A 72,089-nucleotide genomic window follows, 5' to 3' on the forward strand; every position below is an offset into this window, starting at 1 on the left:
CAGGGGATGTGGAATGCGTTCTGGCACGCGAGGCGGAATGCGTTCTGGCACGGGATATGGTACGCGATCTGGCTCTGGATACGGCACGCGATCTGGCTCGGGAGGTGGAATGCGATCTGGCACGGGATATGACACGCTTTCTGCTAAAGGAGGTGGATTGCGATGTGGCACGTGAGGTGGAATGCGATCTGGCTCGGGAGTTGGAATGCGATCTGGGAGTGGAGGTGGAATGAGATATGGCACGGGATATGGCACGCGATCTGGTACGGGATACGGCACGCGATCTGAAACGGGACGTGGAATGCGATTTGTCACGGGAGGTGGAATACGATCTGGGACGTGAGGTATAATGCAATGTGGCACGTGGTATGGCGCGCGATATGGCACGGGATGTGGAATGCGAACTGGCACGCGTTGTGGCACGGGAGTTGTAATGCGATCTGGCACGGGAGGTGAAATGGGATGTATCATCGGAGGTGAATTGCCATCTGGCACGGGAGGTGGAATGCGATCTGGCACGCGACATGGGACGCAATCTGGCACGGAATGTGGAATGCGATCTGGCACGGGAGGTGGAATTCGATCTGGTACTGGAGGTGTAATGCAATCTGGCGCGGGATGTGGCACGGGGTATGGCACGCGATCTGCTAAAGAAGGTGGATTGCGATGCGGCACGTGTGGTGGAATGCGATCTGGCGCGGGATGTGGAACGCGATCTGACACGGGAATTGGAATGCGATTTCCCTCGGGAGCTGGATTGAAATCTGGCACGGGATGTGGAATGCGTTCTGGCACGGGAGGCGGAATAGCGTTCTGGCACGGGATACGGCACGCGATCTTGCACTGGATACGGCACGCGATCTGGCACGGGAGGTGGAATTCGATCTGGCACGGGATATGACACGCGATCTGCTAAAGGAGGTGGATTGCGATGCGGCACGTGATGTGAAATGCGATCTGACACGGGAGGTGGAATGCGATCTGGAAGTGGCGGTGGAATGAGATATGGCGGGGGAGGCGGAATGCAATCTGGGACGGGGTATGGCACGCGATATAGTACGGGAAGTGGAATGCGAAATTGGAGGGCAGGTGGAATGCGATCTGGCATGGGAGGAGGAATGCGATCTGGCAGTGGAGCAGGAATGAGATATGGCACGGTAGGTGGAATGCAATCTGGCACTGGATATGGAACGCGATCTAGCAGAGGAGGTAGAATGCGATCTGGCACTGGAGGTGGAATGCGATCTGGCACGGGATATGACAAGCGGTCTGCTAAAGGAGGTGGATTGCGATGTGGCACGTGAGGTGGAATGCGATCTCGCAAGGGAGGTGGAATGCGATGTGGCATGGGAGGTGGTACGCGAATGAGACGGGAGGTGGAATGCGATCTGGCACGGGAGGTGTAATGCGATCTGGAGCGGCATCTGGCACGCGATCTGGTGCGGGAGGAGGAATGCGATCTGTCACGGAAGGTGAAATGCGGTCTGGCATGGGAGGTGGAATGCGATATGTGACGGGAAGTGGAATGCATTCTGGCACGGGATATGGAACGCGATCTAGCAGAGGAGGCAGAATGCGATCTGGCACGGGAAGTGGAATGCGATCTGGCGCGGGATGTGGCATTCGATGTGGCACGGGATATGGCACGCGATCTGGCACGGGAGGTAGTATATGATCTAGCACGGGAGGTGGAGTGCAATCTGGCGCTGGAGCTGGAATTCGATCTGGCACGGGATAAGGCACGCGATATAGAACGGGATGAGGAATGCGAACTGGCAGGGGATATGGCACGCGATCTGGCACGGGATATGACACGCGATCTGGCATGGGAGTTGGAATGCGTTCTGGCAAGGGAGGTGGAATGCGATCTGGCACCGGAGGTGAAATACGATCTGGCACGGGATATGGCACGCGATCTGGCACTGCATAGGGCACGCGATCTGGCACGGGAGGTGGAATGCGATCTGGCACGCTAAATGGAACGCGATCTAGCAGAGGAGGTAGAATGCCATCTGGCACGGGAAGTGGAATGCGTTCTGGCACGGGAGGCGGAAGAGCGTTCTGGCACGGGATACGGCATGCGATCTGGCACTGGATACGGCACGCGATCTGGCACGGGAGGTGGAATTCGATCTGGGACGGGATATGACACGCGATCTGCTAAAGGAGGTGGATTGCGATGCGGCACGTGAGGTGGAATGCGATTTGGCACGGGAGGTGGAATGCGATCCGGAAGTGGCGGTGGAATGAGATATGGCGGGGGAGGTGGAGTGCGATCTGGAAGTGGCGGTGGAATGAGATATGGCGGGGGAGGCGGAATGCGATCTGGCGGTGGAGGAGGAATGAGATATGGCACGGAAAGTGGAATGCAATCTGGCACGGGATATAGAACGCGATCTAGTAGAGGAGGTAGAACGCGACCTGACACGGGAATTGGAATGCGATTTGGCTCTGGAAGAGGATTGCAATCTGGCATGGGATGTGGAATGCGTTCTGGCACGCGAGGCGGAATGCGTTCTGGCACGGGATATGGTACGCGATCTGGCACTGGATACGGCACGCGATCTGGCTCGGGAGGTGGAATGCGATCTGGCACGGGATATGACACGCTTTCTGCTAAAGGAGGTGGATTGCGATGTGGCTCGGGAGGTGGAATGCGATCTGGCAGTGGAGGTGGAATGAGATATGGCACGGGATATGGCACGCGATCTGGTACGGGATACGGCACGCGATCTGAAACTGGATGTGGAATGCGATTTGTCACGGGAGGTGGAATACGATCTGGGACGTGAGGTATAATGCGATGTGGCACGTGGTATGGCGCGCGATATGGCACGGCATGTGGAATGCGAACTGGCACGCGTTGTGGCACGGGAGTTGTAATGCGATCTGGCACGGGAGGTGAAATGGGATGTATCATCGGAGGTGAATTGCGATCTGGCACGGGAGGTGGAATGCGATCTGGCACGCGACATGGGACGCAATCTGGCACGGAATGTGGAATGCGATCTGGCACGGGAGGTGGAATTCGATCTGGTACTGGAGGTGTAATGCAATCTGGCGCGGGATGTGGCACGGGGTATGGCACGCGATCTGCTAAAGAAGGTGGATTGCGATGCGGCACGTGTGGTGGAATGCGATCTGGCGCGGGATGTGGAACGTGATCTGACACGGGAATTGGAATGCGATTTCGCTCGGGAGCTGGATTGAAATCTGGCACGGGATGTGGAATGCGTTCTGGCACGTGAGGCGGAATAGCGTTCTGGCACGGGATACGGCACGCGATCTTGCACTGGATACGGCACGCGATCTGGCACGGGAGGTGGAATTCGATCTGGCACGGGATATGACACGCGATCTGCTAAAGGAGGTGGATTGCGATGCGGCACGTGATGTGAAATGCGATCTGGCACGGGAGGTGGAATGCGATCTGGAAGTGGCGGTGGAATGAGATATGGCGGGGGAGGCGGAATGCAATCTGGGACGGGGTATGGCACGCGATATAGTACGGGAAGTGGAATGCGAAATTGGAGGGCAGGTGGAATGCGATCTGACATGGGAGGAGGAATCCGATCTGGCAGTGGAGCAGGAATGAGATATGGCACGGTAGGTGGAATGCAATCTGGCACGGGATATGGAACGCGATCTAGCAGAAGAGGTAGAATGCGATCTGGCACTGGAGGTGGAATGCGATCTGGCACGGGATATGACAAGCGGTCTGCTAAAGGAGGTGGATTGCGATGTGGCACGTGAGGTGGAATGCGATCTGGCACGGGAGGTGGAATGCGATGTAGCATGAGAGGTGGTAGGCGAATGAGATGGGAGGTGGAATGCGATCTGGCACGGGAGGTGTAATGCGATCTGGAGCGGCATATGGCACGCGATCTGATGCGGGAGGAGGAATGCGATCTGTCACGGAAGGTGAAATGCGGTCTGGCATGGGAGGTGGAATGCGATATGTGACGGGAAGTGGAATGCATTCTGGCACGGGATATGGAACGCGATGTAGCAGAGGAGGTAGAATGCGATCTTGCACGGTAAGTGGAATGCGATCTGGCGCGGGATGTGGCATTCGATGTGGCACGGGATATGGCACGCGATCTGGCACGGGAGGTAGTATGTGATCTAGCACGGGAGGTGGAGTGCCATCTGGCGCTGGAGCTGGAATTCGATCTGGCACGGGATAAGGCACGCAATATGGAACGGGATGAGGAATGCGAACTGGCAGGGGATATGGCACGCGATCTGGCACGGGATATGACACGCGATCTGGCATGGGAGTTGGAATGCGTTCTGGCAAGGGAGGTGGAATGCGATCTGGCACCGGAGGTGGAATACGATCTGGCACGGGATATGGCACGCGATCTGGCACTGCATACGGCACGCGATCTGGCACGGGAGGTGGAATGCGATCTGGCACGGGAAATGGAACGCGATCTAGCAGAGGAGTTAGAATGCGATCTGGCACGGGAAGTGGAATGCGTTCTGGCACGGGAGGCGGAATAGCGTTCTGGCACGGGATACGGCTTGCGATCTGGCACTGGATACGGCACGCGATCTGGCACGGGAGGTGGAATTCGATCTGGGACGGGATATGACACGCGATCTGCTAAAGGAGGTGGATTGCGATGCGGCACGTGAGGTGGAATGCGATCTGGCACGGGAGGTGGAATGCGATCTGGAAGTGGCGGTGGAATGAGATATGGCGGGGGAGGTGGAATGCGATCTGGAAGTGGCGGTGGAATGAGATATGGCGGGGGAGGCGGAATGCGATCTGGCGGTGGAGGAGGAATGAGATATGGCACGGTAGGTGGAATGCAATCTGGCACGGGATATAGAACGCGATATAGTAGAGGAGGTAGAATGCTATCTGGCACGGGAGGTGGTATGTGATCTGGCACGGGAGGTGGAATGCGATCTGGAAGTGGCGGTGGAATGAGATATGGCGGGGGAGGTGGAATGCGATCTGGAAGTGGCGGTGGAATGAGATATGGCGGGGGAGGCGTAATGCGATCTGGCGGTGGAAGAGGAATGAGATATGGCACGGTAGGTGGAATGCGATCTGGAAGTGGCGGTGGAATGAGATATGGCGGGGGAGGTGGAATGCGATCTGGAAGTGGCGGTGAAATGAGATATGGCGGGGGAGGCGGAATGCGATCTGGCACGGGAGGTGGTATGCGATCTGGCACGGGAGGTGGAATGCGATCTGGAAGTGGCGGTGGAATGAGATATGGCGGGGGAGGTGGAATGCGATCTGAAAGTGGCGGTGGGATGAGATATGGCGGGGGAGGCGGAATGCGATCTGGCGGTGGAGGAGGAATGAGATATGGCACGGTAGGTGGAATGCAATCTGGCACGGGATATGGAACACGATCTAGTAGAGGAGGTAGAATGCGATCTGGCACGGGAGGTGGTATGCGATCTGGCACGGGAGGTGGAATGCGATCTGGAAGTGGCGGTGGAATGAGATATGACGGGGGAGGTGGAATGCGATCTGGAAGTGGCGGTGGAATGAGATATGGCGGGGGAGGCGGGAATCCAATCTGGGACGGGGTATGGCACGCGATATAGTACGGGAAGTGGAATGCGAAATTGGAGGGCAGGTGGAATGCGATCTGATATGGGAGGTGGAATGCGATCTGGCAGTGGAGGAGGAATGAGATATGGCACGGTAGGTGCAATGCAATCTGGCACGGGATATGGAACGCGATCTGCTGAAGTAGGTGGATTGCGATGTTGCACGTGAGGAGGAATGCGATCTGGCACGGGAGGTGGAATGCGATGTGGTACGGAAGGTGGTATGCGAATGAGACGGGAGGTGGAATGCGATCTGGAACGGGAGGTGTAATGCGATCTGGAGCGGCATATGGCACGCGATCTGGTGCGGGAGGAGGAATGCGATCTGTCACGGAAGGTGAAATGCGATCTGGTATTGGAGGTGGAATGTGATATGTGACGGGAAGTAGAATGCATTCTGGCACGGGTTATGGAACGCGATCTAGCAGAGGAGGTAGAATGCGATCTGGCACGGGAGGTAGAATGCGATCTAGCACAGGAGGTGAAGTGCCATCTGGCGCTGGAGGTGGAGTTCGATCTGGCACGGGATAAGGCACGCGATATGGCACGGGATGAGCAATGCGAACTGCCAGAGGATATGCCACGCGATCTGGCACGGGATATGACACGCGATCTGGCAAGGGAGTTGGAATGCGATCTGGCAAGGGAGGTGGAATGCGATCTGGCACCGGAGGTGGAATAGGACCTGGCACGGGATCTGGCACGCGATCTGGCACTGGATACGGCACGCGATCTGGCACGGGAGGTGGAATGCGATCTGGCACGGGAGGTGGTGTGCCATCTGGCGCTGGAGGTGGAGTTCGATCTGGCACGGGGTAATGCACGCGATATGGCACGGGATGAGGAATGCGAACTGCCAGAGGATATGCCACGCGATCTGGCACGGGATATGACACGCGATTTGGCAAGGGAGTTGGAATGCGATCTGGCAAGGGAGGTGGAATGCGATCTGGCACCGGAGGTGGAATAGGACCTTGCACGGGATATGGCACGCGATCTGGCACTGGATACGGCACGCGATCTGGCACGGGAGGTGGAGTGCGATCTGGCACGGGAGGTGGAATTAGATCTAGAAGGGGAGGTGGATTGAGATTTGGCACGGGGTATGGCACGCGATATGGTACGGGAGGTGGAATGCAAACTGACACGAGAGGTGGAATGCGACCTCGCATGTAAGGTGGAATGCGGTCTAGTACGGGAGTTGGAATGCGATCTGGCACGGGATATGGAAAGCGATCTGACACGGGAATTGGAATGCGATTTGGCTCTGGAAGAGGATTGCAATCTGGCAGGGGATGTGGAATGCGTTCTGGCACGCGAGGCGGAATGCGTTCTGGCACGGGATATGGTACGCGATCTGGCACTGGATACGGCACGCGATCTGGCTCGGGAGGTGGAATGCGATCTGGCACGGGATATGACACGCTTTCTGCTAAAGGAGGTGGATTGCGATGTGGCACGTGAGGTGGAATGCGATCTGGCTCGGGAGGTGGAATGCGATCTGGCAGTGGAGGTGGAATGAGATATGGCACGGGATATGGCACGCCATCTGGTACGGAATACGGCACGCGATCTGAAACGGGATGTGGAATGCGATTTGTCACGGGAGGTGGACTACGATCTGGGACGTGAGGTATAATGCGATGTGGCACGTGGTATGGCGCGCGATATGGCACGGGATGTGGAATGCGAAATGGCACGCGTTGTGGCACGGGAGTTGTAATGCGATCTGGCACGGGAGGTGAAATGGGATGTATCATCGGAGGTGAATTGCGATCTGGCACGGGAGGTGGAATGCGATCTGGCACGCGACATGGGACGCAATCTGGCACGGAATGTGGAATGCGATCTGGCACGGGAGGTGGAATTCGATCTGGTACTGGAGGTGTAATGCAATCTGGAGCGGCATATGGCACGCGATCTGGTGCGGGAGGAGGAATGCGATCTGTCACGGAAGGTGAAATGCGGTCTGGCATGGGAGGTGGAATGCGATATGTGACGGGAAGTGGAATGCATTCTGGCACGGGATATGGAACGCGATCTAGCAGAGGAGGTAGAATGCGATCTGGCACGGGAAGTGGAATGCGATCTGGCGCGGGATGTGGCATTCGATGTGGCACGGGATATGGCACGCGATCTGGCACGGGAGGTAGTATATGATCTAGCACGGGAGGTGGAGTGCAATCTGGCGCTGGAGCTGGAATTCGATCTGGCACGGGATAAGGCACTCGATATGGAACGGGATGAGGAATGCGAACTGGCAGGGGATATGGCACGCGATCTGGCACGGGATATGACACGCGAACTGGCATGGGAGTTGGAATGCGTTCTGGCAAGGGAGGTGGAATGCGATCTGGCACCGGAAGTGGAATACGATCTGGCACGGGATATGGCACGCGATCTGGCACTGCATACGGCACGCGATCTGGCACGGGAGGTGGAATGCGATCTGGTACGGGAAATGGAACGCGATCTAGCAGAGGAGGTAGAATGCCTTCTGGCACGGGAAGTGGAATGCGTTCTGGCACGGGAGGCGGAATAGCGTTCTGGCACGGGATACGGCATGCGATCTGGCACTGGATACGGCACGCGATCTGGCACGGGAGGTGGAATTCGATCTGGGACGGGATATGACACGCGATCTGCTAAAGGAGGTGGATTGCGATGCGGCACGTGAGGTGGAATGCGATCTGGCACGGGAGGTGGAATGCGATCTGGAAGTGGCGGTGGAATGAGATATGGCGGGGGAGGTGGAATGCGATCTGGAAGTGGCGGTGGAATGAGATATGGCGGGGGAGGCGGAATGCGATCTGGCGGTGGAGGAGGAATGAGATATGGCACGGTACGTGGAATGCAATCTGGCACGGGATATAGAACGCGATCTAGTAGAGGAGGTAGAATGCGATCTGGCACGGGAGGTGGTATGCGATCTGGCACGGGAGGTGGAATGCGATCTGGAAGTGGCGGTGGAATGAGATATGGCGGGGGAGGTGGAATGCGATCTGGAAGTGGCGGTGGAATGAGATATGGCGGGGGAGGCGGAATGCGATCTGGCGGTGGAGGAGGAATGAGGTATGGCACGGTAGGTGGAATGCGATCTGGAAGTGGCGGTGGAATGAGATATGGCGGGGGAGGTGGAATGCGATCTGGAAGTGGCGGTGGAATGAGATATGGCGGGGGAGGCGGAATGCGATCTGGCACGGGAGGAGGTATGCGATCTGGCACGGGAGGTGGAATGCGATCTGGAAGTGGCGGTGGAATGAGATATGGCGGGGGAGGTGGAATGCGATCTGGAAGTGGCGGTGGAATGAGATATGGCGGGGGAGGCGGAATGCGATTGGGCGGTGGAGGAGGAATGAGGTATGGCACGGTAGGTGGAATGCGATCTGGAAGTGGCGGTGGAAAGAGATATGGCGGGGAAGGTGGAATGCGATCTGGAAGTGGCGGTGGAATGAGATATGGCTGGGGAGGCGGAATGCGATCTGGCACGGGAGGAGGTATGCGATCTGGCACGGGAGGTGGAATGCGATCTGGAAGTGGCGGTGGAATGAGATATGGCGGGGGAGGTGGAATGCGATCTGGAAGTGGCGGTGGAATGAGATATGGCGGGGGAGGCGGAATGCCATCTGGCGGTGGAGGAGGAATGAGATATGGCACGGTAGGTGGAATGCAATCTGGCACGGGATATGGAACACGATCTAGTAGAGGAGGTAGAACGCGATCTGGCACGGGAGGTGGTATGCGATCTGGCACGGGAGGTGGAATGCGATCTGGAAGTGGCAGTGGAATGAGATATGGCGGGGGAGGTGGAATGCGATATGGAATTGGCGGTGGAATGAGATATGGCGGGGGAGGCGGAATGCGATCTGGCGGTGGAGGAGGAATGAGATATGGCACGGGATATAGAAAGCGATCTAGCAGAGGAGGTAGAATGCGATCTGGCACGGGAGGTGGTATGCGATCTGGCGCGGGTTGTGGCACGGGATATGGCACGCGGTCTGTCACTGGAGGTAGAATGCGATCTAGCACGGGAGGTGGAGTGCCATCTGGCGCTGGAGGTGGAATTCGATCAGGCACGGGATAAGGCACGCGATATGGAACGGGATGAGGAATGCGAACTGGCAGGGGATATGGCACGCGATCTGGCACGGGATATGACACCCGAACTGGCATGGGAGTTGGAATGCGTTCTGGCAAGGGAGGTGGAATGCGATCTGGCACCGGAAGTGGAATACGATCTGGCACGGGATATGGCACGCGATCTGGCACTGCATACGGCACGCGATCTGGCACGGGAGGTGGAATGCGATCTGGCACGGGAAATGGAACGCGATCTAGCAGAGGAGGTAGAATGCCATCTGGCACGGGAAGTGGAATGCGTTCTGGCACGGGAGGCGGAATAGCGTTCTGGCACGGGATACGGCATGCGATCTGGCACTGGATACGGCACGCGATCTGGCACGGGAGGTGGAATTCGATCTGGGACGGGATATGACACGCGATCTGCTAAAGGAGGTGGATTGCGATGCGGCACGTGAGGTGGAATGCGATCTGGCACGGGAGGTGGAATGCGATCTGGAAGTGGCGGTGGAATGAGATATGGCGGGGGAGGTGGAATGCGATCTTGAAGTGGCGGTGGAATGAGATATGGCGGGGGAGGCGGAATGCGATCTGGCGGTGGAGGAGGAATGAGATATGGCACGGTAGGTGGAATGCAATCTGGCACGGGATATAGAACGCGATCTAGTAGAGGAGGTAGAATGCGATCTGGCACGGGAGGTGGTATGCGATCTGGCACGGGAGGTGGAATGCGATCTGGAAGTGGCGGTGGAATGAGATATGGCGGGGGAGGTGGAATGCGATCTGGAAGTGGCGGTGGAATGAGATATGGCGGGGGAGGCGGAATGCGAACTGGCGGTGGAGGAGGAATGAGGTATGGCACGGTAGGTGGAATGCGATCTGGAAGTGGCGGTGGAATGAGATATGGCGGGGGAGGTGAAATGCGATCTGGAAGTGGCGGTGGAATGAGATATGGCGGGGGAGGCGGAATGCGATCTGGCACGGGAGGAGGTATGCGATCTGGCACGGGAGGTGGAATGCGATCTGGAAGTGGCGGTGGAATGAGATATGGCGGGGGAGGTGGAATGCGATCTGGAAGTGGCGGTGGAATGAGATATGGCGGGGGAGGCGGAATGCGATCTGGCGGTGGAGGAGGAATGAGATATGGCACGGTAGGTGGAATGCAATCTGGCACGGGATATGGAACACGATCTAGTAGAGGAGGTAGAATGCGATCTGGCACGGGAGGTGGTATGCGATCTGGCACGGGAGGTGGAATGCGATCTGGAAGTGGCGGTGGAATGAGATATGGCGGGGGAGGTGGAATGCGATCTGGAAGTGGCGGTGGAATGAGATATGGCGGGGGAGGCGGGAATCCAATCTGGGACGGGGTATGGCACGCGATATAGTACGGGAAGTGGAATGCGAAATTGGAGGGCAGGTGGAATGCGATCTGATATGGGAGGTGGAATGCGATCTGGCAGTGGAGGAGGAATGAGATATGGGACGGTAGGTGCAATGCAATCTGGCACGGGATATGGAACGCGATCTGCTGAAGGAGGTGGATTGCCATGTTGCACGTGAGGAGGAATGCGATCTGGCACGGGAGGTGGAATGCGATGTGGTACGGAAGGTGGTATGCGAATGAGACGGGAGGTGGAATGCGATCTGGAACGGGAGGTGTAATGCGATCTGGAGCGGCATATGGCACGCGATCTGGTGCGGGAGGAGGAATGCGATCTGTCACGGAAGGTGAAATGCGATCTGGTATGGGAGGTGGAATGTGATATGTGACGGGAAGTAGAATGCATTCTGGCACGGGATATGGAACGCGATCTAGCAGAGGAGGTAGAATGCGATCTGGCACGGGAGGTAGAATGCGATCTAGCACAGGAGGTGAAGTGCCATCTGGCGCTGGAGGTGGAGTTCGATCTGGCACGGGATAAGGCACGCGATATGGCACGGGATGAGCAATGCGAACTGCCAGAGAATATGCCACGCGATCTGGCACGGGATATGACACGCGATCTGGCAAGGGAGTTGGAATGCGATCTGGCAAGGGAGGTGGAATGCGATCTGGCACCGGAGGTGGAATAGGACCTGGCACGGGATCTGGCACGCGATCTGGCACTGGATACGGCACGCGATCTGGCACGGGAGGTGGAATGCGATCTGGCACGGGAGGTGGTGTGCCATCTGGCGCTGGAGGTGGAGTTCGATCTGGCACGGGGTAATGCACGCGATATGGCACGGGATGAGGAATGCGAACTGCCAGAGGATATGCCACGCGATCTGGCACGGGATATGACACGCGATTTGGCAAGGGAGTTGGAATGCGATCTGGCAAGGGAGGTGGAATGCGATCTGGCACCGGAGGTGGAATAGGACCTTGCACGGGATATGGCACGCGATCTGGCACTGGATACGGCACGCGATCTGGCACGGGAGGTGGAGTGCGATCTGGCACGGGAGGTGGAATTAGATCTAGCAGGGGAGGTGGATTGAGATTTGGCACGGGGTATGGCACGCGATATGGTACGGGAGGTGGAATGCAATCTGACACGAGAGGTGGAATGCGACCTCGCATGTAAGGTGGAATGCGGTCTAGTACGGGAGTTGGAATGCGATCTGGCACGGGATATGGAACGCGATCTGACACGGGAATTGGAATGCGATTTGGCTCTGGAAGAGGATTGCAATCTGGCAGGGGATGTGGAATGCGTTCTGGCACGCGAGGCGGAATTCGTTCTGGCACGGGATATGGTACGCGATCTGGCACTGGATACGGCACGCGATCTGGCTCGGGAGGTGGAATGCGATTTGGCACGGGATATGACACGCTTTCTGCTAAAGGAGGTGGATTGCGATGTGGCACGTGAGGTGGAATGCGATCTGGCTCGGGAGGTGGAATGCGATCTGGCAGTGGAGGTGGAATGAGATATGGCACGGGATATGGCACGCGATCTGGTATGGGATACGGCACGCGATCTGAAACGGGATGTGGAATGCGATTTGTCACGGGAGGTGGACTACGATCTGGGACGTGAGGTATAATGCGATGTGGCACGTGGTATGGCGCGCGATATGGCACGGGATGTGGAATGCGAACTGGCACGCGTTGTGGCACGGGAGTTGTAATGCGATCTGGCACGGGAGGTGAAATGGGATGTATCATCGGAGGTGAATTGCGATCTGGCACGGGAGGTGGAATGCGATCTGGCACGCGACATGGGACGCAATCTGGCACGGAATGTGGAATGCGATCTGGCACGGGAGGTGGAATTCGATCTGGTACTGGAGGTGTAATGCAATCTGGCGCGGGATGTGGCACGGGGTATGGCACGCGATCTGCTAAAGAAGGTGGATTGCGATGCGGCACGTGATGTGAAATGCGATCTGGCACGGGAGGTGGAATGCGATCTGGAAGTGGCGGTGGAATGAGATATGGCGGGGGAGGCGGAATGCAATCTGGGACGGGGTATGGCACGCGATATAGTACGGGAAGTGGAATGCGAAATTGGAGGGCAGGTGGAATGCGATCTGACATGGGAGGAGGAATGCGATCTGGCAGTGGAGCAGGAATGAGATATGGCACGGTAGGTGGAATGCAATCTGGCACGGGATATGGAACGCGATCTAGTAGAGGAGGTAGAATGCGATCTGGCACGGGAGGAGGTATGCGATCTGGCACGGGAGGTGGAATGCGATCTGGAAGTGGCGGTGGAATGAGATATGACGGGGGAGGTGGAATGCGATCTGGAAGTGGCGGTGGAATGAGATATGGCGGGAGAGGCGGAATGCGATCTGGCGGTGGAGGAGGAATGAGATATGGCACGGTAGGTTGAATGCAATGTGGCACGGGATATGGAACGCGATCTAGTAGATTAGGTAGAATGCGATCTGGCACGGGAGTTGGTGTGCGATCTGGCACGGGAGGTGGAATGCGATCTGGAAGTGGCGGTGGAATGAGATATGGCGGCGGAGGTGGAATGCGATCTGGAAGTGGCGGTGGAATGAGATATGGCGGGGGAGGCGGAATGCGATATGGCGGTGGAGGAGGAATGAGATATGGCACGTTAGGCGGAATGCAATCTGGCACGGGATATAGAACGCGATCTAGCAGAGGAGGTAGAATTCGATCTGGCACGGGAGGTGGTATGCGATCTGGCGCGGGATGTGGCACGGGATATGGCACGCGATCTGGCACTGGAGGTAGAATGCGATCTAGCACGGGAGGTGGAGTGCCATCTGGCGCTGGAGGTGGAATTCGATCTGGCATTGGAGGTAGAATGAGATATGGCACGGTAGGTAGATTGCAATCTTTCACGGGATATGGAACGCGATCTATCAGAGGAGGTGGAGTGCCATCTGACGCTGGAGGTGGAATTCGATCTGGCAGTGGAGGTGGAATGAGATATGGCACAGTAGGTAGAATGCATTCTGGCACGGGATATGGAACGCGATCTAGAAGAGGAGGTGGAATGCGATCTGGCACGGGAGGTGGAATGCAAACTGGCGCGGGATGTGGCACGGGATATGGCACGCGATCTGCTAAAGGAGGTGGATAGCGATGCGGCACGTGAGGTGGAATGCGATCTGGCACGGGAGGTGGAATGCGATCTGGAAGTGGCGGTGGAATGAGATATGGCGGGGGAGGCGGAATGCAATCTGGGACGAAGTATGGCACGCGATATAGTACGGGAAGTGGAATGCGAAATTGGAGGGTAGGTGGAATGCGAATGAGACGGGAGGTGGAATGCGATCTGGCACGGGAGGTGTAATGCTATTTGGAGCGGCATATTGCACGCGATCTGGTGCAGGAGGAGGAATGCGTTCTGTCACGGAAGGTGAAATGCGGTCTGGCATGGAAGGAGGAATGCGATATGTGACGAGAAGTGGAATGCATTCTGGCACGGGATATGGAACGCGATCTAGCAGAGGAGGTAGAATGCGATCTGGCACGTTAAGTGGAATGCGATCTGGCGCGGGATGTGGCATTCGATGTGGCACGGGATATGGCACGCGATCTGGAACGGGAGGTAGAATACGATCTAGCATGGGAGGTGGTGTGCCATCTGCCGCTGGAAGTGGAATTCGATCTGGCACGGGATAAGGCACGCGATATGGCACGGGATGAGGAATGCGAACTGCCAGGGGATATGCCACGCGATCTGGCACGGGATATGACACGCGATCTTGCATGGGAGTTGGAATGCGATCTGGCAAGGGAGGTGGAATGCGATCTGGCACCGGAGGTGGAATACGATCTGGCACGGGATATGGCACGCGATCTGGCACAGGATACGGCACGCGATCTGGCACGGGAGGTGGAATGCGATCTGGCACGGGAAATGGAACGCGATCTAGCAGAGGAGGTAGAATGCGATCTGGCACGGGAAGTGGAATACGTTCTGGCACGGGAGGCGGAATAGCGTTCTGGCACGGGATACGGCATGCGATCTGGCACTGGATACGGAACGCCATCTGGCACGGGAGGTGGAATTCGATCTGGGACGGGATATGACACGCGATCTGCTAAAGGAGGTGGATTGCGATGCGGCACGTGAGGTGGAATGCGATCTGGCACGGGAGGTGGAATGCGATCTGGAAGTGGCGGTGGAATGAGATATGGCGGGGGAGGTGGAATGCGATCTGGAAGTGGCGGTGGAATGAGATATGGCGGTGGAGGCGGAATGCGATCTGGCGGTGGAGGAGGAATGAGATATGGCACGGTAGGTGGAATGCAATCTGGCACGGGATATAGAACGCGATCTAGTAGAGGAGGTAGAATGCGATCTGGAACGGGAGGGGGTATGCGATATGGCACGGGAGGTGGAATGCGATCTGGAAGTGGCGGTGGAATGAGATATGGCGGGGGAGGTGGAATGCGATCTGGAAGTGGCGGTTTAATGAGATATGGCGGGGGAGGCGGAATGCGATCTGGCGGTGGAGGAGGAATGAGGTATGGCACGGTAGTTGGAATGCGATCTGGAAGTGGCGCTGGAATGAGATATGGCGGGGAAGTGGAATGCGATCTGGCACGGGAGGAGGTATGCGATCTGGCACGGGAGGTGGAATGCGATCTGGAAGTGGCGGTGGAATGAGATATGGCGGGGGAGGTGGAATAAGATCTGGAAGTGGCGGTGGAATGAGATATGGCGGGGGAGGTGGAATGCGATCTGGAAGTGGCGGTGGAATGAGATATGGCGGGGGAGGTGGAATGCGATCTGGCGGTGGAGCAGGAATGAGATATGGCACTTTAGGCGGAATGCAATCTGGCACGGGATATAGAAAGCGATCTAGCAAAGGAGGTAGAATGCGATCTGGCACGGGAGGTGGTATGCGATCTGGCGCGGGATGTGGCACGGGATATGGCACGCGATCTGGCACTGGAGGTAGAATGCGATCTAGCACGGGAGGTGGAGTGCCATCTGGCGCTGGAGGTGGAATTCGATCTGGCAGTGGAGGTGGAATGAGATATGGCACGGTAGGTAGATTGCAATCTGGCACGGGATATGGATCGCGATCTAGCAGAGGAGGTGGAATGCGATCTGGCACGGGAGGTGGAATGCAATCTGGCGCGGGATGTGGCACGGGGTATGGCACGCGATCTGCTATAGAAGGTGGATTGCGATGCGGCACGTGTGGTGGAATACGATCTGGCACGGGAGGTGGAATGCTATCTGGAAGTGGCGGTGGAATGAGATATGGCGGGGGAGGCGGAATGCAAGCTGGGACGGGGTATGGCAAGCGATATAGTACGGGAAGTGGAATGCGAAATTGGTGGGCAGGTGGAATGCGATCTGATATGGGAGGTGGAATGCGATCTGGCAGTGGAGGAGGAATGAAATATGGCACGGTAGGTGCAATGCAATCTGGCACGGGATATGGAACGCGATCTGCTGAAGGAGGTGGATTGCGATGTTGCACGTGAGGAGGAATGCGATCTGGCACGGGAGGTGGAATGCGATATGGTACGGAAGGTGGTATGCGAATGAGACGGGAGGTGGAATGCGATCTGGAACGGGAGGTGTAATGCGATCTGGAGCGGCATATGGCACGCGATCTGGTGCGGGAGGAGGAATGCGATCTGTCACGGAAGTTGAAATGCGATCTGGTATGGGAGGTGGAATGTGATATGTGACGGGAAGTAGAATGCATTCTGGCACGGGATATGGAACGCGATCTAGCAGAGGAGGTAGAATGAGATCTGGGACGGGAGGTAGAATGCGATCTAGCACGGGAGGTGAAGTGCCATCTGGCGCTGGAGGTGGAGTTCGATCTGGCACGGGATAAGGCACGCGATATGGCACGGGATGAGCAATGAGAACTGCCAGAGGATATGCCTCGCGATCTGGCACGGGATATGACACGCGATCTGGCAAGGGAGTTGGAATGCGATCTGGCAAGGGAGGTGGAATGCGATCTGGCACCGGAGGTGGAATAGGACCTGGCACGGGATCTGGCACGCGATCTGGCGCTGGATACGGCACGCGATCTGGCACGGGAGGTGGAATGCGATCTGGCACGGGAGGTGGTGTGCCATCTGGCGCTGGAGGTGGAGTTCGATCTGGCACGGGGTAATGCACGCGATATGGCACGGGATGAGGAATGCGAACTGCCAGAGGATATGCCACGCGATCTGGCACGGGATATGACTCGCGATTTGGCAAGGGATTTGGAATGCGATCTCGCAAGGGAGGTGGAATGCGAACTGGCACCGGAGGTGGAATAGGACCTGGCACGGGATATGGCACGCGATCTGGCACTAGATACGGCACGCGATCTGGCACGGGAGGTGGAGTGCGATCTGGCACGGGAGGTGGAATTAGATCTAGCAGGGGTGGTGGATTGAGATTTGGCACGGGGTATGGCACGCGATATGGTACGGGAGGTGGAATGCAATCTGACACGAGAGGTGGAATGCGACCTCGCATGTAAGGTGGAATGCGGTCTAGTACGGGAGTTGGAATGCGATCTGGCACGGGATATGGAACGCGATCTGAAACGGGAATTGGAATGCGATTTGGCTCTGGAAGAGGATTGCAATCTGGCAGGGGATGTGGAATGCGTTCTGGCACGCGAGGCGGAATGCGTTCTGGCACGGGATATGGTACGCGATCTGGCACTGGATACGGCACGCGATCTGGCTCGGGAGGTGGAATGCGATCTGGCACGGGATATGACACGCTTTCTGCTAAAGGAGGTTTATTGCGATGTGGCACGTGAGGTGGAATGCGATCTGGCTCGGGAGGTGGAATGCGATCTGGCAGTGGAGGTGGAATGAGATATGGCACGGGATATGGCACGCGATCTGGTACGGGACACGGCACGCGATCTGAAACGGGATGTGGAATGCGATTTGTCACGGGTGGTGGAATACGATCAGGGACGTGAGGTATAATGCGATGTGGCACGTGGTATGGCGCGCGATATGGCACGGCATGTGGAATGCGAACTGGCACGCGTTGTGGCACGGGAGTTGTAATGCGATCTGGCACGGGAGGTGAAATGGGATGTATCATCGGAGGTGAATTGCGATCTGGCACGGGAGGTGCAATGCGATCTGGCACGCGACATGGGACGCAATCTGGCACGGAATGTGGAATGCGATCTGGCACGGGAGGTGGAATTCGATCTGATACTGGAGGTGTAATGCAATCTGGCGTGGGATGTGGCACGGGGTATGGCACGCGATCTGCTAAAGAAGGTGGATTGCGATGCGGCACCTGTGGTGGAATGCGATCTGGCGCGGGATGTGGAACGCGATCTGACACGGGAATTGGAATGCGATTTCGCTCGGGAGCTGGATTGAAATCTGGCACGGGATGTGGAATGCGTTCTGGCACGGGAGGCGGAATAGCGTTCTGGCACGAGATACGGCACGCGATCTTGCACTGGATACGGCACGCGATCTGGCACGGGAGGTGGAATTCGATCTGGCACGGGATATGACACGCGATCTGCTAAAGGAAGTGGATTGCGATGCGGCACGTGATGTGAAATGCGATCTGGCACGGGAGGTGGAATGCGATCTGGAAGTGGCGGTGGAATGAGATATGGCGGGGGAGGCGGAATGCAATCTGGGACGGTGTATGGCACGCGATATAGTACGGGAAGTGGAATGCGAAATTGGAGGGCAGGTGGAATGCGATCTGACATGGGAGGAGGAATGCGATCTGGCAGTGGAGCAGGAATGAGATATGGCACGGTAGGTGGAATGCAATCTGGCACGGAATATGTAACGCGATCTAGCAGAGGAGGTAGAATGCGATCTGGCACTGGAGGTGGAATGCGATCTGGCACGGGATATGACAAGCGGTCTGCTAAAGGAGGTGGATTGCGATGTGGCACGTGAGGTGGAATCCGATCTGGCACGGGAGGTGGAATGCGATGTGGCATGGGAGGTGGTACGCGAATGAGACGGGAGGTGGAATGCGATCTGGCACGGGAGGTGTAATGCGATCTGGAGCGGCATCTGGCACGCGATCTGGTGCGGTAGGAGGAATGCGATCTGTCACGGAAGGTGAAATGCGGTCTGGCATGGGAGGTGGAATGCGATATGTGACGGGAAGTGGAATGCATTCTGGCACGGGATATGGAACGCGATCTAGCAGAGGAGGTAGAATGCGATCTGGCACGGGAAGTGGAATGCGATCTGGCGCGGGATGTGGCATTCGATGTGGCACGGGATATGGCACGCGATCTGGCACGGGAGGTAGTATATGATCTAGCACGGGAGGTGGAGTGCCATCTGGCGCTGGAGCTGGAATTCGATCTGGCACGGGATAAGGCACGCGATATGGAACGGAATGAGGAATGCTAACTGGCAGGGGATATGGCACGCGATCTGGCACGGGATATGACACGCGATCTGGCATGGGAGCTGGAATGCGTTCTGGCAAGGGAGGTGGAATGCGATCTGGCACCGGAGGTAGAATACGATCTGGCACGGGATATGGCACGCGATCTGGCACTGCATAGGGCACGCGATCTGGCACGGGAGGTGGAATGCGATCTGGCACGGGAAATGGAACGCGATCTAGCAGAGGAGGTAGAATGCCATCTGGCACGGGAAGTGGAATGCGTTCTGGCACGGGAGGCGGAATAGCGTTCTGGCACGGGATACGGCATGCGATCTGGCACTGGATACGGCACGCGATCTGGCACGGGAAGTGGAATTCGATCTGGGACGGGATATGACACGCGATCTGCTAAAGGAGGTGGATTGCGATGCGGCACGTGAGGTGGAATGCGATCTGGGACGGGAGGTGGAATGCGATCTGGAAGTGGCGATGGAATGAGATATGGCGGGGGAGGTGTAGTGCGATCTGGAAGTGGCGGTGGAATGAGATATGGCGGGGGAGGCGGAATGCGATCTGCCGGTGGAGGAGGAATGAGATATGGCACGGAAAGTGGAATGCAATCTGGCACGGGATATAGAACGCGATCTAGTAGAGGAGGTAGAATGCGATCTGGCACGGGAGGTGGTATGCGATCTGGCACGGGAGGTGGAATGCGATCTGGAAGTGGCGGTGGAATGAGATATGGCGGGGGAGGTGGAATGCGATCTGGAAGTGGCGGTGGAATAAGATATGGCGGGGGAGGCGGAATGCGATCTGGTGGTGGAGGAGGAATGAGATATGGCACGGTAGGTGGAATGCAATCTGGCACGGGATATGGAACGCGATCTAGTAGAGGAGGTAGAATGCGATCTGGCACGGGAGGAGGTATGCGTTCTGGCACGGGAGGTGGAATGCGATCTGGAAGTGGCGGTGGAATGAGATATGGCGGGGGAGGTGGAATGCGATCTGGAAGTGGCGGTGGAATGAGATATGGCGGGGGAGGCGGAATGCGATCTGGCGGTGGAGGAGGAATGAGATATGGCACGGTAGGTGGAATGCAATCTGGCACGGGATATGGAACGCGATCTAGTAGAGGAGGTAGAATGCGATCTGGCACGGGAGGTGGTATGCGATCTGGCACAGGAGGTGGAATGCGATCTGGAAGTGGCGGTGGAATGAGATATGGCGGCGGAGGTGGAAGGCGATCTGGAAGTGGCGGTGGAATGAGATATGGCGGGGGAGGCGGAATGCGATATGGCGGTGGAGGAGGAATGAGATATGGCACGTTAGGCGGAATGAAATCTGGCACGGGATATAGAACGCGATCTAGCAGAGGAGGTAGAATTCGATCTGGCACGGGAGATGGTATGCGATCTGGCGCGGGATGTGGCACGGGATATGGCACGCGATCTGGCACTGGAAGTAGAATGCGATCTAGCACGGGAGGTGGAGTGCCATCTGGCGCTGGAGGTGGAATTCGATCTGGCAGTGGAGGTGGAATGAGATATGGCACGGTAGGTAGATTGCAATCTTTCACGGGATATGGAACGCGATCTATCAGAGGAGGTGGAGTGCCATCTGACGCTGCAGGTGGAATTCGATCTGGCAGTGGAGGTGGAATGAGATATGGTACAGTAGGTAGAATGCATTCTGGCACCGAATATGGAACGCGATCTAGAAGAGGAGGTGGAATGCGATCTGGCACTGGAGGTGGAATGCAATCTGGCGCGGGATGTGGCACGGGATATGGCACGCGATCTGCTAAAGGAGGTGGATTGCGATGCGGCACGTGAGGTGGAATGCGATCTGGCACGGGAGGTGGAATGCGATCTGGAAGTGGCGGTGGAAGGAGATATGGCGGGGGAGGCGGAATGCAATCTGGGGCGAAGTATGGCACGCGATATAGTACGGGAAGTGGAATGCGAAATTGGTGGGCAGGTGGAATGCGAATGAGACGGGAGGTGGAATGCGATCTGGCACGGGAGGTGTAATGCGATTTGGAGCGGCATATGGCACGCGATCTGGTGCAGGAGGAGGAATGCGTTCTGTCACGGAAGGTGAAATGCGGTCTGGCATGGGAGGAGGAATGCGATATGTGACGGGATGTGGAATGCATTCTGGCACGGGATATGGAACGCGATCTAGCAGAGGAGGTAGAATGCGATCTGGCACGGGAAGTGGAATGCGTTCTGGCACGGGAGGCGGAATAGCATTCTGGCACGGGATACGGCATGCGATCTGGCACTGGATACGGCACGCGATCTGGCACGGGAGGTGGAATTCGATCTGGGACGGGATATGACACGCGATCTGCTAAAGGAGGTGGATTGCGATGCTTCACGTGAGGTGGAATGCGATCTGGCACGGGGGGTGGAATGCGATCTGGAAGTGGCGGTGGAATGAGATATGGCGGGGGAGGTGGAATGCGATCTGGAAGTGGCGGTGGAATGAGATATGGCGGGGGAGGCGGAATGCGATCTGGCGGTGGAGGAGGAATGAGATATGGCACGGTAGGTGGAATGCAATCTGGCACGGGATATAGAACGCGATCTAGTAGAGGAGGTAGAATGCGATCTGGCACGGGAGGTGGTATGCGATCTGGAAGTGGCGGTGGAATGAGATATGGCGGGGGAGGTGGAATGCGATCTGGAAGTGGCGGTGGAATGAGATATGGCGGGGGAGGCGGAATGCGATCTGGCGGTGGAGGAGGAATGAGATATGGCACGGTAGGTGGAATGCAATCTGGCACGGGATGTGGAACGCGATCTAGTAGAGTAGGTAGAATGCGATCTGGCACGGGAGGAGGTATGCGATCTGGCACGGGAGGTGGAATGCGATCTGGAAGTGGCGGTGGAATGAGATATGGCGGGGGAGTTGGAATGCGATCTGGAAGTGGCGGTGGAATGAGATATGGCGGGGGAGGCGGAATGCGAACTGGCGGTGGAGGAGGAATGAGATATGGCACGGTAGGTGGAATGCAATCTGGCACGAGATATGGAACGCCATTTAGTAGATGAGGTAGAATGCGATCTGCCACGGGAGGTGGTATGCGATCTGGCACGGGAGGTGGAATGCGATCTGGAAGTGGCGGTGGAATGAGATATGGCGGGGGAGGTGGAATGCGATCTGGAAGTGGCGGTGGAATGAGATATGGCGGGGGAGGCGGAATGCGATCTGGCGGTGGAGGAGGAATGAGATATGGCACGTTAGGCGGAATGCAATCTGGCACGGGATATAGAACGCGATCTAGCAGAGGAGGTAGAATGCGATCTGGCACGGGAGGTGTTATGCGATCTGGCGCGGGATATGGCACGTGATCTGGCACTGGAAGTAGAATGCGATCTAGCACGGGAGGTGGAGTGCCATCTGGCGCTGGAGGTGGAATTCGATCTGGCAGTGAAGGTGGAAAGAAATATGGCACGGTAGGTAGATTGCAATCTGGCACGGGATATGGAACGCGATCTAGCAGAGGAGGTGGAATGCGATCTGACACGGGAGGTGGAATGCAATCTGGCGCGGGATGTGGCACGGGGTATGGCACGCGTTCTGCTAAAGAAGGTGGATTGCGATGCGGCACGTGTGGTGGAATGCGATCTGGCACGGGAGGTGGAATGCCATCTGGAAGTGGCGGTGGAATGAGATATGGCGGGGGAGACGGAATCCAATCTGGGACGGGGTATGGCACGCGATATAGTACGGGAAGTGGAATGCGAAATTGGAGGGCAGGTGGAATGCTATCTGATATGGGAGGTGGAATGCGATCTGGCAGTGGAGGAGGAATGAGTTATGGCACGGTAGGTGCAATGCAATCTGGCACGGGATATGGAACGCGATCTGCTGAAGTAGGTGGATTGCGATGTTGCACGTGAGGAGGAATGCGATCTGGCACGGGAGGTGGAATGCGATGTTGTACGGAAGGTGGTATGCGAATGAGACGGGAGGTGGAATGCGATCTGGAACGGGAGGTGTAATGCGATCTGGAGCGGCATATGGCACGCGATCTGGTGCGGGAGGAGGAATGCGATCTGTCACGGAAGGTGAAATGCGATCTGGTATGGGAGGTGGAATGTGATATGTGACGGGAAGTAGAATGCATTTTGGCACGGGATATGGAACGCGATCTAGCAGAGGAGGTAGAATGCGATCTGGCACGGGAGGTAGAATGCGATCTAGCACGGGAGGTGAAGTGCCATCTGGCGCTGGAGGTGGAGTTCGATCTGGCACGGGATAAGGCACGCGATATGGAACGGGATGAGCAATGCGAACTGCCAGAGGATATGCCACGCGATCTGGCACGGGATATGACACGCGATCTGGCAAGGGAGTTGGAATGCGATCTGGCAAGGGAGGTGGAATGCGATCTGGCACCGGAGGTGGAATAGGACCTGGCACGGGATCTGGCACGTGATCTGGCACTGGATACGGCACGCTATCTGGCACGGGAGGTGGAATGCGATCTGGCACGGGAGGTGGAATTAGATCTAGCAGGGGAGGTGGATTGAGATTTGGCACGGGGTATGGCACGCGATATGGTACGGGAGGTGGAATGCAATCTGACACGAGAGGTGGAATGCGACCTCGCATGTAAGGTGGAATGCGGTCTAGTACGGGAGTTGGAATGCGATCTGGCACGGGATATGGAACGCGATCTGACACGGGAATTGGAATGCGATTTGGCTCTGGAAGAGGATTGCAATCTGGCAGGGGATGTGGAATGCGTTCTGGCACGCGAGGCGGAATGCGTTCTGGCACGGGATATGGTACGCGATCTGGTACTGGATACGGCACGCGATCTGGCTCGGGAGGTGGAATGCGATCTGGCACGGGATATGACACGCTTTCTGCTAAAGGAGGTGGATTGCGATGTGGTACGTGAGGTGGAATGCGATCTGGCTCGGGAGTTGGAATGCGATCTGGCAGTGGAGGTGGAATGAGATATGGAACGGGATATGGCACGCGATCTGGTACGGGATACGGCACGCGATCTGAAACGGGATGTGGAATGCGATTTGTCACGGGAGGTGGAATACGATCTGGGACGTGAGGTATAATGCGATGTGGCACGTGGTATGGCGCGCGATATGGCACGGGATGTGGAATGCGAACTGGCACGCGTTGTGGCACGGGAGTTGTAATGCGATCTGGCACGGGAGGTGAAATGGGATGTATCATCGGAGGTGAATTGCGATCTGGCACGGGAGGTGGAATGCGATCTGGCACGCGACATGGGACGCAATCTGGCACGGAATGTGGAATGCGATCTGGCACGGGAGGTGGAATTCGATCTGGTACTGGAGGTGTAATGCAATCTGGGGCGGGATGTGGCACGGGGTATGGCACGCGATCTGCTAAAGAAGGTGGATTGCGATGCGGCACGTGTGGTGGAATGCGATCTGGCCCGGGATGTGGAACGCGATCTGACACGGGAATTGGAATGCGAATTCGCTCGGGAGCTGGATTGAAATCTGGCACGGGATGTGGAATGCGTTCTGGCACGGGAGGCGGAATAGCGTTCTGGCACGGGATACGGCACGCGATCTTGCACTGGATACGGCACGCGATCTGGCACGGGAGGTGGAATTCGATCTGGCACGGGATATGACACGCGATCTGCTAAAGGAGGTGGATTGCGATGCGGCACGTGATGTGAAATGCGATCTGGCACGGGAGGTGGAATGCGATCTGGAAGTGGCGGTGGAATGAGATATGGCGGGGGAGGCGGAATGCAATCTGGGACGGGGTATGGCACGCGATATAGTACGGGAAGTGGAATGCGAAATTGGAGGGCAGGTGGAATGCGATCTGACATGGGAGGAGGAATGCGATCTGGCAGTGGAGCAGGAATGAGATATGGCACGGTAGGTGGAATGCAATCTGGCACGGGATATGGAACACGATCTAGTAGAGGAGGTTGAATGCGATCTGGCACGGGAGGTGGTATGCGATCTGGCACGGAAGGTGGAATGCGATCTGGAAGTTGCGGTGGAATGAGATATGGCGGGGGAGGTGGAATGCGATCTGGAAGTGGCGGTGGAATGAGATATGGCGGGGGAGGCGGAATGCGATCTGGCGGTGGAGGAGGAATGAGATATGGCACGTTAGGCGGAATGCAATCTGGCACGGGATATAGAAAGCGATCTAGCAGAGGAAGTAGAATGCGATCTGGCACGGGAGGTGGTATGCGATCTGGCGCGGGATGTGGCACGGGATATGGCACGCGATCTGGCACTGGAGGTAGAATGCGATCTAGCACGGGAGGTGGAGTGCCATCTGGCGCTGGAGGTGGAATTCGATCTGGCAGTGGAGGTGGAATGAGATATGGCACGGTAGGCAGATTGCAATCTGGCACGGGATATGGAACGCGATCTAGCAGAGGAGGTGGAATGCGATGTTGCACGTGAGGAGGAATGCGATCTGGCACGGGAGGTGGAATGCGATGTGGTACGGAAGGTGGTATGCGAATGAGACGGGAGGTGGAATGCGATCTGGAACGGGAGGTGTAATGCGATCTGGAGCGGCATATGGCACGCGATCTGGTGCGGGAGGAGGAATGCGATCTGTCACGGAAGGTGAAATGCGATCTGGTATGGGAGGTGGAATGTGATATGTGACGGGAAGTAGAATGCATTCTGGCACGGGATATGGAACGCGATCTAGCAGAGGAGGTAGAATGCGATGTGGCACGGGAGGTAGAATGCGATCTAGCACGGGAGGTGAAGTGCCATCTGGCGCTGGAGGTGGAGTTCGATCTGGCACGGGATAAGGCACGCGATATGGCACGGGATGAGCAATGCGAACTGCCAGAGGATATGCCACGCGATCTGGCACGGGATATGACACGCGATCTGGCAAGGGAGTTGGAATGCGATCTGGCAAGGGAGGTGGAATGCGATCTGGCACCGGAGGTGGAATAGGACCTGGCACGGGATCTGGCACGCGATCTGGCACTGGATACGGCACGCGATCTGGCACGGGAGGTGGAATGCGATCTGGCACGGGAGGTGGTGTGCCATCTGGCGCTGGAGGTGGAGTTCTATCTGGCACGGGGTAATGCACGCGATATGGCACGGGATGAGGAATGCGAACTGCCAGAGGATATGCCACGCGATCTGGCACGGGATATGACACGCGATTTGGCAAGGGAGTTGGAATGCGATCTGGCAAGGGAGGTGGAATGCGAACTGGCACCGGAGGTGGAATAGGACCTGGCACGGGATATGGCACGCGATCTGGCACTGGATACGGCACGCGATCTGGCACGGGAGGTGGAGTGCGATCTGGCACGGGAGGTGGAATTAGATCTAGCAGGGGAGGTGGATTGAGATTTGGCACGGGGTATGGCACGCGATATGGTATGGGAGGTGGAATGCAATCTGACACGAGAGGTGGAATGCGACCTCGCATGTATGGTGGAATGCGGTCTAGTACGGGAGTTGGAATGCGATCTGGCACGGGATATGGAACGCGATCTGACACGGGAATTGGAATGCGATTTGGCTCTGGAAGAGGATTGCAATCTGGCAGGGGATGTGGAATGCGTTCTGGCACGCGAGGCGGAATGCGTTCTGGCACGGGTTATGGTACGCGATCTGGCACTGGATACGGCACGCGATCTGGCTCGGGAGGTGGAATGCGATCTGGCACGGGATATGACACGCTTTCTGCTAAAGGAGGTGGATTGCGATATGGCACGTGAGGTGGAATGCGATCTGGCTCGGGATGTGGAATGCGATCTGGCAGTGGAGGTGGAAAGAGATATTGCACGGGATATGGCACGCGATCTGGTACGGGATACGGCACGCGATCTGGTACGGGATACGGCACGCGATCTGAAACGGGATGTGGAATGCGATTTGTCACGGGAGGTGGAATACGATCTGGGACGTGAGGTATAATGCAATGTGGCACGTGGTATGGCGCGCGATATGGCACGGCATGTGGAATGCGAACTGGCACGCGTTGTGGCACGGGAGTTGTAATGCGATCTGGCACGGGAGGTGAAATGGGATGTATCATCGGAGGTGAATTGCGATCTGGCACGGGAGGTGGAATGCGATCTGGCACGCGACATGGGACGCAATCTGGCACGGAATGTGGAATGCGATCTGGCACGGGAGGTGGAATTCGATCTGGTACTGGAGGTGTACTGCAATCTGGCGCGGGATGTGGCACGGGGTATGGCACGCGATCTGCTAAAGAAGGTGGATTGCGATGCGGCACGTGTGGTGGAATGCGATCTGGCGCGGGATGTGGAACGCGATCTGACACGGGAATTGGAATGCGATTTTACTCGGGAGCTGGATTGAAATCTGGCACGAGATGTGGAATACGTTCTGGCACGGGAGGCGGAATAGCGTTCTGGCACGGGATACGGCACGCGATCTTGCACTGGATACGGCACGCGATCTGGCACGGGAGGTGGAATTTGATCTGGCACGGGATATGACACGCGATCTGCTAAAGGAGGTGGATTGCGATGCGGCACGTGATGTGAAATGCGATCTGGCACGGGAGGTGGAATGCGATCTGGAAGTGGCGGTGGAATGAGATATGGCGGGGGAGGCGGAATGCTATCTGGGACGGGGTATGGCACGCGATATAGTACGGGAAGTGGAATGCGAAATTGGAGGGCAGGTGGAATGCGATCTGACATGGGAGGAGGAATGCGATCTGGCAGTGGAGCAGGAATGAGATATGACACGGTAGGTGGAATGCAATCTGGCACGGGATATGGAACGCGATCTAGCAGAGGAGGTAGAATGCGATCTGGCACTGGAGGTGGAATGCGATCTGGCACGGGATATGACAAGCGGTCTGCTAAAGGAGGTGGATTGCGATGTAGCACGTGAGGTGGAATGCGATCTGGCACGGGAGGTGGAATGCGATGTGGCATGGGAGGTGGTACGCGAATGAGACGGGAGGTGGAATGCGATCTGGCACGGGAGGTGTAATGCGATCTGGAGCGGCATCTGGCACGCGATCTGGTGCGGGAGGAGGAATGCGATCTGTCACGGAAGGTGAAATGCGGTCTGGCATGGGAGGTGGAATGCGATATGTGACGGGAAGTGGAATGCATTCTGGCACGGGATATGGAACGCGATCTAGCAGAGGAGGTAGAATGCGATCTGGCACGGGAAGTGGAATGCGATCTGGCGCGGGATGTGGCATTCGATGTGGCACGGGATATGGCACGCGATCTGGCACGGGAGGTAGTATATGATCTAGCACGGGAGGTTGAGTGCCATCTGGCGCTGGAGCTGGAATTCGATCTGGCACGGGATAAGGAACGCGATATGGAACGGGATGAGGAATGCGAACTGGCAGGGGATATGGCACGCGATCTGGCACGGGATAAGACACGCGATCTGGCATGGGAGTTGGAATGCGTTCTGGCAAGGGAGGTGGAATGCGATCTGGCACCGGAGGTGGAATACGATCTGGCACGGGATATGGCACGAGATCTGGCACTGCATACGGCACGCGAGCTGGCACGGGAGGTGGAATGCGATCTGGCACGGGAAATGGAACGCGATCTAGCAGAGGAGGTAGAATGCCATCTGGCACGGGAAGTGGAATGCGTTCTGGCACGGGAGGCGGAATAGCGTTCTGGCACGGGATTCGGCATGCGATCTGGCACTGGATACGGCACGCGATCTGGCACGGGAGGTGGAATTCGATCTGGGACGGGATATGACACGCGATCTGCTAAAGGAGGTGGATTGCGATGCGGCACGTGAGGTGGAATGCGATCTGGCACGGGAGGTGGAATGCGATCTGGAAGTGGCGGTGGAATGAGATATGGCGGGGGAGGTGGAATGCGATCTGGAAGTGGCGGTGGAATGAGATATGGCGGGGGAGGCGGAATGCGATCTGGCGGTGGAGGAGGAATGATATATGGCACGGTAGGTGGAATGCAATCTGGCACGGGATATAGAACGCGATCTAGTAGAGGAGGTAGAATGCGATTTGGCACGGGAGGTGGTATGCGATCTGGAAGTGGCGGTGGAATGAGATATGGCGGGGGAGGTGGAATGCGATCTGGAAGTGCCGGTGGAATGAGATATGGCGGGGGAGGCGGAATGCGATCTGGCGGTGGAGGAGGAATGAGATATGGCACGGTAGGTGGAATGCGATCTGGAAGTGGCGGTGGAATGGGATATGGCGGGGGAGGTGGAATGCGATCTAGAAGTGGCGGTGGAATGAGATATGGCGGGGGAGGCGGAATGCGATCTGGCACGGGAGGAGGTATGCGATCTGGCACGGGAGGTGGAATGCGATCTGGAAGTGGCGGTGGAATGAGATATGGCGGGGGAGGTGGAATGCGATCTGGAAGTGGCGGTGGAATGAGATATGGCGGGGGAGGCGGAATGCGATCTGGCGGTGGAGGAGGAATGAGATATGGCACGGTAGGTGGAATGCAATCTGGCACGGGATATAGAACGCGATCTAGTAGAGGAGGTAGAATGAGATCTGGCACGGGAGGTGGTATGCAATCTGGCACGGGAGGTGGAATGCGATCTGGAAGTGGCGGTGGAATGAGATATGGCGGGGGAGGTGGAATGCGATCTGGAAGTGGCGGTGGAATGAGATATGACGGGGGAGGCGGAATGCGATCTGGCGGTGGAGGAGGAATGAGATATGGCACGGTAGGTGGAATGCGATCTGGAAGTGGCGGTGGAATGAGATATGGCGGGGGAGGTGGAATGCGATCTGGAAGTGGCGGTGGAATGAGATATGGCGGGGGAGGCGGAATGCGATCTGGCACGGGAGGAGGTATGCGATCTGGCACGGGAGGTGGAATGCGATCTGGAAGTGGCGGTGGAATGAGATATGGCGGGGGAGGTGGAATGCGATCTGGAAGTGGCGGTGGAATGAGATATGGCGGGGGAGGCGGAATGCGATCTGGCGGTGGAGGAGGAATGAGATATGGCACGGTAGGTGGAATGCAATCTGGCACGGGATATGGAACACGATCTAGTAGAGGTAGAATGCGATCTGGCACGGGAGGTGGTATGCGATCTGGCACGGGAGGTGGAATGCGATATGGAAGTGGCGGTGGAATGAGATATGGCGGGGGAGGTGGAATGCGATCTGGAAGTGGCGGTGGAATGAGATATGGCGGGGGAGGCGGAATGCGATCTGGCGGTGGAGGAGGAATGAGATATGGCACGTTAGGCGGAATGCAATCTGGCACGGGATATAGAAAGCGATCTAGCAGAGGAGGTAGAATGCGATCTGGCACGGGAGGTGGTATGCGATCTGGCGCGGGATGTGGCACGGGATATGGCACGCGATCTGGCACTGGAGTTAGAATGCGATCTAGCACGGGAGGTGGAGTGCCATCTGGCGCTGGAGGTGGAATTCAATCTGGCAGTGGAGGTGGAATGAGATATGGCACGGTAGGTAGATTGCAATCTTGCACGGGATATGGAACGCGATCTAGCAGAGGAGGTGGAATGCGATCTGGCACGGGAGGTGGAATGCAATCTGGCGCGGGATGTGGCACGGGGTATGGCACGCGATCTGCTAAAGAAGGTGGATTGCGATGCGGCACGTGTGGTGGAATGCGATATGGCACGGGAGGTGGAATGCTATCTGGAAGTGGCGGTGGAATGAGATATGGCGGGGGAGGCGGAATGCAATCTGGGACGGGGTATGGCACGCGATATAGTACGGGAAGTGGAATGCGAAATTGGTGGGCAGGTGGAATGCGATCTGATATGGGAGGTGGAATGCGATCTGGCAGTGGAGGAGGAATGAGATATGGCACGGTAGGTGCAATGCAATCTGGCACGGGATATGGAACGCGATCTGCTGAAGGAGGTGGATTGCGATGTTGCACGTGAGGAGGAATGCGACCTGGCACGGGAGGTGGAATGCGATGTGGTACGGAAGGTGGTATGCGAATGAGACGAGAGGTGGAATGCGATCTGTTACGGGAGGTGTAATGCGATCTGGAGCGGCATATGGCACGCGATCTGGTGCGGGAGGAGGAATGCGATCTGTCACGGAAGGTGAAATGCGATCTGGTATGGGAGGTGGAATGTGATATGTGACGGGAAGTAGAATGCATTCTGGCACGGGATATGGAACGCGATCTAGCAGAGGAGGTAGAATGCGATCTGGCACGGGAGGTAGAATGCGATCTAGCACGGGAGGTGGAATGCGATCTGGAAGTGGCGGTGGAATGAGATATGGCGGGGGAGGTGGAATGCGATCTGGAAGTGGCGGTGGAATGAGATATGGCGGGGGAGGCGGAATGCGATCTGGCGGTGGAGGAGGAATGAGATATGGCACGGTAGGTGGAATGCAATCTGGCACGGGATATAGAACGCGATCTAGTAGAGGAGGTAGAATGCGATCTGGCACGGGAGGTGGTATGCGATCTGGCACGGGAGGTGGAATGCGATCTGGAAGTGGCGGTGGAATGAGATATGGCGGGGGAGGTGGAATGCGATCTGGAAGTGGCGGTGGAATGAGATATGGCGGGGGAGGCGGAATGCGATCTGGCGGTGGAGGAGGAATGAGATATGGCACGGTAGGTGGAATGCGATCTGGAAGTGGCGGTGGAATGACATATGGCGGGGGAGGTGGAATGCGATCTGGAAGTGGCGGTGGAATGAGATGTGGCGGGGGAGGCGGAATGCGATCTGGCATGGGAGGAGGTATGCGATCTGGCACGGGAGGTGGAATGCGATCTGGAAGTGGCGGTGGAATGAGATATGGCGGGGGAGGTGGAATGCGATCTGGAAGTGGCGGTGGAATGAGATATGGCGGGGGAGGCGGAATGCGATCTGGCGGTGGAGGAGGAATGAGATATGGCACGGTAGGTGGAATGCAATCTGGCACGGGATATAGAACGCGATCTAGTAGAGGAGGTAGAATGCGATCTGGCACGGGAGGTGGTATGCGATCTGGCACGGGAGGTGGAATGCGATCTGGAAGTGGCGGTGGAATGAGATATGGCGGGGGAGGTGGAATGCGATCTGGAAGTGGTGGTGGAATGAGATATGGCGGGGGAGGCGGAATGCGATCTGGCGGTGGAGGAGGAATGAGATATGGCACGGTAGGTGGAATGCGATCTGGAAGTGGCGGTGGAATGAGATATGGCGGGGGAGGTGGAATGCGATCTGGAAGTGGCGGTGGAATGAGATATGGCGGGGGAGGCGGAATGCGATCTGGCACGGGAGGAGGTATGCGATCTGGCACGGGAGGCGGAATGCGATCTGGAAGTGGCGGTGGAATGAGATATGGCGGGGGAGGTGGAATGCGATCTGGAAGTGACGGTGGAATGAGATATGGCGGGGGAGGCGGAATGCGATCTGGCGGTGGAGGAGGAATGAGATATGGCACGGTAGGTGGAATGCAATCTGGCACGGGATATGGAACACGATCTAGTAGAGGAGGTAGAATGCGATCTGGCACGGGAGGTGGTATGCGATCTAGCACGGGAGGTGGAATGCGATCTGGAAGTGGCGGTGGAATGAGATATGGCGGGGGAGGTGGAATGCGATCTGGAAGTGGCGGTGGAATGAGATATGGCGGGGGATGCGGAATGCGATCTGGCGGTGGAGGAGGAATGAGATATGGCACGTTAGGCGGAATGCAATCTGGCACGGGATATAGAAAGCGATCTAGCAGAGGAGGTAGAATGCGATCTGGCACGGGAGGTGGTATGCGATCTGGCGCGGGATGTGGCACGGGATATGGCACGCGATCTGGCACTGGAGGTAGAATGCGATCTAGCACGGGAGGTGGAGTGCCACCTGGCGCTGGAGGTGGAATTCGATCTGGCAGTGGAGGTGGAATGAGATATGGCACGGTAGGTAGATTGCAATCTGGCACGGGATATGGAACGCGATCTAGCAGAGGAGGTGGAATGCGATCTGGCACGGGAGGTGGAATGCAATCTGGCGCGGGATGTGGCACGGGGTATGGCACGCGATCTGCTAAAGAAGGTGGATTGCGATGCGGCACGTGTGGTGGAATGCGATCTGGCGCGGGATGTGGAACGCGATCTGACACGGGAATTGGAATGCGATTTCGCTCGGGAGCTGGATTGAAATCTGGCACGGGATGTGGAATGCGTTCTGGCACGGGAGGCGGAATAGCGTTCTGGCACGGGATACGGCACGCGATCTTGCACTGGATACGGCACGCGATCTGGCACGGGAGGTGGAATTCGATCTGGCACGGGATATGACACGCGATCTGCTAAAGGAGGTGGATTGCGATGCGGCACGTGATGTGAAATGCGATCTGGCACGGGAGGTGGAATGCGATCTGGAAGTGGCGGTGGAATGAGATATGGCGGGGGAAGCGGAATGCAATCTGGGACGGGGTATGGCACGCGATATAGTACGGGAAGTGGAATGCGAAATTGGAGGGCAGGTGGAATGCGATCTGACATGGGAGGAGGAATGCGATCTGGCAGTGGAGCAGGAATGAGATATGGCACGGTAGGTGGAATGCAATCTGGCACGGGATATGGAACGCGATCTAGCAGAGGAGGTAGAATGCGATCTGGCACTGGAGGTGGAATGCGATCTGGCACGGGATATGACAAGCGGTCTGCTAAAGGAGGTGGATTGCGATGTGGCACGTGAGGTGGAATGCGATCTGGCACGGGAGGTGGATTGCGATGTGGCATGTTAGGTGGTACGCGAATGAGACGGGAGGTGGAATGCGATCTGGCACGGGAGGTGTAATGCGATCTGGAGCGGCATCTGGCACGCGATCTGGTGCGGGAGGAGGAATGCGATCTGTCACGGAAGGTGAAATGCGGTCTGGCATGGGAGGTGGAATGCGATATGTGACGGGAAGTGGAATGCATTCTGGCACGGGATATGGAACGCGATCTAGCAGAGGAGGTAGAATGCGATCTGGCACGGGAAGTGGAATGCGATCTGGCGCGGGATGTGGCATTCGATGTGGCACGGGATATGGCACGCGATCTGGCACGGGAGGTAGTATATGATCTAGCACGGGAGGTGGAGTGCCATCTGGCGCTGGAGCTGGAATTCGATCTGGCACGGGATAAGGCACGCGATCTGGCATGGGAGTTGGAATGAATTCTGGCAAGGGAGGTGGAATGCGATCTGGCACCGGAGGTGGAATACGATCTGGCACGGGATATGGCACGCGATCTGGCACTGCATACGGCACGAGATCTGGCACGGGAGGTGGAATGCGATCTGGCACGGGAAATGGAACGCGATCTAGCAGAGGAGTTAGAATGCCATCTGGCACGGGAAGTGGAATGCGTTCTGGCACGGGAGGCGGAATAGCGTTCTGGCACGGGATACGGCATGCGATCTGGCACTGGATACGGCACGCGATCTGGCACGGGAGGTGGAATTCGATCTGGGACGGGATATGACACGCGATCTGCTAAAGGAGGTGGATTGCGATGCGGCACGTGAGGTGGAATGCGATCTGGCACGGGAGGTGGAATGCGATCTGGAAGTGGCGGTGGAATGAGATATGGCGGGGGAGGTGGAATGCGATCTGGAAGTGGCGGTGGAATGAGATATGGCGGGGGAGGCGGAATGCGATCTGGCGGTGGAGGAGGAATGAGATATGGCACGGTACGTGGAATGCAATCTGGCACGGGATATAGAACGCGATCTAGTAGAGGAGGTAGAATGCGATCTGGCACGGGAGGTGGTATGCGATCTGGCACGGGAGGTGGAATGCGATCTGGAAGTGGCGGTGGAATGAGATATGGCGGGGGAGGTGGAATGCGATCTGGAAGTGGCGGTGGAATGAGATATGGCGGGGGAGGCGGAATGCGATCTGGCGGTGGAGGAGGAATGAGATATGGCACGGTAGGTGGAATGCGATCTGGAAGTGGAGGTGGAATGAGATATGGCGGGGGAGGTGGAATGCGATCTGGAAGTGGATGGTGGAATGAGATATGGCGGGGGAGGCGGAATGCGATCTGGCACGGGAGGAGGTATGCGACCTGGCACGGGAGGTGGAATGCGATCTGGAAGTGGCGGTGGAATGAGATATGGCGGGGGAGGTGGAATGCGATCTGGAAGTGGCGGTGGAATGAGATATGGCGGGGGAGGCGGAATGCGATCTGGCGGTGGAGGAGGAATGAGATATGGCACGGTAGGTGGAATGCAATCTGGCACGCGATATAGAACGCGATCTAGTAGAGGAGGTAGAATGCGATCTGGCACGGGAGGTGGTATGCGATCTGACACGGGAGGTGGAATGCGATCTGGAAGTGGCGGTGGAATGAGATATGGCGGGGGAGGTGGAATGCGATCTGGAAGTGGCGGTGGAAAGAGATATGGCGGCGGAGGCGGAATGCGATCTGGCGGTGAAGGAGGAATGAGATATGGCACGGTAGGTGGAATGCAATCTGGCACGGGATATGGAACACGATCTAGTAGAGGAGGTAGAATGCGATCTGGCACGGGAGGTGGTATGCGATCTGGCACGGGAGGTGGAATGCGATCTGGAAGTGGCGGTGGAATGAGATATGGCGGGGGAGGTGAAATGCGATCTGGAAGTGGCGGTGGAATGAGATATGGCGGGGGAGGAGGTATGCGATCTGGCACGGGAGGAGGTATGCGATCTGGCACGGGAAGTGGAATGCGATCTGGAAGTGGCGGTGGAAAGAGATATGGCACGGTAGGTGGAATGCGATCTGGAAGTGGCGGTGGAATGAGATATGGCTGGGGAGGTGGAATGCGATCTGGAAGTGGCGGTGGAATGAGATATGGCGGGGGAGGCGGAATGCGATCTGGCACGGGAGGAGGTATGCGATCTTGCACGGGAAGTGGAATGCGATCTGGAAGTGGCGGTGGAATGAGATATGGCGGTGGAGGTGGAATGCGATCTGGAAGTGGCGGTGGAATGAGATATGGCGGGGGATGCGGAATGCGATCTGGCGGTGGAGGAGGAATGAGATATGGCACGGTAGGTGGAATGCAATCTGGCACGGGATATGGAACACGATATAGTAGAGGAGGTAGAATGCGATCTGGCACGGGAGGTGGTATGCGATCTGGCACGGGAGGTGGAATGCGATCTGGAAGTGGCGGTGGAATGAGATATGGCGGGGGAGGTGGAATGCGATCTGGAAGTGGCGGTGGAATGAGATATGGCGGGGGAGGCGGAATGCGATCTGGCGGTGGAGGAGGAATGAGATATGGCACGTTAGGCGGAATGCGATCTGGCGGTGGAGGAGGAATGAGATATGGCACGTTAGGCGGAATGCAATCTGGCACGGGATATAGAAAGCGATCTAGCAGAGGAGGTAGAATGCGATCTGGCACGGGAGGTGGTATGCGATCTGGCGCGGGATGTGGCACGGGATATGGCACGCGATCTGGCACTGGAGGTAGAATGCGATCTAGCACGATAGGTGGAGTGCCATCTGGCGCTGGAGGTGGAATTCGATCTGGCAGTGGAGGTGGAATGAGATATGGCACGGTAGGTAGATTGCAATTTGGCACGGGATATGGAACGCGATCTAGCAGAGGAGGTGGAATGCGATCTGGCACAGGAGGTGGAATGCAATCTGGCGCGGGATGTGGCACGGGGTATGGCACGCGATCTGCTAAAGAAGGTGGATTGCGATGCGGCACGTGTGGTGGAATGCGATCTGGCACGGGAGGTGGAATGCGATCTAGCACGGGAGGTGAAGTGCCATCTGGCGCTGGAGGTGGAGTTCGATCTGGCACGGGATAAGGCACGCGATATGGCACGGGATGAGCAATGCGAACTGCCAGAGGATATGCCACGCGATCTGGCACGGGATATGACACGCGATCTGGCAAGGGAGTTGGAATGCGATCTGGCAAGGGAGGTGGAATGCGATCTGGCACCGGAGGTGGAATAGGACCTGGCACGGGATCTGGCACGCGATCTGGCACTGGATACGGCACGCGATCTGGCACGGGAGGTGGAATGCGATCTGGCACGGGAGGTGGTGTGCCATCTGGCGCTGGAGGTGGAGTTCGATCTGGCACGGAGTAATGCACGCGATATGGCACGGGATGAGGAATGCGAACTGCCAGAGGATATGCCACGCGATCTCTCACGGGATATGACACGCGATTTGGCAAGGGAGTTGGAATGCGATCTTGCAAGAGAGGTGGAATGCGAACTGGCACCGGAGGTGGAATAGGACCTGGCACGGGATATGGCACGCGATCTGGCACGGGAGGTGGAGTGCGATCTGGCACGGGAGGTGGAATTAGATCTAGCAGGGGAGGTGGATTGAGATTTGGCACGGGGTATGGCACGCGATATGGTACGGGAGGTGGAATGCAATCTGACACGAGAGGTGGAATGCGACCTCGCATGTAAGGTGGAATGCGGTCTAGTACGGGAGTTGGAATGCGATCTGGCACGGGATATGGAACGCGATCTGACACGGGAATTGGAATGCGATTTGGCTCTGGAAGAGGATTGCAATCTGGCAGGGGATGTGGAATGCGTTCTGGCACGCGAGGCGGAATGCGTTCTGGCACGGGATATGGTACGCGATCTGGCACTGGATACGGCACGCGATCTGGCTCGGGAGGTGGAATGCGATTTGGCACGGGATATGACACGCTTTCTGCTAAATGAGGTGTATTGCGATGTGGCACGTGAGGTGGAATGCGATCTGGCTCGGGAGGTGGAATGCGATCTGGCAGTGGAGGTGGAATGAGATATGGCACGGGATATGGCACGCGATCTGGTACGGGATACGGCACGCGATCTGAAACGGGATGTGGAATGCGATTTGTCACGGGAGGTGGAATACGATCTGGGACGTGAGGTATAATGCGATGTGGCGCGTGGTATGGCGCGCGATATGGCACGGCATGTGGAATGCGAACTGGCACGCGTTGGGGCACGGGAGTTGTAATGCGATCTGGCACGGGAGGTGAAATGGGATGTATCATCGGAGGTGAATTGCGATCTGGCACGGGAGGTGGAATGCGATCTGGCACGCGACATGGGACGCAATCTGGCACGGAATGTGGAATGCGATCTGGCACGGGAGGTGGAATTCGATCTGGTACTGGAGGTGTAATGCAATCTGGCGCGGGATGTGGCACGGGGTATGGCACGCGATCTGCTAAAGAAGGTGGATTGCGATGCGGCACGTGTGGTGGAATGCGATCTGGCGCGGGATGTGGAACGCGATCTGACACGGGAATTGGAATGCGATTTCGCTCGGGAGCTGGATTGAAATCTGGCACGGGATGTGGAATGCGTTCTGGCACGGGAGGCGGAATAGCGTTCCGGCACGGGATACGGCACGCGATCTTGCACTGGATACGGCACGCGATCTGGCACGGGAGGTGGAATTCGATCTGGGACGGGATATGACACGCGATCTGCTAAAGGAGGTGGATTGCGATGCGGCACGTGATGTGAAATGCGATCTGGCACGGGAGGTGGAATGCGATCTGGAAGTGGCGGTGGAATGAGATATGGCGGGGGAGGCGGAATGCAATCTGGGACGGGGTATGGCACGCGATATAGTACGGGAAGTGCAATGCGAAATTGGAGGGCATGTGGAATGCGATCTGACATGGGAGGAGGAATGCGATCTGGCAGTGGAGCAGGAATGAGATATGGCACGGTAGGTGGAATGCAATCTGGCACGGGATATGGAACGCGATCTAGCAGAGGAGGTAGAATGCGATCTGGCACTGGAGGAGGAATGCGATCTGGCACGGGATATGACAAGCGGTCTGCTAAAGGAGGTGGATTGCGATGTGGCACGTGAGGTGGAATGCGATCTGGCACGGGAGGTGGAATGCGATGTGGCATGGGAGGTGGTACGCGAATGAGACGGGAGGTGGAATGCGATCTGGAACGGGAGGTGTAATGCGATCTGGAGCGGCATATGGCACGCGATCTGGTGCGGGAGGAGGAATGCGATCTGTCACGGAAGGTGAAATGCGGTCTGGCATGGGAGGTGGAATGCGATATGTGACGGGAAGTGGAATGCATTCCGGCACGGGATATGGAACGCGATCTAGCAGAGGAGGTAGAATGCGATCTGGCACGGGAAGTGGAATGCGATCTGGCGCGGGATGTGGCATTCGATGTGGCACGGGATATGGCACGCGATCTGACACGGGAATTGGAATGCGATTTGGCTCTGGAAGAGGATTGCAATCTGGCAGGGGATGTGGAATGCGTTCTGGCACGCGAGGCGGAATGCGTTCTGGCACGGGATATGGTACGCGATCTGGCACTGGATACGGCACGCGATCTGGCTCGGGAGGTGGAATGCGATCTGGCACGGGAAGTGGAATGCGATCTGGCGCGGGATGTGGCATTCGATGTGGCACGGGATATGGCACGCGATCTGGCACGGGAGGTAGTATATGATCTAGCACGGGAGGTGGAGTGCCATCTGGCGCTGGAGCTGGAATTCGATCTGGCACGGGATAAGGCACGCGATATGGAACGGGATGAGGAATGCGAACTGGCAGGGGATATGGAACGCGATCTGGCACGGGATATGACACGCGATCTGGCATGGGAGTTGGAATGCGTTCTGGCAAGGGAGGTGGAATGCGATCTGGTACCGGAGGTGGAATACGATCTGGCACGGGATATGGCACGCGATCTGGCACTGCATACGGCACGCGATCTGGCACGGGAGGTGGAATGCGATCTGGCTCGGGAAATGGAACGCGATCTAGCAGAGGAGGTAGAATGCCATCTGGCACGGGAAGTGGAATGCGTTCTGGCACGGGAGGCGGAATAGCGTTCTGGCACGGGATACGGCATGCGATCTGGCACTGGATACGGCACGCGATCTGGCACGGGAGGTGGAATTCGATCTGGGACGGGATATGACACGCGATCTGCTAAAGGAGGTGGATTGCGATGCGGCACGTGAGGTGGAACGCGATCTGGCACGGGAGGTGGAATGCGATCTGGAAGTGGCGGTGGAATGAGATATGGCGGGGGAGGTGGAATGCGATCTGGAAGTGGCGGTGGAATGAGATATGGCGGGGGAGGCGGAATGCGATCTGGCGGTGGAGGAGGAATGAGATATGGCACGGTAGGTGGAATGCAATCTGGCACGGGATATATAACGCGATTTAGTAGAGGAGGTAGAATGCGATCTGGCACGGGAGGTGGTATGCGATCTGGCACGGGAGGTGGAATGCGATCTGGAAGTGGCGGTGGAATGAGATATGGCGGGGGAGGTGGAATGCGATCTGGAAGTGGCGGTGGAATGAGATATGGCGGGGGAGGCGGAATGCGATCTGGCGGTGGAGGAGGAATGAGATATGGCACGGTAGGTGGAATGCGATCTGGAAGTGGCGGTGGAATGAGATATGGCGGGGGAGGTGGAATGCGATCTGGAAGTGGCGGTGGAATGAGATATGGCGGGGGAGGCGGAATGCGATCTGGCACGGGAGGAGGTATGCGATCTGGCACGGGAGGTGGAATGCGATCTGGAAGTAGCGGTGGAATGAGATATGGCGGGGGAGGTGGAATGCGATCTGGAAGTGGCTGTGGAATGAGATATGGCGGGGGAGGCGGAATGCGATCTGGCGGTGGAGGAGGAATGAGATATGGCACGGTAGGTGGGATGGAATCTGGCACGGGATATAGAACGCGATCTAGTAGAGGAGGTAGAATGCGATCTGGCACGGGAGGTGGTATGCGATCTGGCACGGGAGGTGGAATGCGATCTGGAAGTGGCGGTGGAATGAGATATGGCGGGGGAGGTGGAATGAGATCTGGAAGTGGCGGTGGAATGAGATATGGCGGGGGAGGCGGAATGCGATCTGGCACGGGAGGAGGTATGCGATCTGGCACGGGAGGTGGAATGCGATCTGGAAGTGGCGGTGGAATGAGATATGGCGGGGGAGGTGGAATGCAATCTGGAAGAGGCGGTGGAATGAGATATGGCGGGGGAGGCGGAATGCGATCTGGCGGTGGAGGAGGAATGAGATATGGCACGGTAGGTGGAATGCAATCTGGCACGGGATATGGAACACGATCTAGTAGAGGAGGTAGAATGCGATCTGGCACGGGAGGTGGTATGCGATCTGGCACGGGAGGTGGAATGCGATCTGGAAGTGGCGGTGGAATGAGATATAGCGGGGGAGGTGGAATGCGATCTGGAAGTGGCGGTGGAATGAGATATGGCGGGGAAGGCGGAATGCGATCTGGCGGTGGAGGAGGAATGAGATATGGCACGTTAGGCGGAATGCAATCTGGCACGGGATATAGAAAGCGATCTAGCAGAGGAGGTAGAATGCGATCTGGCACGGGAGGTGGTATGCGATCTGGCGCGGGATGTGGCACCGGATATGGCACGCGATCTGTCACTGGAGGTAGAATGCGATCTAGCACGGGAGGTGGAGTGCCATCTGGCGCTGGAGGTGGAATTCGATCTGGCAGTGGAGGAGGAATGAGATATGGCACGGTAGGTAGATTGCAATCTGGCACGGGATATGGAACGCGATCTAGCAGAGGAGGTGGAATGCGATCTGGCACGGGAGGTGGAATGCTATCTGGCGCGGGATGTGGCACGGGGTATGGCACGCGATCTGCTAAAGGTGGATTGCGATGCGGCACGTGTGGTGGAATGCGATCTGGCACGGGAGGTGGAATGCTATCTGGAAGTGGCGGTGGAATGAGATATGGCGGGGGAGGCGGAATGCAATCTGGGACGTGGTATGGCACGCGATATAGTACGGGAAATGGAATGCGAAATTGGTGGGCAGGTGGAATGCGATCTGATATGGGAGGTGGAATGCGATCTGGCAGTGGAGGAGGAATGAGATATGGCACGGTAGGTGCAATGCAATCTGGCACGGGATATGGAACGCGATCTGCTGAAGGAGGTGGATTGCGATGTTGCACGTGAGGAGGAATGCGATCTGGCACGGGAGGTGGAATGCGATGTGGTACGGAAGGTGGTATGCGAATGAGACGGGAGGTGGAATGCGATCTGGAACGGGAGGTGTAATGCGATCTGGAGCGGCATATGGCACGCGATCTGGTGCGGGAGGAGGAATGCGATCTGTCACGGAAGGTGAAATGCGATCTGGTATGGGAGGTGGAATGTGATATGTGACGGGAAGTAGAATGCATTCTGGCACGGGATATGGAACGCGATCTAGCAGAGGAGGTAGAATGCGATCTGGCACGGGAGGTAGAATGCGATCTAGCACGGGAGGTGAAGTGCCATCTGGCGCTGGAGGTGGAGTTCGATCTGGCACGGGATAAGGCACGCGATATGGCACGGGATGAGCAATGCGAACTGCCAGAGGATATGCCACGCGATCTGGCACGGGATATGACACGCGATCTGGCAAGGGAGTTGGAATGAGATCTGGCAAGGGAGGTGGAATGCGATCTGACACCGGAGGTGGAATAGGACCTGGCACGGCATTTGGCACGCGATCTGGCACTGGGTACGGCACGCGATCTGGCACGGGAGGTGGAATGCGATCTGGCACGGGAGATGGTGTGCCATCTGGCGCTGGAGGTGGAGTTCGATCTGGCACGGGGTAATGCACGCGATATGGCACGGGATGAGGAATGCGAACTGCCAGAGGATATGCCACGCGATCTGGCACGGGATATGACACGCGATTTGGCAAGGGAGTTGGAATGCGATCTGGCAAGGGAGGTGGAATGCGAACTGGCACCGGAGGTGGAATAGGACCTGGCACGGGATATGGCACGCGATCTGGCACTGGATACGGCACGCGATCTGGCACGGGAGGTGGAGTACGATCTGGCACGGGAGGTGGAATTAGATCTAGCAGGGGAGGTGGATTGAGATTTGGCACGGGGTATGGCACGCGTTATGGTACGGGAGGTGGAATGCAATCTGACACGAGAGGTGGAATGCGACCTCGCATGTAAGGTGGAATGCGGTCTAGTACGGGAGTTGGAATGCGATCTGGCACGGGATATGGAACGCGATCTGACACGGGAATTGGAATGCGATTTGGCTCTGGAAGAGGATTGCAATCTGGCAGGGGATGTGGAATGCGTTCTGGCACGCGAGGCGGAATGCGTTCTGGCACGGGATATGGTACGCGATCTGGCACTGGATACGGCACGCGATCTGGCTCGGGAGGTGGAATGCGATCTGGCACGGGGTATGACACGCTTTCTGCTAAAGGAGGTGGATTGCGATGTGGCACGTGAGGTGGAATGCGATCTGGCTCGGGAGTTGGAATGCGATCTGGGAGTGGAGGTGGAATGAGATATGGCACGGGATATGGCACGCGATCTGGTACGGTATACGGCACGCGATCTGAAACGGGATGTGGAATGCGATTTGTCACGGGAGGTGGAATACGATCTGGGACGTGAGGTATAATGCGATGTGGCACGTGGTATGGCGCGCGATATGGCACGGCATGTGGAATGCGAACTGGCACGCGTTGTGGCACGGGAGTTGTAATGCGATCTGGCACGGGAGGTGAAATGGGATGTATCATCGGAGGTGAATTGCGATCTGGCACGGGAGGTGGAATGCGATGTGGCACGCGACATGGGACGCAATCTGGCACGGAATGTGGAATGCGATCTGGCACGGGAGGTGGAATTCGATCTGGTACTGGAGGTGTAATGCAATCTGGCGCGGGATGTGGCACGGGGTATGGCACGCGATCTGCTAAAGAAGGAGGATTGCGATGCGGCACGTGTGGTGGAATGCGTTCTGGCGCGGGATGTGGAACGCGATCTGACACGGGAATTGGAATGCGATTTCGCTCGGGAGCTGGATTGAAATCTGGCACGGGATGTGGAATGCGTTCTGGCACGGGAGGCGGAATAGCGTTCTGGCACGGGATACGGCACGCGATCTTGCACTGGATACGGCACGCGATCTGGCACGGGAGGTGGAATTCGATCTGGCACAGGATATGACACGCGATCTACTAAAGGAGGTGGATTGCGATGCGGCACGTGATGTGAAATGCGATCTGGCACGGGAGGTGGAATGCGATCTGGAAGTGGCGGTGGAATGAGATATGGCGGGGGAGGCGGAATGCAATCTGGGACGGGGTATGGCACGCGATATAGTACGGGAAGTGGAATGCGAAATTGGAGGGCAGGTGGAATGCGATCTGACATGGGGGGAGGAATGCGATCTGGCAGTGGAGCAGGAATGAGATATGGCACGGTAGGTGGAATACAATCTGGCACGGGATATGGAACGCGATCTAGCAGAGGAGGTAGAATGCGATCTGGCACTGGAGGTGGAATGCGATCTGGCACGGGATATGACAAGCGGTCTGCTAAAGGAGGTGGATTGCGATGTGGCACGTGAGGTGGAATGCGATCTGGCACGGGAGGTGGAATGCGATGTGGCATGAGAGGTGGTACGCGAATGAGACGGGAGGTGGAATGCGATCTGGCACGGGAGGTGTAATGCGATCTGGAGCGGCATCTGGCACGCGATCTGGTGCGGGAGGAGGAATGCGATCTGTCACGGAAGGTGAAATGCGTTCTGGCATGGGAGGTGGTATGCGATATGTGACGGGAAGTGGAATGCATTCTGGCACGGGATATGGAACGCGATCTAGCAGAGGAGGTAGAATGCGATCTGGCACGGGAAGTGGAATGCGATCTGGCGCGGGATGTGGCATTCGATGTGGCACGGGATATGGCACGCGATCTGGCACGGGAGGTAGTATATGATCTAGCACGGGAGGTGGAGTGCCATCTGGCGCTGGAGCTGGAATTCGATCTGACACGGGATAAGGCACGCGATATGGAACGGGATGAGGAATGCGTACTGGCAGGGGATATGGCACGCGATCTGGCACGGGATATGACACGCGGTCTCGCATGGGAGTTGGAATGCGTTCTGGCAAGGGAGGTGGAATGCGATCTGGCACCGGAGGTGGAATACGATCTGGCACGGGATATGGCACGCGATCTGGCACTGCATACGGCACGCGATCTGGCACGGGAGGTGGAATGCGATCTGGCACGGGAAATGGAACGCGATCTAGCAGAGGAGGTAGAATGCCATCTGGCACGGGAAGTGGAATGCGTTCTGGCACGGGAGGCGGAATAGCGTTCTGGCACGGGATACGGCATGCGATCTGGCACTGGATACGGCACGCGATCTGGCACGGGAGGTGGAATTCGATCTGGGACGGGATATGACACGCGATCTGCTAAAGGAGGTGGATTGCGATGCGGCACGTGAGGTGGAATGCGATCTGGCACGGGAGGTGGAATGCGATCTGGAAATGGCGGTGGAATGAGATATGGCGGGGGAGGTGGAATGCGATCTGGAAGTGGCGGTGGAATGAGATATGGCGGGGGAGGCGGAATGCGATCTGGCGGTGGAGGAGGAATGAGATATGGCACGGTAGGTGGAATGCAATCTGGCACGGGATATAGAACGGGATCTAGTAGAGGAGGTACAATGCGATCTGGGCCGGGAGGTGGTATGCGGTCTGGCCCGGGAGGTGGAATGCGATCTGGAAGTGGCGGTGGAATGAGATATGGCGGGGGAGGTGGAATGCGATCTGGAAGTGGCGGTGGAATGAGATATGGCGGGGGAGGCGGAATGCGATCTGGCATTGGAGGAGGAATGAGATATGGCACGGTAGGTGGAATGCGATCTGGAAGTGGCGGTGGAATGAGATATGGCGGGAGAGGTGGAATGCGATCTGGAAGTGGCGGTGGAATGAGATATGGCGGGGGAGGCGGAATGCGATCTGGCACGGGAGGAGGTATGCGATCTGGCACGGGAGGTGGAATGCGATCTGGAAGTGGCGGTGGAATGAGATATGGCGGGGGAGGTGGAATGCGATCTGGAAGTGGCGGTGGAATGAGATATGGCGGGGGAGGCGGAATGCGATCTGGCGGTGGAGGAGGAATGAGATATGGCACGGTAGGTGGAATGCAATCTGGCACGGGATATAGAACGCGATCTAGTAGAGGAGGTAGAATGCGATCTGGCACGGGAGGTGGTATGCGATCTGGCACGGGAGGTGGAATGCGATCTGGAAGTGGCGGTGGAATGAGATATGGCGGGGGAGGTGGAATGCGATCTGGAAGTGGCGGTGGAATGAGATATGGCGGGGGAGGCGGAATGCGATCTGGCACGGGAGGAGGTATGCGATCTGGCACGGGAGGTGGAATGCGATCTGGAAGTGGCGGTGGAATGAGATATGGCGGGGGAGTTGGAATGCGATCTGGAAGAGGCGGTGGAATGAGATATGGCGGGGGAGGCGGAATGCGATCTGGCGGTGGAGGAGGAATGAGATATGGCACGGTAGGTGGAATGCAATCTGGCACGGGATATGGAACACGATCTAGTAGAGGAGGTAGAATGCGATCTGGCACGGGAGGTGGTATGCGATCTGGCACGGGAGGTGGAATGCGATCTGGAAGTGGCGGTGGAATGAGATATAGCGGGGGAGGTGGAATGCGATCTGGAAGTGGCGGTGGAATGAGATATGGCGGAGGAGGCGGAATGCGATCTGGCGGTGGAGGAGGAATGAGATATGGCACGTTAGGCGGAATGCAATCTGGCACGGGATATAGAAAGCGATCTAGCAGAGGAGGGAGAATGCGATCTGGAACGGGAGGTGGTATGCGATCTGGCGCGGGATGTGGCACCGGATATGGCACGCGATCTGTCACTGGAGGTAGAATGCGATCTAGCACGGGAGGTGGAGTGCCATCTGGCGCTGGAGGTGGAATTCGATCTGGCAGTGGAGGAGGAATGAGATATGGCACGGTAGGTAGATTGCAATCTGGCACGGGATATGGAACGCGATCTAGCAGAGGAGGTGGAATGCGATCTGGCACGGGAGGTGGAATGCTATCTGGCGCGGGATGTGGCACGGGGTATGGCACGCGATCTGCTAAAGGTGGATTGCGATGCGGCACGTGTGGTGGAATGCGATCTGGCACGGGAGGTGGAATGCTATCTGGAAGTGGCGGTGGAATGAGATATGGCGGGGGAGGCGGAATGCAATCTGGGACGTGGTATGGCACGCGATATAGTACGGGAAATGGAATGCGAAATTGGTGGGCAGGTGGAATGCGATCTGATATGGGAGGTGGAATGCGATCTGGCAGTGGAGGAGGAATGAGATATGGCACGGTAGGTGCAATGCAATCTGGCACGGGATATGGAACGCGATCTGCTGAAGGAGGTGGATTGCGATGTTGCACGTGAGGAGGAATGCGATCTGGCACGGGAGGTGGAATGCGATGTGGTACGGAAGGTGGTATGCGAATGAGACGGGAGGTGGAATGCGATCTGGAACGGGAGGTGTAATGCGATCTGGAGCGGCATATGGCACGCGATCTGGTGCGGGAGGAGGAATGCGATCTGTCACGGAAGGTGAAATGCGATCTGGTATGGGAGGTGGAATGTGATATGTGACGGGAAGTAGAATGCATTCTAGCACGGGATATGGAACGCGATCTAGCAGAGGAGGTAGAATGCGATCTGGCACGGGAGGTAGAATGCGATCTAGCACGGGAGGTGAAGTGCCATCTGGCGCTGGAGGTGGAGTTCGATCTGGCACGGGATAAGGCACGCGATATGGCACGGGATGAGCAATGCGAACTGCCAGAGGATATGCCACGCGATCTGGCACGGGATATGACACGCGATCTGGCAAGGGAGTTGGAATGCGATCTGGCAAGGGAGGTGGAATGCGATCTGACACCGGAGGTGGAATAGGACCTGGCACGGCATCTGGCACGCGATCTGGCACTGGGTACGGCACGCGATCTGGCACGGGAGGTGGAATGCGATCTGGCACGGGAGATGGTGTGCCATCTGGCGCTGGAGGTGGAGTTCGATCTGGCACGGGGTAATGCACGCGATATGGCACGGGATGAGGAATGCGAACTGCCAGAGGATATGCCACGCGATCTGGCACGGGATATGACACGCGATTTGGCAAGGGAGTTGGAATGCGATCTGGCAAGGGAGGTGGAATGCGAACTGGCACCGGAGGTGGAATAGGACCTGGCACGGGATATGGCACGCGATCTGGCACTGGATACGGCACGCGATCTGGCACGGGAGGTGGAGTACGATCTGGCACGGGAGGTGGAATTAGATCTAGCAGGGGAGGTGGATTGAGATTTGGCACGGGGTATGGCACGCGATATGGTACGGGAGGTGGAATGCAATCTGACACGAGAGGTGGAATGCGACCTCGCATGTAAGGTGGAATGCGGTCTAGTACGGGAGTTGGAATGCGATCTGGCACGGGATATGGAACGCGATCTGACACGGGAATTGGAATGCGATTTGGCTCTGGAAGAGGATTGCAATCTGGCAGGGGATGTGGAATGCGTTCTGGCACGCGAGGCGGAATGCGTTCTGGCACGGGATATGGTACGCGATCTGGCACTGGATACGGCACGCGATCTGGCTCGGGAGGTGGAATGCGATCTGGCACGGGGTATGACACGCTTTCTGCTAAAGGAGGTGGATTGCGATGTGGCACGTGAGGTGGAATGCGATCTGGCTCGGGAGTTGGAATGCGATCTGGGAGTGGAGGTGGAATGAGATATGGCACGGGATATGGCACGCGATCTGGTACGGTATACGGCACGCGATCTGAAACGGGATGTGGAATGCGATTTGTCACGGGAGGTGGAATACGATCTGGGACGTGAGGTATAATGCGATGTGGCACGTGGTATGGCGCGCGATATGGCACGGCATGTGGAATGCGAACTGGCACGCGTTGTGGCACGGGAGTTGTAATGCGATCTGGCACGGGAGGTGAAATGGGATGTATCATCGGAGGTGAATTGCGATCTGGCACGGGAGGTGGAATGCGATGTGGCACGCGACATGGGACGCAATCTGGCACGGAATGTGGAATGCGATCTGGCACGGGAGGTGGAATTCGATCTGGTACTGGAGGTGTAATGCAATCTGGCGCGGGATGTGGCACGGGGTATGGCACGCGATCTGCTAAAGAAGGAGGATTGCGATGCGGCACGTGTGGTGGAATGCGTTCTGGCGCGGGATGTGGAACGCGATCTGACACGGGAATTGGAATGCGATTTAGCTCGGGAGCTGGATTGAAATCTGGCACGGGATGTGGAATGCGTTCTGGCACGGGAGGCGGAATAGCGTTCTGGCACGGGATACGGCACGCGATCTTGCACTGGATACGGCACGCGATCTGGCACGGGAGGTGGAATTCGATCTGGCACAGGATATGACACGCGATCTACTAAAGGAGGTGGATTGCGATGCGGCACGTGATGTGAAATGCGATCTGGCACGGGAGGTGGAATGCGATCTGGAAGTGGCGGTGGAATGAGATATGGCGGGGGAGGCGGAATGCAATCTGGGACGGGGTATGGCACGCGATATAGTACGGGAAGTGGAATGCGAAATTGGAGGGCAGGTGGAATGCGATCTGACATGGGGGGAGGAATGCGATCTGGCAGTGGAGCAGGAATGAGATATGGCACGGTAGGTGGAATGCAATCTGGCACGGGATATGGAACGCGATCTAGCAGAGGAGGTAGAATGCGATCTGGCACTGGAGGTGGAATGCGATCTGGCACGGGATATGACAAGCGGTCTGCTAAAGGAGGTGGATTGCGATGTGGCACGTGAGGTGGAATGCGATCTGGCATGGGAGGTGGAATGCGATGTGGCATGAGAGGTGGTACGCGAATGAGACGGGAGGTGGAATGCGATCTGGCACGGGAGGTGTAATGCGATCTGGAGCGGCATCTGGCACGCGATCTGGTGCGGGAGGAGGAATGCGATCTGTCACGGAAGGTGAAATGCGTTCTGGCATGGGAGGTGGTATGCGATATGTGACGGGAAGTGGAATGCATTCTGGCACGGGATATGGAACGCGATCTAGCAGAGGAGGTAGGATGCGATCTGGCACGGGAAGTGGAATGCGATCTGGCGCGGGATGTGGCATTCGATGTGGCACGGGATATGGCACGCGATCTGGCACGGGAGGTAGTATATGATCTAGCACGGGAGGTGGAGTGCCATCTGGCGCTGGAGCTGGAATTCGATCTGACACGGGATAAGGCACGCGATATGGAACGATATGAGGAATGCGAACTGGCAGGGGATATGGCACGCGATCTGGCACGGGATATGACACGCGGTCTCGCATGGGAGTTGGAATGCGTTCTGGCAAGGGAGGTGGAATGCGATCTGGCACCGGAGGTGGAATACGATCTGGCACGGGATATGGCACGCGATCTGGCACTGCATACGGCACGCGATCTGGCACGGGAGGTGGAATGCGATCTGGCACGGGAAATGGAACGCGATCTAGCAGAGGAGGTAGAATGCCATCTGGCACGGGAAGTGGAATGCGTTCTGGCACGGGAGGCGGAATAGCGTTCTGGCACGGGATACGGCATGCGATCTGGCACTGGATACGGCACGCGATCTGGCACGGGAGGTGGAATTCGATCTGGGACGGGATATGACACGCGATCTGCTAAAGGAGGTGGATTGCGATGCGGCACGTGAGGTGGAATGCGATCTGGCACGGGAGGTGGAATGCGATCTGGAAATGGCGGAGGAATGAGATATGGCGGGGGAGGTGGAATGCGATCTGGAAGTGGCGGTGGAATGAGATATGGCGGGGGAGGCGGAATGCGATCTGGCGGTGGAGGAGGAATGAGATATGGCACGGTAGGTGGAATGCAATCTGGCACGGGATATAGAACGGGATCTAGTAGAGGAGGTACAATGCGATCTGGGCCGGGAGGTGGTATGCGGTCTGGCCCGGGAGGTGGAATGCGATCTGGAAGTGGCGGTGGAATGAGATATGGCGGGGGAGGTGGAATGCGATCTGGAAGTGGCGGTGGAATGAGATATGGCGGGGGAGGCGGAATGCGATCTGGCATTGGAGGAGGAATGAGATATGGCACGGTAGGTGGAATGCGATCTGGAAGTGGCGGTGGAATGAGATATGGCGGGAGAGGTGGAATGCGATCTGGAAGTGGCGGTGGAATGAGATATGGCGGGGGAGGCGGAATGCGATCTGGCACGGGAGGAGGTATGCGATCTGGCACGGGAGGTGGAATGCGATCTGGAAGTGGCGGTGGAATGAGATATGGCGGGGGAGGTGGAATGCGATCTGGAAGTGGCGGTGGAATGAGATATGGCGGGGGAGGCGGAATGCGATCTGGCGGTGGAGGAGGAATGAGATATGGCACGGTAGGTGGAATGCAATCTGGCAGGGGATATAGAACGCGATCTAGTAGAGGAGGTAGAATGCGATCTGGCACGGGAGGTGGTATGCGATCTGGCACGGGAGGTGGAATGCGATCTGGAAGTGGCGGTGGAATGAGATATGGCGGGGGAGGTGGAATGCGATCTGGAAGTGGCGGTGGAATGAGATATGGCGGGGGAGGCGGAATGCGATCTGGCGGTGGAGGAGGAATGAGATATGGCACGGTAGGTGGAATGCGATCTGGAAGTGGCGGTGGAATGACATATGGCGGGGGAGGTGGAATGCGATCTGGAAGTGGCGGTGGAATGAGATGTGGCGGGGGAGGCGGAATGCGATCTGGCATGGGAGGAGGTATGCGATCTGGCACGGGGGGTGGAATGCGATCTGGAAGTGGCGGTGGAATGAGATATGGCGGGGGAGGTGGAATGCGATCTGGAAGTGGCGGTGGAATGAGATATGGCGGGGGAGGCGGAATGCGATCTGGCGGTGGAGGAGGAATGAGATATGGCACGGTAGGTGGAATGCAATCTGGCACGGGATATAGAACGCGATCTAGTAGAGGAGGTAAAATGCGATCTGGCACGGGAGGTGGTATGCGATCTGGCACGGGAGGTGGAATGCGATCTGGAAGTGGCGGTGGAATGAGATATGGCGGGGGAGGTGGAATGCGATCTGGAAGTGGTGGTGGAATGAGATATGGCGGGGGAGGCGGAATGCGATCTGGCGGTGGAGGAGGAATGAGATATGGCACGGTAGGTGGAATGCGATCTGTAAGTGGCGGTGGAATGAGATATGGCGGGGGAGGTGGAATGCGATCTGGAAGTGGCGGTGGAATGAGATATGGCGGGGGAGGCGGAATGCGATCTGGCACGGGAGGAGGTATGCGATCTGGCACGGGAGGGGAATGCGATCTGGAAGTGGCGGTGGAATGAGATATGGCGGGGGAGGTGGAATGCGATCTGGAAGTGGCGGTGGAATGAGATATGGCGGGGGAGGCGGAATGCGATCTGGCGGTGGAGGAGGAATGAGATATGGCACGGTAGGTGGAATGCAATCTGGGATATGGAACACGATCTAGTAGAGGAGGTAGAATGCGATCTGGCACGGGAGGTGGTATGCGATCTGGCACGGGAGGTGGAATGCGATCTGGAAGTGGCGGTGGAATGAGATATGGCGGGGGAGGTGGAATGCGATCTGGAAGTGGCGGTGGAATGAGATATGGCGGAGGAGGCGGAATGCGATCTGGCGGTGGAGGAGGAATGAGATATGGCACGTTAGGCGGAATGCAATCTGGCACGAGATATAGAAAGCGATCTAGCAGAGGATGTAGAATGCGATCTGGCACGGGAGGTGGTATGCGATCTGGCGCGGGATGTGGCACGGGATATGGCACGCGATCTGGCACTGGAGGTAGAATGCGATCTAGCACGGGAGGTGGAGTGCCATCTGGCGCTGGAGGTGGAATTCGATCTGGCAGTGGAGGTGGAATGAGATATGGCACGGTAGGTAGATTGCAATCTGGCACGGGATATGGAACGCGATCTAGCAGAGGAGGTGGAATGCGATCTGGCACGGGAGGTGGAATGCAATCTGGCGCGGGATGTGGCACGGGGTATGGCACGCGATCTGCTAAAGAAGGTGGATTGCGATGCGGCACGTGTGGTGGAATGCGATCTGGCACGGGAGGTGGAATGCTATCTGGAACTGGCGGTGGAATGAGATATGGCGGGGGAGGCGGAATGCAATCTGGGACGGGGTATGGCACGCGATATAGTACGGGAAGTGGAATGCGAAATTGGTGGGCAGGTGGAATGCGATCTGATATGGGTGGTGGAATGCGATCTGGCAGTGGAGGAGGAATGAGATATGGCACGGTAGGTGCAATGCAATCTGGCACGGGATATGGAACGCGATCTGCTGAAGGAGGTGGATTGCGATGTTGCACGTGAGGAGGAATGCGATCTGGCACGGGAGGTGGAATGCGATGTGGTACGGAAGGTGGTATGCGAATGAGACGGGAGGTGGAATGCGATCTGGAACGGGAGGTGTAATGCGATCTGGAGCGGCATATGGCACGCGATCTGGTGCGGGAGGAGGAATGCGATCTGTCACGGAAGGTGAAATGCGATCTGGTATGGGAGGTGGAATGTGATATGTGACGGGAAGTAGAATGCATTCTGGCACGGGATATGGAACGCGATCTAGCAGAGGAGGTAGAATGAGATCTGGCACGGGAGGTAGAATGCGATCTAGCACGGGAGGTGAAGTGCCATCTGGCGCTGGAGGTGGAGTTCGATCTGGCACGGGATAAGGCACGCGATATGGCACGGGATGAGCAATGCGAACTGCCAGAGGATATGCCACGCGATCTGGCACGGGATATGACACGCGATCTGGCAATGGAGTTGGAATGCGATCTGGCAAGGGAGGTGGAATGCGATCTGGCACCGGAGGTGGAATAGGACATGGCACGGGATCTGGCACGCGATCTGGCACTGGATACGGCACGCGATCTGTCACGGGAGGTGGAATGCGATCTGGCACGGGAGGTGGTGTGCCATCTGGCGCTGGAGGTGGAGTTCGATCTGGCACGGGGTAATGCACGCGATATGGCACGGGATGAGGAATGCGAACTGCCAGAGGATATGCCACGCGATCTGGCACGGGAAATGACACGCGATTTGGCAAGGGAGTTGGAATGCGATCTGGCAAGGGAGGTGGAATGCGAACTGGCACCGGAGGTGGAATAGGACCTGGCACGGGATATGGCACGCGATCTGGCACTGGATACGGCACGCGATCTGGCACGGGAGGTGGAGTGCGATCTGGCACGGGAGGCGGAATAGCGTTCTGGCACGGGATACGGCATGCGATCTGGCACTGGATACGGCACGCGATCTGGCACGGGAGGTGGAATTCGATCTGGGACGGGATATGACACGCGATCTGCTAAAGGAGGTGGATTGCGATGCGGCACGTGAGGTGGAATGCGATCTGGCACGGGAGGTGGAATGCGATCTGGAAGTGGCGGTGGAATGAGATATGGCGGGGGAGGTGGAATGCGATCTGGAAGTGGCGGTGGAATGAGATATGGCGGGGGAGGCGGAATGCGATCTGGCGGTGGAGGAGGAATGAGATATGGCACGGTAGGTGGAATGCAATCTGGCACGGGATATATAACGCGATTTAGTAGAGGAGGTAGAATGCGATCTGGCACGGGAGGTGGTATGCGATCTGGCACGGGAGGTGGAATGCGATCTGGAAGTGGCGGTGGAATGAGATATGGCGGGGGAGGTGGAATGCGATCTAGAAGTGGCAGTGGAATGAGATATGGCGGGGGAGGCGGAATGCGATCTGGCGGTGGAGGAGGAATGAGATAAGGCACGGTAGGTGGAATGCGATCTGGAAGTGGCGGTGGAAAGAGATATGGCGGGGGAGGTGGAATGCGATCTGGAAGTGGCGGTGGAATGAGATATGGCGGGGGAGGTGGAATGCGATCTGGAAGTGGCGGTGGAATGAGATATGGCGGGGGAGGCGGAATGCGATCTGGCGGTGGAGGAGGAATGAGATATGGCACGGTAGGTGGAATGCGATCTGGAAGTGGCGGTGGAATGAGATATGGCGGGGGAGGTGGAATGCGATCTGGAAGTGGCGGTGGAATGAGATATGGCGGGGGAGGCGGAATGCGATCTGGCGGTGGAGGAGGAATGAGATATGGCACGGTAGGTGGAATGCGATCTGGAAGTGGCGGTGGAATGAGATATGGCGGGGGAGGTGGAATGCGATCTGGAAGTGGCGGTGGAATGAGATATGGTGGGGGAGGCGGAATGCGATCTGGCACGGGAGGAGGTATGCGATCTGGCACGGGAGGTGGAATGCGATCTGGAAGTGGCGGTGGAATGAGTTATGGCGGGGGAGGCGGAATGCGATCTGGCGGTGGAGGAGGAATGAGATATGGCACGGTAGGTGGAATGCGATCTGGAAGTGGCGGTGGAATGAGATATGGCACGGTAGGTGCAATGCAGTCTGGCACGGGATATGGAACGCGATCTGCTGAAGGAGGTGGATTGCGATGTTGCACGTGAGGAGGAATGCGATCTGGCACGGGAGGTGGAATGCGATGTGGTACGGAAGGTGGTATGTGAATGAGACGGGAGGTGGAATGCGATCTGGAACGGGAGGTGTAATGCGATCTGGAGCGGCATATGGCACGCGATCTGGTGCGGGAGGAGGAATGCGATCTGTCACGGAAGGTGAAATGCGATCTGGTATGGGAGGTGGAATGTGATATGTGACGGGAAGTAGAATGCATTCTGGCACGGGATATGGAACGCGATCTAGCAGAGGAGGTAGAATGAGATCTGGCACGGGAAATAGAATGCGATCTAGCACGGGAGGTGAAGTGCCATCTGGCGCTGGAGGTGGAGTTCGATCTGGCACGGGATAAGGCACGCGATATGGCACGGGATGAGCAATGCGAACTGCCAGAGGATATGCCACGCGATCTGGCACGGGATATGACACGCGATCTAGCAAGGGAGTTGGAATGCGATCTGGCAAGGGAGGTGGAATGCGAACTGGCACGGGAGGTGGTGTGCCATCTGGCGCTGGAGGTGGAGTTCGATCTGGCACGGAAGGTGAAATGCGATCTGGTATGGGAGGTGGAATGTGATATGTGACGGGAAGTAGAATGCATTCTGGCACGGGATATGGAACGCGATCTAGCAGAGGAGGTAGAATGAGATCTGGCACGGGAGGTAGAATGCGATCTAGCACGGGAGGTGAAGTGCCATCTGGCGCAGGAGGTGGAGTTCGATCTGGCACGGGATAAGGCACGCGATATGGCACGGGATGAGGAATGCGAACTGCCAGAGGATATGCCACGCGATCTGGCACGGGATATGACACGCGATTTGGCAAGGGAGTTGGAATGCGATCTGGAAAGGGAGGTGGAATGCGAACTGGCACCGGAGGTGGAATAGGACCTGGCACGGGATATGGCACGCGATCTGGCACTGGATACGGCACGCGATCTGGCACGGGAGGTGGAGTGCGATCTGGCACGGGAGGTGGAATTAGATCTAGCAGGGGAGGTGGATTGAGATTTGGCACGGGGTATGGCACGCGATATGGTACGGGAGTTGGAATGCAATCTGACACGAGAGGTGGAATGCGACCTCGCATGTAAGGTGGAATGCGGTCTAGTACGGGAGTTGGAATGCGATCTGGCACGGGATATGGAACGCGATCTGACACGGGAATTGGAATGCGATTAGGCTCTGGAAGAGGATTGCAATCTGGCAGGGGATGTGGAATGCGTTCTGGCACGCGAGGCGGAATGCGTTCTGGCACGGGATATGGTACGCGATCTGGCACTGGATACGGCACGCGATCTGGCTCGGGAGGTGGAATGCGATCTGGCACGGGAAGTGGAATGCGATCTGGCGCGGGATGTGGCATTCGATGTGGCACGGGATATGGCACGCGATCTGGCACGGGAGGTAGTATATGATCTAGCACGGGAGGTGGAGTGCCATCTGGCGCTGGAGCTGGAATTCGATCTGGCACGGGATAAGGCACGCGATATGGAACGGGATGAGGAATGCGAACTGGCAGGGGATATGGAACGCGATCTGGCACGGGATATGACACGCGATCTGGCATGGGAGTTGGAATGCGTTCTGGCAAGGGAGGTGGAATGCGATCTGGCACCGGAGGTGGAATACGATCTGGCACGGGATATGGCACGCGATCTGGCACTGCATACGGCACGCGATCTGGCACGGGAGGTGGAATGCGATCTGGCACGGGAAATGGAACGCGATCTAGCAGAGGAGGTAGAATGCCATCTGGCACGGGAAGTGGAATGCGTTCTGGCACGGGAGGCGGAATAGCGTTCTGGCACGGGATACGGCATGCGATCTGGCACTGGATACGGCACGCGATCTGGCACGGGAGGTGGAATTCGATCTGGGACGGGATATGACACGCGATCTGCTAAAGGAGGTGGATTGCGATGCGGCACGTGAGGTGGAATGCGATCTGGCACGGGAGGTGGAATGCGATCTGGAAGTGGCGGTGGAATGAGATATGGCGGGGGAGGTGGAATGCGATCTGGAAGTGGCGGTGGAATGAGATATGGCGGGGGAGGCGGAATGCGATCTGGCGGTGGAGGAGGAATGAGATATGGCACGGTAGGTGGAATGCGAACTGAAAGTGGCGGTGGAATGAGTTATGGCGGGGGAGGTGGAATGCGATCTGGAAGTGGCGGTGGAATAAGATATGGCGGGGGAGGCGGAATGCGATCTGGCGGTGGAGGAGGAATGAGATATGGCACGGTAGGTGGAATGCAATCTGGCACGGGATATAGAACGCGATCTAGTAGAGGAGGTAGAATGCGATCTAGCACGGGAGGTGGTATGCGATCTGGCACGGGAGGTGGAATGCGATCTGGCACGGGAAGTGGTATGCGATCTGGCACGGGAGGTGGAATGCGATCTGGAAGTGGCTGTGGAATGAGATATGGCGGGGGAGGCGGAATGCGATCTCGCGGTGGAGGAGGAATGAGATATGGCACGGTAGGTGGAATGCGATCTGGAAGTGGCGGTGGAATGAGATATGGCGGGGGAGGTGGAATGCGATCTGGAAGTGGCGGTGGAATGAGATATGGTGGGGGAGGCGGAATGCGATCTGGCACGGGAGGAGGTATGCGATCTGGCACGGGAGGTGGAATGCGATCTGGAAGTGGCGGTGGAATGAGATATGGCGGGGGAGGTGGAATGCGATCTGGAAGTGGCGGTGGAATGAGATATGGCACGGTAGGTGCAATGCAATCTGGCACGGGATATGGAACGCGATCTGCTGAAGGAGGTGGATTGCGATGTTGCACGTGAGGAGGAATGCGATCTGGCACGGGAGGTGGAATGCGATGTGGTACGGAAGGTGGTATGCGAATGAGACGGGAGGTGGAATGCGATCTGGAACGGGAGGTGTAATGCGATCTGGAGCGGCATATGGCACGCGATCTGGTGCGGGAGGAGGAATGCGATCTGTCACGGAAGGTGAAATGCGATCTGGTATGGGAGGTGGAATGTGATATGTGACGGGAAGTAGAATGCATTCTGGCACGGGATATGGAACGCGATCTAGCAGAGGAGGTAGAATGAGATCTGGCACGGGAGGTAGAATGCGATCTAGCACGGGAGGTGAAGTGCCATCTGGCGCTGGAGGTGGAGTTCGATCTGGCACGGGATAAGGCACGCGATATGGCACGGGATGAGCAATGCGAACTGCCAGAGGATATGCCACGCGATCTGGCACGGGATATGACACGCGATCTAGCAAGGGAGTTGGAATGCGATCTGGCAAGGGAGGTGGAATGCGAACAGGCACGGGAGGTGGTGTGCCATCTGGCGCTGGAGGTGGAGTTCGATCTGGCACGGGGTAATGCACGCGATATGGCACGGGATGAGGAATGCGAACTGCCAGAGGATATGCCACGCGATCTGGCACGGGATATGACACGCGATTTGACAAGGGAGTTGGAATGCGATCTGGCAAGGGAGGTGGAATGCGAACTGGCACCGGAGGTGGAATAGGACCTGGCACGGGATATGGCACGCGATCTGGCACTGGATACGGCACGCGATCTGGCACGGGAGGTGGAGTGCGATCTGGCACGGGAGGTGGAATTAGATCTAGCAGGGGAGGTGGATTGAGATTTGGCACGGGGTATGGCACGCGATATGGTACGGGAGGTGGAATGCAATCTGACACGAGAGGTGGAATGCGACCTCGCATGTAAGGTGGAATGCGGTCTAGTACGGGAGTTGGAATGCGATCTGGCACGGGATATGGAACGCGATCTGACACGGGAATTGGAATGCGATTAGGCTCTGGAAGAGGATTGCAATCTGGCAGGGGATGTGGAATGCGTTCTGGCACGCGAGGCGGAATGCGTTCTGGCACGGGATATGGTACGCGATCTGGCACTGGATACGGCACGCGATCTGGCTCGGGAGGTGGAATGCGATCTGGCACGGGAAGTGGAATGCGATCTGGCGCGGGATGTGGCATTCGATGTGGCACGGGATATGGCACGCGATCTGGCACGGGAGGTAGTATATGATCTAGCACGGGAGGTGGAGTGCCATCTGGCGCTGGAGCTGGAATTCGATCTGGCACGGGATAAGGCACGCGATATGGAACGGGATGAGGAATGCGAACTGGCAGGGGATATGGAACGCGATCTGGCACGGGATATGACACGCGATCTGGCATGGGAGTTGGAATGCGTTCTGGCAAGGGAGGTGGAATGCGATCTGGCACCGGAGGTGGAATACGATCTGGCACGGGATATGGCACGCGATCTGGCACTGCATACGGCACGCGATCTGGCACGGGAGGTGGAATGCGATCTGGCACGGGAAATGGAACGCGATCTAGCAGAGGTAGAATGCCATCTGGCACGGGAAGTGGAATGCGTTCTGGCACGGGAGGGGGAATAGCGTTCTGGCACGGGATACGGCATGCGATCTGGCACTGGATACGGCACGCGATCTGGCACGGGAGGTGGAATTCGATCTGGGACGGGATATTACACGCGATCTGCTAAAGGAGGTGGATTGCGATGCGGCACGTGAGGTGGAATGCGATCTGGCACGGGAGGTGGAATGCGATCTGGAAGTGGCGGTGGAATGAGATATGGCGGGGGAGGTGGAATGCGATCTGGAAGTGGCGGTGGAATGAGATATGGCGGGGGAGGCGGAATGCGATCTGGCGGTGGAGGAGGAATGAGATATGGCACGGTAGGTGGAATGCGATCTGAAAGTGGCGGTGGAATGAGATATGGCGGGGGAGGTGGAATGCGATCTGGAAGTGGCGGTGGAATGAGATATGGCGGGGGAGGCGGAATGCGATCTGGCGGTGGAGGAGGAATGAGATATGGCACGGTAGGTGGTATGCAATCTGGCACGGGATATAGAACGCGATCTAGTAGAGGAGGTAGAATGCGATCTAGCACGGGAGGTGGTATGCGATCTGGCACGGGAGGTGGAATGCGATCTGGCACGGGAAGTGGTATGCGATCTGGCACGGGAGGTGGAATGCGATCTGGAAGTGGCGGTGGAATGAGATATGGCGGGGGAGGCGGAATGCGATCTGGCGGTGGAGGAGGAATGAGATATGGCACGGTAGGTGGAATGCGATCTGGAAGTGGCGGTGGAATGAGATATGGCGGGGGAGGTGGAATGCGATCTGGAAGTGGCGGTGGAATGAGATATGGTGGGGGAGGCGGAATGCGATCTGGCACGGGAGGAGGTATGCGATCTGACACGGGAGGTGGAATGCGATCTGGAAGTAGCGGTGGAATGAGATATGGCGGGGGAGGTGGAATGCGATCTGGAAGTGGCGGTGGAATGAGATATGGCGGGGGAGGCGGAATGCGATCTGGCGGTGGAGGAGGAATGAGATATGGCACGGTAGGTGGAATGCAATCTGGCACGGGATATATAACGCGATTTAGTAGAGGAGGTAGAATGCGATCTGGCACGGGAGGTGGTATGCGATCTGGCACGGGAGGTGGAATGCGATCTGGAAGTGGCGGTGGAATGAGATATGGCGGGGGAGGTGGAATGCGATCTGGAAGTGGCGGTGGAATGAGATATGGCGGGGGAGGCGGAATGCGATCTGGCGGTGGAGGAGGAATGAGATATGGCACGGTAGGTGGAATGCGATCTGGAAGTGGCGGTGGAATGAGATATGGCGGGGGAGGTGGAATGCGATCTGGAAGTGGCGGTGGAATGAGATATGGCGGGGGAGGCGGAATGCGATCTGGCACGGGAAAAGGTATGCGACCTGGCACGGGAGGTGGAATGCGATCTGGAAGTGGCGATGGAATGAGATATGGCGGGGGAGGTGGAATGCGATCTGGAAGTGGCGGTGGAATGAGATATGGCGGGGGAGGCGGAATGCGATCTGGCGGTGGAAGAGGAATGAGATATGGCACGGTAGGTGGAATGCGATCTGGAAGTGGCGGTGGAATGAGATATGGCGGGGGAGGTGGAATGCGATCTGGAAGAGGCGGTGGAATGAGATATGGCGGGGGAGGAGGAATGCGATCTGGCGGTGGAGGAGGAATGAGATATGGCACGGTAGGTGGAATGCGATCTGGAAGTGGCGGTGGAATGAGATATGGCACGGTAGGTGCAATGCAATCTGCTACGGGATATGGAACGCGATCTGCTGAAGGAGGTGGATTGCGATGTTGCACGTGAGGAGGAATGCGATCTGGCACGGGAGGTGGAATGCGATGTGGTACGGAAGGTGGTATGCGAATGAGACGGGAGGTGGAATGCGATCTGGAACGGGAGGTGTAATGCGATCTGGAGCGGCATATGGCACGCGATCTGGTGCGGGAGGAGGAATGCGATCTGTCACGGAAGGTGAAATGCGATCTGGTATGGGAGGTGGAATGTGATATGTGACGGGAAGTAGAATGCATTCTGGCACGGGATATGGAACGCGATCTAGCAGAGGAGGTAGAATGAGATCTGGCACGGGAGGTAGAATGCGATCTAGCACGGGAGGTGAAGTGCCATCTGGCGCTGGAGGTGGAGTTCGATCTGGCACGGGATAAGGCACGCGATATGGCACGGGATGAGCAATGCGAACTGCCAGAGGATATGCCACGCGATCTGGCACGGGATATGACACGCGATCTGGCAAGGGAGTTGGAATGCGATCTGGCAAGGGAGGTGGAATGCGATCTGGCACCGGAGGTGGAATAGGACCTGGCACGGGATCTGCCACGCGATCTGGCACTGGATACGGCACGCGATCTGTCACGGGAGGTGGAATGCGATCTGGCACGGGAGGTGGTGTGCCATCTGGCGCTGGAGGTGGAGTTCGATCTGGCACGGGGTAATGCACGCGATATGGCACGGGATGAGGAATGCGAACTGCCAGAGTATATGCCTCGCGATCTGGCACGGGATATGACACGCGATTTGGCAAGGGAGTTGGAATGCGATCTGGCAAGGGAGGTGGAATGCGAACTGGCACCGGAGGTGGAATAGGACCTGGCACGGGATATGGCACGCGATCTGGCACTGGATACGGCACGCGATCTGGCACGGGAGGTGGAGTGCGATCTGGCACGGGAGGTGGAATTAGATCTAGCAGGGGAGGTGGATTGAGATTTGGCACGGGGTATGGCACGCGATATGGTACGGGAGGTGGAATGCTATCTGACACGAGGGGTGGAATGCGACCTCGCATGTAAGGTGGAATGCGGTCTAGTACGGGAGTTGGAATGCGATCTGGCACGGGATATGGAACGCGATCTGACACGGGAATTGGAATGCGATTTGGCTCTGGAAGAGGATTGCAATCTGGCAGGGGATGTGGAATGCGTTCTGGCACGCGAGGCGGAATGCGTTCTGGCACGGGATATGGTACGCGATCTGGCAATGGATACGGCACGCGATCTGGCTCGGGAGGTGGAATGCGATCTGGCACGGGAAGTGGAATGCGATCTGGCGCGGGATGTGGCATTCGATGTGGCACGGGATATGGCACGCGATCTGGCACGGGAGGTAGTATATGATCTAGCACGGGAGGTGGAGTGCCATCTGGCGCTGGAGCTGGAATTCGATCTGGCACGGGATAAGGCACGCGATATGGAACGGGATGAGGAATGCGAACTGGCAGGGGATATGGAACGCGATCTGGCACGGGATATGACACGCGATCTGGCATGGGAGTTGGAATGCGTTCTGGCAAGGGAGGTGGAATGCGATCTGGCACCGGAGGTGGAATACGATCTGGCACGGGATATGGCACGCGATCTGGCACTGCATACGGCACGCGATCTGGCACGGGAGGTGGAATGCGATTTGGCACGGGAAATGGAACGCGATCTAGCAGAGGAGGTAGAATGCCATCTGGCACGGGAAGTGGAATGCGTTCTGGCACGGGAGGCGGAATAGCGTTCTGGCACGGGATACGGCATGCGATCTGGCACTGGATACGGCACGCGATCTGGCACGGGAGGTGGAATTCGATCTGGGACGGGATATGACACGCGATCTGCTAAAGGAGGTGGATTGCGATGCGGCACGTGAGGTGGAATGCGATCTGGCACGGGAGGTGGAATGCGATCTGGAAGTGGCGGTGGAATGAGATATGGCGGGGGAGGTGGAATGCGATCTGGAAGTGGCGGTGGAATGAGATATGGCGGGGGAGGCGGAATGCGATCTGGCGGTGGAGGAGGAATGAGATATGGCACGGTAGGTGGAATGCAATCTGGCACGGGATATATAACGCGATTTATTAGAGGAGTTAGAATGCGATCTGGCACGGGAGGTGGTATGCGATCTGGCACGGGAGGTGGAATGCGATCTGGAAGTGGCGGTGGAATGAGATATGGCGGGGGAGGTGGAATGCGATCTGGAAGTGGCGGTGGAATGAGATATGGCGGGGGAGGCGGAATGCGATCTGGCGGTGGAGGAGGAATGAGATATGGCACGGTAGGTGGAATGCGATCTGGAAGTGGCGGTGGAATGAGATATGGCGGGGGAGGTGGAATGCGATCTGGAAGTGGCGGTGGAATGAGATATGGCGGGGGAGGCGGAATGCGATCTGGCACGGGAGGAGGTATGCGACCTGGCACGGGAGGTGGAATGCGATCTGGAAGTGGCGATGGAATGAGATATGGCGGGGGAGGTGGAATGCGATCTGGAAGTGGCGGTGGAATGAGATATGGCGGTGGAGGTGGAATGCGATCTGGAAGTGGCGGTGGAATGAGATATGGTGGGGGAGGCGGAATGCGATCTGGCACGGGAGGAGGTATGCGATCTGGCACGGGAGGTGGAATGCGATCTGGAAGTGGCGGTGGAATGAGATATGGCGGGGGAGGTGGAATGCGATCTGGAAGTGGCGGTGGAATGAGATATGGCGGGGGAGGCGGAATGCGATCTGGCGGTGGAGGAGGAATGAGATATGGCACGGTAGGTGGAATGCGATCTGGAAGTGGCGGTGGAATGAGATATGGCACGGTAGGTGCAATGCAATCTGGCACGGGATATGGAACGCGATCTGCTGAAGGAGGTGGATTGCGATGTTGCACGTGAGGAGGAATGCGATCTGGCACGGGAGGTGGAATGCGATGTGGTACGGAAGGTGGTATGCGAATGAGACGGGAGGTGGAATGCGATCTGGAACGGGAGGTGTAATGCGATCTGCAGCGGCATATGGCACGCGATCTGGTGCGGGAGGAGGAATGCGATCTGTCACGGAAGGTGAAATGCGATCTGGTATGGGAGGTGGAATGTGATATGTGACGGGAAGTAGAATGCATTCTGGCACGGGATATGGTACGCGATCTAGTAGAGGAGGTAGAATGCGATCTGGCACGGGAGGTGGTATGCGATCTGGCACGGGAGGTGGAATGCGATCTGGAAGTGGCGGTGGAATGAGATATGGCGGGGGATGTGGAATGCGATCTGGAAGTGGCGGTGGAATGAGATTTGGCGGGGGAGGCGGAATGCGATCTGGCGGTGGAGGAGGAATGAGATATGGCACGGTAGGTGGAATGCGATCTGGAAGTGGCGGTGGAATGAGATATGGCGGTGGAGGTGGAATGCGATCTGGAAGTGGCGGTGGAAAGTGATATGGTGGGGGAGGCGGAATGCGATCTGGCACGGGAGGAGGTATGCGATCTGGCACGGGAGGTGGAATGCGATCTGGAAGTGGCGGTGGAATGAGATATGGCGGGGGAGGTGGAATGCGATCTGGAAGTGGCGGTGGAATGAGATATGGCGGGGGAGGCGGAATGCGATCTGGCGGTGGAGGAGGAATGAGATATGGCACGGTAGGTGGAATGCGATCTGGAAGTGGCGGTGGAATGAGATATGGCACGGTAGGTGCAATGCAATCTGGCACGGGATATGGAAAGCGATCTGCTGAAGGAGGTGGATTGCGATGTTGCACGTGAGGAGGAATGCGATCTGGCACGGGAGGTGGAATGCGATGTGGTACGGAAGGTGGTATGCGAATGAGACGGGAGGTGGAATGCGATCTGGAACGGGAGGTGTAATGCGATCTGGAGCGGCATATGGCACGCGATCTGGTGCGGGAGGAGGAATGCGATCTGTCACGGAAGGTGAAATGCGATCTGGTATGGGAGGTGGAATGTGATATGTGACGGGAAGTAGAATGCATTCTGGCACGGGATATGGAACGCGATCTAGCAGAGGAGGTAGAATGAGATCTGGCACGGGAGGTAGAATGCGATCTAGCACGGGAGGTGAAGTGCCATCTGGCGCTGGAGGTGGAGTTCGATCTGGCACGGGATAAGGCACGCGATATGGCACGGGATGAGCAATGCGAACTGCCAGAGGATATGCCACGCGATCTGGCACGGGATATGACACGCGATTTGGCAAGGGAGTTGGAATGCGATCTGGCAAGGGAGGTGGAATGCGATCTGGCACCGGAGGTGGAATACGATCTGGCACGGGATATGGCACGCGATCTGGCACTGCATACGGCACGCGATCTGGCATGGGAGGTGGAATGCGATCTGGCACGGGAAATGGAACGCGATCTAGCAGAGGAGGTAGAATGCCATCTGGCACGGGAAGTGGAATGCGTTCTGGCACGGGAGGCGGAATAGCGTTCTGGCACGGGATACGGCATGCGATCTGGCACTGGATACGGCACGCGATCTGGCACGGGAGGTGGAATTCGATCTGGGACGGGATATGACACGCGATCTGCTAAAGGAGGTGGATTGCGATGCGGCACGTGAGGTGGAATGCGATCTGGCACGGGAGGTGGAATGCGATCTGGAAGTGGCGGTGGAATGAGATATGGCGGGGGAGGTGGAATGCGATCTGGAAGTGGCGGTGGAATGAGATATGGCGGGGGAGGCGGAATGCGATCTGGCGGTGGAGGAGGAATGAGATATGGCACGGTAGGTGGAATGCAATCTGGCACGGGATATATAACGCGATTTAGTAGAGGAGGTAGAATGCGATCTGGCACGGGAGGTGGTATGCGATCTGGCACGGGAGGTGGAATGCGATCTGGAAGTGGCGGTGGAATGAGATATGGCGGGGGAGGTGGAATGCGATCTGGAAGTGGCGGTGGAATGAGATATGGCGGGGGAGGCGGAATGCGATCTGGCGGTGGAGGAGGAATGAGATATGGCACGGTAGGTGGAATGCGATCTGGAAGTGGCGGTGGAATGAGATATGGCGGGGGAGGTGGAATGCGATCTGGAAGTGGCGGTGGAATGAGATATGGCGGGGGGGGCGGAATGCGATCTGGCACGGGAGGAGGTATGCGATCTGGCACGGGAGGTGGAATGCGATCTGGAAGTGGCGGTGGAATGAGATATGGCGGGGGAGGTGGAATGCGATCTGGAAGTGGCGGTGGAATGAGATATGGCGGGGGAGGCGGAATGCGATCTGGCGGTGGAGGAGGAATGAGATATGGCACGGTAGGTGGAATGCGATCTGGAAGTGGCGGTGGAATGAGATATGGCGGGGGAGGTGGAATGCGAACTGGAAGTGGCGGTGGAATGAGATATGGCGGGGGAGGCGGAATGCGATCTGGCGGTGGAGGAGGAATGAGATATGGCACGGTAGGTGGAATGCGATCTGGAAGTGGCGGTGGAATGAGATATGGCGGGGGAGGTGGAATGCGATCTGGAAGTGGCGGTGGAATGAGATATGGCGGGGGAGGCGGAATGCGATCTGGCGGTGGAGGAGGAATGAGATATGGCACGGTAGGTGGAATGCAATCTGGCACGGGATATAGAACGCGATCTAGTAGAGGAGGTAGAATGCGATCTGGCACGGGAGGTGGTATGCGATCTGGCACGGGAGGTGGAATGCGATCTGGAAGTGGCGGTGGAATGAGATATGGCGGGGGAGGTGGAATGCGATCTGGAAGTGGCGGTGGAATGAGATATGGCGGGGGAGGCGGAATGCGATCTGGCGGTGGAGGAGGAATGAGATATGGCACGGTAGGTGGAATGCGATCTGGAAGTGGCGGTGGAATGAGATATGGCGGGGGAGGTGGAATGCGATCTGGAAGTGGCGGTGGAATGAGATATGGTGGGGGAGGCGGAATGCGATCTGGCACGCGAGGAGGTATGCGATCTGGCACGGGAGGTGGAATGCGATCTGGAAGTGGCGGTGGAATGAGATATGGCGGGGGAGGTGGAATGCGATCTGGAAGTGGCGGTGGAATGAGATATGGCGGGGGAGGCGGAATGCGATCTGGCGGTGGAGGAGGAATGAGATATGGCACGGTAGGTGGAATGCGATCTGGAAGTGGCGGTGGAATGAGATATGGCACGGTAGGTGCAATGCAATCTGGCACGGGATATGGAACGCGATCTGCTGAAGGAGGTGGATTGCGATGTTGCACGTGAGGAGGAATGCGATCTGGCACGGGAGGTGGAATGCGATGTGGTACGGAAGGTGGTATGCGAATGAGACGGGAGGTGGAATGCGATCTGGAACGGGAGGTGTAATGCGATCTGGAGCGGCATATGGCACGCGATCTGGTGCGGGAGGAGGAATGCGATCTGTCACGGAAGGTGAAATGCGATCTGGTGTGGGAGGTGGAATGTGATATGTGACGTGAAGTAGAATGCATTCTGGCACGGGATATGGAACGCGATCTAGCAGAGGAGGTAGAATGAGATCTGGCACGGGAGGTAGAATGCGATCTAGCACGGGAGGTGAAGTGCCATCTGGCGCTGGAGGTGGAGTTCGATCTGGCACGGGATAAGGCACGCGATATGGCACGGGATGAGCAATGCGAACTGCCAGAGGATATGCCACGCGATCTGGCACGGGATATGACACGCGATTTGGCAAGGGAGTTGGAATGCGATCTGGCAAGGGAGGTGGAATGCGATCTGGCACCGGAGGTGGAATACGATCTGGCACGGGATATGGCACGCGATCTGGCACTGCATACGGCACGCGATCTGGCATGGGAGGTGGAATGCGATCTGGCACGGGAAATGGAACGCGATCTAGCAGAGGAGGTAGAATGCCATCTGGCACGGGAAGTGGAATGCGTTCTGGCACGGGAGGCGGAATAGCGTTCTGGCACGGGATACGGCATGCGATCTGGCACTGGATACGGCACGCGATCTGGCACGGGAGGTGGAATTCGATCTGGGACGGGATATGACACGCGATCTGCTAAAGGAAGTGGATTGCGATGCGGCACGTGAGGTGGAATGCGATCTGGCACGGGAGGTGGAATGCGATCTGGAAGTGGCGGTGGAATGAGATATGGCGGGGGAGGTGGAATGCGATCTGGAAGTGGCGGTGGAATGAGATATGGCGGAGGAGGCGGAATGCGATCTGGCGGTGGAGGAGGAATGAGATATGGCACGGTAGGTGGAATGCAATCTGGCACGGGATATATAACGCGATTTAGTAGAGGAGGTAGAATGCGATCTGGCACGGGAGGTGGTATGCGATCTGGCACGGGAGGTGGAATGCGATCTGGAAGTGGCGGTGGAATGAGATATGGCGGGGGAGGTGGAATGCGATCTGGAAGTGGCGGTGGAATGAGATATGGCGGGGGAGGCGGAATGCGATCTGGCGGTGGAGGAGGAATGAGATATGGCACGGTAGGTGGAATGCGATCTGGAAGTGGCGGTGGAATGAGATATGGCGGGGGAGGTGGAATGCGATCTGGAAGTGGCGGTGGAATGAGATATGGCGGGGGAGGCGGAATGCGATCTGGCATGGGAGGAGGTATGCGATCTGGCACGGGAGGTGGAATGCGATCTGGAAGTGGCGGTGGAATGAGATATGGCGGGGGAGGTGGAATGCGATCTGGAAGTGGCGGTGGAATGAGATATGGCGGGGGAGGCGGAATGCGATCTGGCGGTGGAGGAGGAATGAGATATGGCACGGTAGGTGGAATGCGATCTGGAAGTGGCGGTGGAATGAGATATGGCGGGGGAGGTGGAATGCGATCTGGAAGTGGCGGTGGAATGAGATATGGCGGGGGAGGCGGAATGCGATCTGGCGGTGGAGGAGGAATGAGATATGGCACGGTAGGTGGAATGCGATCTGGAAGTGGCGGTGGAATGAGATATGGCGGGGGAGGTGGAATGCGATCTGGAAGTGGCGGTGGAATGAGATATGGCGGGGGAGGCGGAATGCGATCTGGCGGTGGAGGAGGAATGAGATATGGCACGGTAGGTGGAATGCAATCTGGCACGGGATATAGAACGCGATCTAGTAGAGGAGGTAGAATGCGATCTGGCACGGGAGGTGGTATGCGATCTGGCACGGGAGATGGAATGCGATCTGGAAGTGGCGGTGGAATGAGATATGGCGGGGGATGTGGAATGCGATCTGGAAGTGGCGGTGGAATGAGATATGGCGGGGGAGGCGGAATGCGATCTGGCGGTGGAGGAGGAATGAGATATGGCACGGTAGGTGGAATGCGATCTGGAAGTGGCGGTGGAATGAGATATGGCGGGGGAGGTGGAATGCGATCTGGAAGTGGCGGTGGAATGAGATATGGTGGGGGAGGCGGAATGCGATCTGGCACGGGAGGAGGTATGCGATCTGGCACGGGAGGTGGAATGCGATCTGGAAGTGGCGGTGGAATGAGATATGGCGGGGGAGGTGGAATGCGATCTGGAAGTGGCGGTGGAATGAGATATGGCGGGGGAGGCGGAATGCGATCTGGCGGTGGAGGAGGAATGAGATATGGCACGGTAGGTGGAATGCGATCTGGAAGTGGCGGTGGAATGAGATATGGCGGGGGAGGTGGAATGCGATCTGGAAGTGGCGGTGGAATGAGATATGGCGGGGGGGGCGGAATGCGATCTGGCACGGGAGGAGGTATGCGATCTGGCACGGGAGGTGGAATGCGATCTGGAAGTGGCGGTGGAATGAGATATGGCGGGGGAGGTGGAATGCGATCTGGAAGTGGCGGTGGAATGAGATATGGCGGGGGAGGCGGAATGCGATCTGGCGGTGGAGGAGGAATGAGATATGGCACGGTAGGTGGAATGCGATCTGGAAGTGGCGGTGGAATGAGATATGGCGGGGGAGGTGGAATGCGATCTGGAAGTGGCGGTGGAATGAGATATGGCGGGGGAGGTGGAATGCGATCTGGCGGTGGAGGAGGAATGAGATATGGCACGGTAGGTGGAATGCGATCTGGAAGTGGCGGTGGAATGAGATATGGCGGGGGAGGTGGAATGCGATCTGGAAGTGGCGGTGGAATGAGATATGGCGGGGGAGGCGGAATGCGATCTGGCGGTGGAGGAGGAATGAGATATGGCACGGTAGGTGGAATGCAATCTGGCACGGGATATAGAACGCGATCTAGTAGAGGAGGTAGAATGCGATCTGGCACGGGAGGTGGTATGCGATCTGGCACGGGAGGTGGAATGCGATCTGGAAGTGGCGGTGGAATGAGATATGGCGGGGGAGGTGGAATGCGATCTGGAAGTGGCGGTGGAATGAGATATGGCGGGGGAGGCGGAATGCGATCTGGCGGTGGAGGAGGAATGAGATATGGCACGGTAGGTGGAATGCGATCTGGAAGTGGCGGTGGAATGAGATATGGCGGGGGAGGTGGAATGCGATCTGGAAGTGGCGGTGGAATGAGATATGGTGGGGGAGGCGGAATGCGATCTGGCACGGGAGGAGGTATGCGATCTGGCACGGGAGGTGGAATGCGATCTGGAAGTGGCGGTGGAATGAGATATGGCGGGGGAGGTGGAATGCGATCTGGAAGTGGCGGTGGAATGAGATATGGCGGGGGAGGCGGAATGCGATCTGGCGGTGGAGGAGGAATGAGATATGGCACGGTAGGTGGAATGCGATCTGGAAGTGGCGGTGGAATGAGATATGGCACGGTAGGTGCAATGCAATCTGGCACGGGATATGGAACGCGATCTGCTGAAGGAGGTGGATTGCGATGTTGCACGTGAGGAGGAATGCGATCTGGCACGGGAGGTGGAATGCGATGTGGTACGGAAGGTGGTATGCGAATGAGACGGGAGGTGGAATGCGATCTGGAACGGGAGGTGTAATGCGATCTGGAGCGGCATATGGCACGCGATCTGGTGCGGGAGGAGGAATGCGATCTGTCACGGAAGGTGAAATGCGATCTGGTATGGGAGGTGGAATGTGATATGTGACGGGAAGTAGAATGCATTCTGGCACGGGATATGGAACGCGATCTAGCAGAGGAGGTAGAATGAGATCTGGCACGGGAGGTAGAATGCGATCTAGCACGGGAGGTGAAGTGCCATCTGGCGCTGGAGGTGGAGTTCGATCTGGCACGGGATAAGGCACGCGATATGGCACGGGATGAGCAATGCGAACTGCCAGAGGATATGCCACGCGATCTGGCACGGGAT

This window comes from Periplaneta americana, chromosome 12 (assembly GCF_040183065.1).
Source record: "Periplaneta americana isolate PAMFEO1 chromosome 12, P.americana_PAMFEO1_priV1, whole genome shotgun sequence".
Classification (NCBI taxonomy): Eukaryota; Metazoa; Arthropoda; class Insecta; order Blattodea; family Blattidae; genus Periplaneta; species Periplaneta americana.